Below are 72,089 nucleotides of genomic sequence, written 5' to 3' on the forward strand. Positions count from 1 at the left end.
ATATTGATAGCTACATATGGAAGTTGTTTATTCTTTCACTGCTATTCACTCAACTGAGTGAATGTAGCACGATTTACTTACATCTCCCACTGCTGATAGTCATTTGGGTTGTCTCAAGTTTTTGGCAATTATCAGTAAAGCTGTTAGGAACATTCTTATTCATGTCTTCTGGTAAGCATAAGCACTTGTTTCTGTTCCATGTTACGGTAAGAGTGAAATTGCTGGATTGTAATGTGTGTGTATGTGTACTTGTGTGTGTGTGTATATGTGTATATACACACACACACACACATATGTTCAGCTTTAATAATTATTGCCAAACATATTCCAAAGTGTTTGTGCCAGTTTATGTTCCTATCGCAAACCGTGGGGTGGTAGTGTTCAGCCGTGTCTGACTCTTTGCCACCCGATGGACTGTGGCCCTCCAGGCTCCTCTGTCCATGGGATTCTCCAGACAGGAATGCTGGAGTGGGTTGCCATTTCTTCTCCAGGGGATCTTCCCGACACAGGGATCAAACCCACGTCTCCTGCATCTCCTGCGTTGGCAGCTGGATTCTTTACCACTGAGTCACCTGGGAAGCATCAACAACTATGAGGAGTTCAAATCTGTATCCTTATCAATATTTACTAATTTCAACTTGACAATTTTAGCCATTCTAGTGGGTGCGTAAAATATTGTGGTCTTAATTTGCTTTTCCCTCATTGCTAATAGTGTTAATCTCCTTTTTGTTATTTAGATATACTCTTCTGTGAAGTGTCTGTCCAAGTCTTTTTCTCTATTGATTTGTACAAGTTCTTTATATATTTTGGATACGATTTTTTTGTTAGATATATGTATAGGAAATATATTTTCCCAGTATGTGGCTTGCCTTTAGACTCTTAACAGTGCCATTTAATGAAAAAAGATATTTTTTAATATTTATTTTTAATTGAAATATAATTGCTTTACAGAATTTTGTTGTTTCCTATCAAACATCAACATGAATCGGCCATAGGTAAAAATTGCATAATAAAATGCAATTTATCAATCTTTTTATGATGAGTTATTTTCATGACTTCTATTTTTCCCAGGAATGTGGTTGATTTAGGGAGCAGTAGGCTTGGTGGGACCCTGTGGAACATTGCTAAATCCACATATACCCATGTACCAATGTTGTTGAAAATTTCAAGCATAGGTTTTGTGGATCTATTGGATGTGCACAGGGGGGCATGACAATATTCTTTGATTTTCTACTAAAAGCTTTATTGTTTTACCTTCCATATTTAGGTCTCTGGTCCATTTTGAGCTGATTTTTATTTACGGCATGAGGTAAGAGTTAAGGTTTATTTTTTGCCATACAGTTACCTCAGCATCATTTATTATTAATATTAAAAAGACCACACTCCCTAACTGAATTATAGTAGTATCTTTGCAGAAATCAAGTGACTGTAAATGTGTGGATTTGTTTCTAGACTCTTTATTCTGTTCCACTGGACTTATTCTTCATCCTTGGACCCATGGGGCGCTGTCTTAACTAATGAAATGTTATATGAAGTCTTGCAATTTGGTAGTGTTAAGTGCCGCAGTTTGTTGCCTTTCTTCAAGATTGTCTCGGCTAATGTAGGTCTTTTGCCATGTTATAAATTTCCATAATAATATCAGAAATAACTTGTAAACTTCTGTAAAAAATGCTTTAATTTTGATCTGGATTCACTGAGTCTACAGATTAAGCTGGAAAGAACAGGCTTCTTAACTATTTTGAATCTTCCACTTCATGATAATCGTGTGTATATTTATTCCATTTAAGTCTTTTATCTCAACAATGTTTGTCTTCACTATAGAAATTTGGCTTATATTTCATACATGAATTTCTTGATATTTGATGTTTTGATGCTATTATAAATATTTTATTGTTGCCAATTGTTTGTTGCTAGTATAAAGAAATACATTAGATCTCTACTGACCTTGTACTCTGTGACCTTGCTAAACTCACTTGTAAATTCTAGTAGTTTGTAAAATACTTTGCATTATCTACATACAAAACTTGATATCTATAAGATAATTTGCTTCTTTATTTCTAATCTCTATGTTTTTAGTCTCTTTTTCTTGCCTTTTATTGGATGGATTAGAACACTTTAGTGTTCTAGTCAACACTGTTGAATACAAGCATGATGATGAATATGTATGTCTTGTTCCTGACCTCAGTAGGAAAATGTTTAATATTTCACTATTAAGTACAATATTAGCTATAGGTGTTTATTTAAAAAGATACTCTTTGTTTGCTAAGAGCTTTATCATATTGCTATAAATTTTTATCACCGTATTGAATTTTAGCAAATGCTGTATCTATTAAGATGATCATATGAGCTACCACCCATGTTCTGTTCATTATACCCTTAATTTTTTTGTTTTGAGACAACTGCAGATTCACATGCAATTGTAGAAAATAATACAAACAGATCACACAGGCTTTTTCTCCATTTTCCCTCAAAATAAGCATTTTTTTCAAAATTTAGTACAATGTCACAACCAAGGGACTGACATTGATCTCATGTTTCCACTCTGATTTCTGAATATTGAATCAACCTTCCTTCCTTTATTCATAAAATATTATGTATTATTATATATTGCTAGATTCAATAAACTAATATTTTGTGAATGATTTTGCATCTATATTCATGAGAGATATTGGCCTTTAATTTTCTATTCCTGAAATGATATTGCCAGCTTTCGATATTAGGATTATAGTGACCCCATAGAGTACTTTGGAAGTGTTTCTTTTTTCTTCATTCTCTGAAAGATTTTATGTATGTTTGGTATTATGTCTTTCTGAAATGTTTGGAAAAATTCACCAGTAAAGCAAGCCAGCTGGCTTTGAAAAAATTTAAAATATAGATTTGATTTGTTAAAACAGATCAAGGCCTACTCAGAATTTTTACTTCGTCCTGTTTTTCAAGAATGTTTCCATTTAATGTAAATTGTCAAATTTATTGGGAAAGTTTTTTTTCCCCCTTAAATTCTTCTTGACTTTTTAATAATGACTGTAATCCTGTAGTGATGTCTCTTTTTTTTTCATTTATTTTCTCTCTTTTTTGGTTAGTCTTACTGGTGGTTATCAATTTTAAGTAACCCTTTTGGCTTTGTTGATTTTCTCTTTTATACATCTACTTTCTATATAATTAATTTCTGCCCTTTATTTTCTTTCTTCTTTCTTTAGGTTTATTGTTGCTGCTTTTTTTTTTCTTTAAGATTTTTGAAATAAAGGAATAGAGGATTGAACTTTCAACATTTCTTATTTTTAATATATAAACTTAAGCTCCGGGTGTTGGTGATAGACAGGGAAGCCTGGCAAGCTGCAGTCCATGGGGTCGCAAAGAGCCGGACATGACTGAGCGACTGAACTGAACTGAACTAAGGTTATAAATTTCCCTTTAAACAACACTTACCTGGTTTTACAAGTTTTGATGTCATATTTTTCATTATAATGAAAGTATTTTTCCTTGTGATTTCTTCTTTCACCTATAGCTTTTTCAGAAGTATCTTGCTTACTTGAAAATTGTAGTTTTTTGTTATTGTTGTTGTGTTAGTTATTTTCTACTGTGGTCAGAGAACTGTTCACACATTTCACCTTTTTGAATATTTGTTGTCACTTACTTTATGGCTCAGGATACAGTCTATTTTTGTAAATATTTTCTGTACATTTGGAAAATATGTGTATTCTACAGTTGTTCAACTTTTTAAATCCTTCCGATTTGGGTGTTTTTTACTTTGTTTTGTTTTTGTCTATTAGTTACTGAGAGAGGTGTGGTAAGATCTTCAAGTCTGACTTGGAATTCGTTTCTGCCTTTTTTGGTTTTTTATTTTGGTAAAATATACATAGCATAAGGTTTACCATATTGCTTTTTAGTTTGGTAAATTTGGCTTTATATATTTTGAGATTATTTTATTATTTACAATTGTTATGTCATCCTGATGAATTAATCTTCTTATTATCATGACATATTTTGCTTCATTTTCTCTTTTTAACACTTCTTACCTTAAAGTCTACTTTAATAGTTTAGTCATACCACCTTCCTTTTGGTTAATGTTTGGTCAGTCTATCTGTGGCCTTATATGTAAAAGGTATTTCTTGTAAAAAGCTTTACAAGTAGAACTAGATTTAAAGTGAAATGCCAGTGTCAAATTCAGGTACAGTCAGAGTGTCCTTGCCTTGTGGTACCAATAACAGGGAAGTGATGATGGCCTTGGAAGGGGACTCAGGAGTTTAGATTTTATATCGCTGATGGGAGATGGACCTCCCTATTTTTTTAAACCCTTTTTTCTCTTTATGTTTATTTTTGGCTGCACTGGTCTTGGTCGCTGACTTTTCCCCCGTGGTGAGCGGGGGCTGCGCTCTCGGTGCGGTGTGCTGGCTTCTGGTTGCAGAGCACCGCTCGGGCGCACGGGCTTCAGCAGCTGTGGTCCAGGGCTCGAGAGCGCAAGCTCAGTAGCTGTGGCCCCCGGGCCCAACAGCTCCGCAGCCTGTGGGATCTTCCCCGGCCAAGGATAGAACTTCTGTCCCCTGCATTGCAAGGCGGAGTCTTAACCACTGGACCACCAGGGAAGCCCTGGACCTCCCTACTGATGGAATATTTCTACAAAACAAATTACCACGCTCAAATGGGTTTCTCAAATGTTTGATATTCATTATAAATCATCTCAGGGTAAAGAAGAGTGGACTTGAGGGTGCTATCATCCAGCACCCTCAGAGAGAAAGATGTATAGTCAGTGCTATGCAAACCTCTGAATTTTCCTCAGAAGATTTCTAAATGAACTATTTCATATGGGTATCCTAGATCAACCAGTAAATGTCTAAGTGGTAAGCACCCTAGGGGGCCATCTTGGTCCACTGTTATACTCCTGAACACTTGAAATATGTAGTGTTCTTTCATTTTTGTCACTCAGGCCATGCAAGTAAATGAATAGCTGAATACTCAGAATTTTGATTTTAACTGTAATTATGACCTTTATAAATATTCACTGCTTTAAAAATGGACCAAAGTGTAAATAAAATGGGCAACTGATATACCTCAGTTCCCAAAAGAAAAGTACAGGAAGTTGTTTTCACTTTTCAGTTTTAGAAAAAAGACTTCATCATTTTATACGTGATGTGGCTTTCTGGACTCCTGACATCCTCATAGAATTTGACTGGAGTTTCCTTCTCTTGGAAGTGGATGGGCATTTTCTTGCTCTCCACAGTCATAAGCTTCACTTCCAGGGGGCCCAGGTTTACATAATCCTGTGGTGAACAGACACAGAGGAGACAGGAGAGGTTATTTAGCAAGTTACCAGCCTTTGGAGGTCGGGTTTTATTTATTATAGTTGGCCTTTATCTGGCAGATTACATTGTGTCCTAATTGTCTGAATGCTGCCTAACATGTGAAAAATGAGAGCTACTGTAAATAAAAAACTCAGTAAACATATATACCCACTGGGTCATGGTAGGCAAGATCCCCCAAAGAGCAGGCAGCAAGGCTAGCAGGTTTGTGTCTTGGGGACTTGGGCAGTGGGTCGGGGTGGTGGAGGGGGTGGGGGGAGTTGGGAGGCAGCAATGGAGTAGGGAGATATATCCTCTGCAAGCTCTTTAATCGGTAAAATGAAGTATTGGCTGCCTTTATATAGCCCTCTGCTGGCCAGGATATAACCACAGCAGAGTTTTCTGTATTATTCACGATCAAAGGGAAAGATCTGCTACATCTTTGACAATGAATATCTTAATACTGAGCAAATCCACATGAGTTTTACACATTTCACAGGATCTACTGTAGGTATAAAACTTACCATATTCTGCCAAACTAAATATAGTTTAACATATCAACAAACAGAATGGGAAGTCTAATTTATATGAAATCCCACAGCTTGGTGGGGGGGTGGTGGGGGTGGGCAAGAATACCGGAGTGGGTTGCCATTCCATTCTCCAGGAGATCTTCCTGACCCAGGGATCGAACCCAGGTCTCCCGCACTGTAGGCAGATGCTTTACTGCCTGAGCCACCAGGGAAGTCAGTTTATATGAAATCCCACAGCTAACCCCAAACTGGGCTGGAACAGCTCCAGCCCTGTTCAATGCGCGCCTTCCTTTTGAAAGCTTCTCCAAGTGATGTCTCCTCCTTTTGAACTCCTCCAACACTTCAGCAAACCTTTCCCGAGTGCCCACTGTGTGCCAGGTGCAAGGCTGGTCATGGAGACAGAGGTCTGCACTCCTCCTGACAGCTGCCAGTGACTGTCTTACCTGCTTTCTACCGGCAACACAAGATTTAGAGCGGGGCCTGCCACACAGGCATCTTGAGACTATACTCCTTCCTGTTCTCCCCTTTACATTCTCAAGCATCTCACAAGTCCCTGGCATGTTGTGAGGTTATCAACAGACATTTATAAGAACTTAGGAGAATCAAAGAATGGAAAAGGAAGGCAATGTTTTAGTTCTCAAAAATGCATATAACTGTATTTAACTTTTAAAATACACAATTCTAGAGCTGCAATAAATGCATGAGAGAAGAAAAGCAGATTAATGGAAATCTACCATATATTTCAGAACGATCTAGAGCAGGATTCTGAAGTGAAACCCTGTATTAGTCTGCTTGAGCTGCCACAGCAAAATACCATAGGCTGACCGGCTGAAACAGCAGGACTTTATTTCTCACTGTCCTGGAGGCTGGAAGGCCAAGGTCAGGGGGCCGGCATGACTGGGGTCTGGTGAGAGCCCCGTCCTGACTTGCAGACGGCTGCCTTTGTGTCTCACAAAGCAAAACCTCCTCTTATAAGGATCACAGTCCTATCAAATTAGGGCCTTTATGACCTCATATAACCTTAATTACCTCCTAAAGCCCCCATCTCTAGATACAGTCACAATAGGAGTTAGGGATTTCAACATATGAATCAGAGTCGGGGGCAGGAACATAGCTGAGTCCATAGCAATACAATACCATTTCCACCACATCAAAAACTTCCATGGAAAGTAAGAAGGTCTTAGAAGAGAACATAAGCAAAACATTCCCTGACATAAATTGTACCAGTATTTTCTTAGGTCAGTCTCCCAAGGCAATAGAAATAAAGATGAAAATAAACAAATGGGACTTCAACTTACAAGCTTCTGCACAGCAAAGGAAGCCATAAACAAAACAAAAAGCCTGCAGAATGGGAGAAAATATTTGCAAATGATGTGACTGACAGGGACTTAATTTCCAAAATATACAAACAGCTCATACAACATGACAACAAAAAAATGAAACAACCCAATCAAAAAGTGGGTAGAAGACCTAAAGAGACATTTCTCCAAAGAAGAAATACAGATGGTCAATAGACACATGAGAAGATACTCAACAATGCTGATTATTAGGGAAATACAAATCAAAACTACAACAAGGTACCACCTCACACCAGTCAGAATGGCCATCATTAAAAAGTCTACAAATAGCAAATGCTGGAGAAGGTGTGGAGAAAAGGGAACCCTCCTACACTGTTGGTAGGAATGTAAGTTGGTGCAGCCACTGTGGAAAACAGTATGGAGGTTCCCCAGAAAACTAAAAATAGAATTATCATATGATCCAGCAAATCCCACTCCGGAGCATATATCCAGACAAAACTATAATTCAGAAAGATACATGCACCCCTATGTTCATAGCAGCAATATTCACAGTAGCAGAAGACATGGAAACAGCCTAAATGTCCATCAACAGAGAAATAGATATAGAAGATATGGTACATGTATACAATGGAATACTACTCAGTCATGAAAAAGAACAAAATAATACCATTTGCAGCAACATGGATGCAACTAGAGATTATCATATTAACACTAAGTGAAGTAAGCCAGAAAGAGAAAGGCAAGTACCATATGATATCATTTATACATGGAATCTAAAATATGACCCAAATGAACCTACCTATGAAACAGAAACAAAACAAAATTAACAAAGGGACACAGAGAATAGACCGGTGGCTGCCAAGGGGGTGACGGGTGGCAGAGAGGGCAGGAAGGGGAATTTGGGGTTAGCACATGCAAACTGGCATGTATATATAGAATGAATAAGGAACAAGGTCCTACTGTATAGCAAAGGGAACTATATTAATATCCTGTGATAAACCATAATGGAAAAGAACATATCTATGTCTGCCACATTATTGCATAGCAGCAGTGAACACAATGTTGGAATTCAACTTTGCTTAAATAAAAAATGAATTTAGAAAAATAAATTCAATGGATAAAGGCAAAAATAAAAAGGTCTTTCACTCAACCAAATGGTGTGGAATTTGGGGATTTTGTAGACAGTTGTCCCCTGGTGTGAGGTCACTGTAGCACACCAGGTGTCCTGATACCGAGATATCCACGTGGGCGTTTGAGTGCTGTAGAGTCTGGAACCTTAGTCTTTAAATGGTCACTTGGTGGTAGCAGGACTGAGTTGTACTTAGTTAAAATGGTCTTTATTGACTTATTCGGTTTCATCTGCTTTCTTAACCACTCTTTCTCCTATCAAACTTTAAGTTCGAGGACAACTTTTAAGGTTATTAGTAGTACCAAGAAGGAAAACAGCAAGAGGTGGCTATGAAAGTGACTGGAAGGTACCAAGAAGGTTTTAAAATTAAAAGGCTTGATAATCCAGGTTTTGCCTAATGGTGTTACATGGCCATTTGTACTTTCCAAAGATGGTCACACTGATATATATCCTATCCCATGCTTTTCTTAAAATATGATGCTGACCTTCTTCTTTCAAGATGCAAGAGCTATGTTATTTCCCTTTGGGTGGAAATTTGTAGCTACACCAACAGATAGAAAATGATGGACGAGCTGGCGTAAGATTTCTACCTCACAGGAAACATTTGGTCTCTGGGACTGATGGCTTGGGGGAAGCCAGATACCGTAACAAAAGGACAATAAAGGAGACCCGTGTCTGTTAGGAGACCCAGAGAGGAACTGAGGCCCAAGCTTCGCCAGCATCGCCTGGCCAGCCAGGTCAGCAAGCCACCTCAGGAGTGGATCTTCCTGCCCAAATTGAGCCTTCAGCCAGCATGTGGCGCACCTGCCATGGAACCCAAGTGAAGACGGCCCATGGAAGACCTGTCCAAACTCCTAACCGACAGAAGCCTTGAAAGAGAGTAAATGATTACTGTTGTAACCCACTGAGTCTTGAGGTAGTTTGTTACGTAGCCCTAGATGTACTGCCTTACGTGGTGCGCTAGTAATGGAGTTCCATCCGTACATACATGTAGCAAGCTGGGCAAAGGTATGCGTGAAAATAGTATCTAGCGACAGGCGTGATGGCAGCCGCTCTTACTAATATGTGCAAATAGAACTTTTCAGCATCCGTATTTTCGGTTAATTTTCTCCACTAATTAATAAGACAACATTTTCTCTAGCAGTCAAGATAAGATGTCTTCTCATGAATCTTACCTTGAAGTCCTGCTCATCCTCATACAGTAAGTATTTCATATCAGAGGCCCCAAACTCTATTCTTGAACTCTCTTCTTCATCTATCTCCGGAAGCTGGCCCAATCTGCTGTCCTTGTAACTAAGACGAAAACCACTGCTCCCAAATGAGATGCTCGACATGTCTCTGCTTTTTATGTCTGTAGGTTGCGATTCTGACTTTTCTGGGATGACTGCAAAGAAATTAATTGGGTACAACTTTTGGACAGATAAAAATAAAAATATAGCATATACTTTGTGACATTTTGAATTTGAAAGCCCTTTGAGAATCTCTGGGAGGAGATGAATTTGAGAATTAGAAATGTAGAATCGAGGTATCAGAGTGAGAGTGAGTCCCATTGTTAGCAACCATGTCTAAGGTGCATTTCCCTGTGCCAGCTAATAAGTTAACATAATCGTATGGGGGTCTGTGAGTATGCTGGCGTTTTGGTTGGTTGGCTGAACTGAAGTGCAAACTATGCTGGTATAGACATCATCCTGTCCCTCTTCACCAGCTTCTAGGTCATTCACTGTGACACACGGTGACTTCGACTTGAAAACAGGTCTAGGAAAAGGAGATGGGTTGGGTCAGCTCTGCAAGGGCAAGAGGAAGGTGGAGGGGCTGACAGGTATCTACCCCCTGAATCGCGCTCGGCTATGAGGTGCCTGTCCATAATAAGAAGCTCAATAAGTGTTTGCCAAATTGAAAACAAAAATCACCATTACAGTAAAATAATACCTTTATGTGTTTCTGACAATTCCAAAGGCACTTCAGGTGGTACTTCCTGCCCAACAGCTTGGGTAAGATATAGTCGCCTAAAAACAAATAAGAAAAGTAGTCTGTCAGCCAACAAATGTTGTAGCCTCTGCTCAATAGTGTCTATCTCTCTGCTGGGAGCTGGAGATGCACAGATGAAAAAGAGGCGTCGGGCCCAGTGGGGTGGCAGACAAGATTACAGCGTTTTATGATGATGGTTTGTCCCAGGATGGGTAATTAGCAGTGTCAGGAGTGCTGTGGTCTTCCCATGTGGTACAGAAGTGAAGAATCTGCCTACAGATGCAGGAGATGCAAGAGATGTGGGCTCGATCCCTGGGTCGGGAAGATCCCCTGAGGGAAGAAATGGCTGCTGACTCCAGTACTCTTGCCTGGGAATTCCCATGGACAGAGGAACCTGGTGGGCTACAGTCCATGGGGTCAAAAAGACAAGACTGAGTGACTGAGCGCGCACGTGCGTGTACACACACACACACACACACACACACGCAAGTGAGGGAAGAAGCACCAGATTTAGTCTTAGGAGGTAAGGAAAGGTTTCCAGGAGGAGATGACACCTGAGTTGAGTCCTGAAACACCAAGGAAGAGCTTGGGGTAGGGGGTGCGTCCCATGATAAAGGGAATAACAGACAAAGTCCGAGAAGTGAGAGTGATCACAGCACCGATCACATCACTGTTGCAGGAATCCCGATGAGCAATGACGGTGGCCAGCACGGGATGGATTTGAAAAAAAAAGAAAGAAAGAAGAAGTCAGGACAGTGAGCAGTCGGAATCCAAGATGATGCCACGGTTGTTGCTTTCACTGAGCGGCGTCTTCCAGCTACGAGCCCAGTGAGTTGTGCATGAGCTATTGCAGCTCTCTGTGCTGCAGAGGCCCATGGAGTTTTCTGTCAGAAGACACGATACCTTGAAAGCTGTGTGTGGCATTTCCATGAAGTTTGCCTGAAGATAGCATGAACCAAGTGACCCTTGCAGATACGCTAACAACCGTCCGTGCTCAGCCAGCCGGCATCCAGAGTGAATCCCCTGGATTACAGGCTGTTGGTTTCTTAAAGCACACGAACAAAGTGTTATCCGAGATGCTTACAGTGCCAACAAATCATGTCACTGCATACAGTAGTTATATCTTAAAACCGTCTTAAGATTGGTGAAGGTGTGTCTCAGTGAAGTTCTGGTCTGCAGGTGGTCAAGTCTGAGGCCACAGAGTTCTCTTCTTTTCTGGTTTTGGACTCTTGAATGACTAAGAGCTTACTGAACACTGTGACCTTCACAAGTCTCTTAATCATGGGTTTATTGTCACTTTTGGACCACCAACAGGGCAGCAGCGCTTGGTATTTGATGATGCAGAAAATATGTTAAAGAATGCCATCATATGAAACTAGTGTTAGATAGATTTGAGTACTGGTTCCCCAAGACTCAGCTCTGTGGCACTGAAGTCCCTGGGCAGTCCCCTCTAGCTTACTCATCTCATCTAACGTTTCAAACAAATCCTGCAATGCTTTATTGGAGTCATGAAAGAAAGCGTTGAGGGAGGTCTGGATGGGAAATAGAGGATTAATAACTCTGTTAGCTAGAATACCCGATTCTTCATCCAAATAGGAAAGAAGAGAACTTTTTACATGTTCACTGGGTAGAGTTCATGTCTATTTCTCAACTAGAATAGACAGGACTAAATTCTCAACAAAGAGGTGGAATGGACAGTTGTCATAAATTGCATACTATGTGTTATTTTGACTTGAAAACAGGTACAGTAAAAGTTCCTGAGGACACTCAACATTTTCCTTCTGGATAAGCAGTGTAACAGATAACTGAGGGTTTGCACATATCTCTGTTTCTTTATGTGGGTCTTTCTAAAATGTCCTAAACACTTGTCTCGAAGGAATTTACAGTCTAGGAGGGAAGCAGATGTTAAGTAAGTAATCACTAGTGTGATAAATGCTAGTTACAAAGGAAAAGTTCAGGGTGTCTTGGAGGCACCTGGCACCTTTTAAACACAGTCTGTGTTGTTTCTTTCCCGTCAGATTTTGATTTCATCTCTCCCAACCCTGAAGCAAGACTAAGCACTCATATCTCCCACTAAAGAAAACCTGCCCACAAAGGCGTGGATGAACAATGTGGGTTTTACTGAAGATTTCTGTGAGGGAAGCTAGAGGACAGGGCTAAATGACATCACAACAAAGCACACACCTTCATGGAAGTCCTCTTTAAAACTTTCTCACCTCCCTTCCTGTCCTTGCCAAACTCTCTGTATCCCGGGAAGGAATTCCCCTTTATTATAATGAACATTTCACTTGCACATCAGCACGGAATTGGGAACAACAGACCAAGCTGACCGAAGCAGGAAGTGAGGTCAGCAGTTCACAGGGTAGCTCTTTCTGGAGGCTTGGGTGGTTTGGAAGAGAGAAAAAGGAGCACAGCGGGCAACAGGTGGAGCGGTGGTTAGAAGGCCTGGCTGGCAGAGATGCGTGATTACAGAGATGCGGGCAGCAGGTGCTCCGTGACAGAGGCTGACTGGGCGTGGAACTGGAGAGGTGTCATAGGGAGGGAGGCTGGCAAAAGACAGCATTGCCTCTGGGGGGACAGTGAGGCCCCCCGCACCCTAAGGGCTCTTAAGGGCATCAGTTCAAGAGACGGAAGTGCAGGAGTCCTGTAGGAAGCCAATTCATTCAGCCCGATCGCCCACTTCACCTACACTGGTACCTACTGCCCTGGGGCAGCACAGAGATTGTGGAAGGGAGCAGGAGACTCCATCTCTGTCCTGCCCACCCAGGGTTCAGACTATGAAGTCATCCTACTGTCTTCCAACTTCTCCAGTCTTGTATCTTGACACCCATCATTTAGCTCAGCAAAAAAAAAAAAAAAAACAAACCACAACTTACCCATATCCACCCTTCCTGGAACACATTAGGAAGTTTGCCATCAATAAATACTTCACTGGGTCTCAAATAGTACTTTTTCCACGCCACACAAACAACAGAACTACTTGGGTGTAAATGTTTTCCTGGGCCTTCCACTGTGTTGAACTTCTCTGCCCAGACCCAGATAGTTTTCTCCCATCTTGCACATGTACATCCTACATTCGAGTGGTTTAATTCCTCTATCTTTCTAAGCATGTTTTTGTTCAAATTATGAATGCCACTTTGTTTTAATTCCATATTGTATGTGTGTTCAGTCACTCGGTTGTGTCCGACTCCTTGCAGCCCCATGGGCTGTAGACTGCCAGGCTCCTCTGCCCATGGAATTTTTCAGGCAAGAATACTGGAGTGCATCGCCATTTCCTCCTCTAGGGGATCTTCCCAATTCAGGGATTAAACCTGCATCTCTTGAGTCTCCTGCATTGGCAGGTGGATTCTTGACCACAAACGCTACCTGGGAAGCCTAATTCCGTATTCCAGGGCTCTTGATTTTCCATCAAGATTGGTATATTAAGACTTATTTTGTCAGATAAGAAAAACAGGTAATCTAAAAGGCAAAGCCATACACACATTTGATTTCACTTCAGTTCAGTTCAGTCGTTCAGTCGTGTCCGACTCTTTGCGACCCCATGAACCGCAGCACGTCAGGCCTCCCTGTCCATCACCAACTCCCGGAGTCCACCCAGACCCATGTCCATCGAGTCGGTGATGCCATTCAACTATCTCATCCTCTGTCGTCCCCTTCTCCTCCTGCCCTCAATCTTTCCCAGCATCAGGGTCTTTTCAAATGAGTCTGCTCTTCGCATCAGGTGGCCAAAGTATTGGAGTTTCACTTATGCACGAATAAATGTGACTTGGAATGCCAGGCTATTTTCTACGCCTAGAAAGTAGCTTGGCTCTTCCATTAACTGTCAGAGGAAAGCATGCTATAGTCTACAGGTAACCAGAAGTCCCAAACACCTCCAGGAAGCACCCACAAGGTTGATCACGCCCTCCTCCTGTACTCTGGCTTTGCACCCGTACTTCTTCTGCTGTATTATCATGCATTTATTTTATGCCCAATTCCCCTGCTGGCCCAGAGGTTTCTGAAGGACAGCAGTTGTGATATTAAGTGTTTGCTATTATGAACACAGTGCAATGTTAGAAAAAGCAAGTCAAAGTTTGCCTTGTAGCAATGGTCAATTGTGATAAACTTATAGTTTCCCCATGGCCATTTTGTGAGTATCTTTCTTTTCAACTATTAAAGAATTGTAATCTTTAAAAAAAATAACTTTTTACAGATACAGATGTTTAAAAAAATATTTCTAGCTACGTAATGACTCTCACCTGGGTATCTTGAGATCCACAAGTCTGCAGTTGAATAGCTGATCAATAAGCACCAAATTTTCTTCTTCCAGCTCATGAATACCTTTTTCCAGTTCTTCCACTTCCTTCCTGCTATTTGCAATCTGTTCTCAGGAAAAGGAGAATGGGTGTTAGTTTTCCACAAGAAATTTAACTTTAAAAAGTGCATTTGATGGGGAGGAAGATCTATCCTGTATTATTTTTTTACTGTGTTTGTTCTAAAAAGGAAGGGATGGGACTTCCTTCCAAGTCATTTTAGGCAGAACTTGGTTTCCTGATTAGGCAGTTACTACTGAATGGCAACAAATTCCTTTCCTACTCTTCAGGAACATCACTGGATTTATGTGTGCTGGAGGCAGAGATAAATAAGAAAATAAGACTAATTTATCAGTCTGGTATCAGTACTTAAATGAGGCTCTATCAAAGGTTAATGACAAGCAACACAATGACAATTAATAGCACTGGGGAAAAAAATCTATATTATGGCATTAAAAAAAAAAAAAGAAGTACAAGCCTAGGAGTCCTTTCTATCAACCTCTATATGACAACTATATTCTCTCTGAGTGTGCTGGAGTCATTCTGAGAAATATCAGATAGATGAGATGTTATTCATTCATTCATGAAATTGTACTGTATACCTACATTGCATCAAAAACTATAGTGCACTCTGGGAACAATGGATCAACAAGATACAATAACCCTCAGGGGTCTCTTAGCTTAATGCGAAGGAGAGTGATAGCAGCAGAGGACAGAATGATAAAATATGATACTGGAAGCCACTGGGTGAGCTGGGAGGGGGGCAAGTTCTACCCTATGTCTGCCAGGTGGGGGGTGAGGGGGAATTAATGGAAGGGATGACCTCCATTCTGCATCCTGAAGGCCAGGAAGGGATTCTCTAGCCAGACGAGGGAGGATATATTCTAGGCAGAAGGAACCACACATATTAGGCACCACTATGTTGCTATGGATAGAAACAAAATGGGTGTGGGAACAAGTAGGAGAGGAACTGGACAAATATGGGAGCCAAATAATGCAAAGTAGTCTGATTTTTATCTTGCAGGTTAGACAGTAGGTCCATTCATAGACATAGCAGGGTTAATTAACTTTAACTGCAGAAACATGGCCAACTCAAACATGAACACAACTTGCTGGTTCTGTTGATAAGAGTTCCCATCAATCTTTAAGAAATGTATTTTGATAATTTTTTGCCTAAAGAAGACTTGATCATGGGGAGAATATATAGAAGAATGTTACTAGATAGAACCCCCAACTTACCTCTCTGCCCCCCAAAACAGCATGAGCTATGCAGGTGCTAGATTGAGTGGTGCTAATGGGTAGAAGTCAGGGTAATAGCAGAATTAAGAGTATAAAATAGAAAGTGATCAGCTGGTGAGAATGATAGAAAGATAGCTGGGAAAGGTACTGTGTCTCTTGAGGGAACATGATGAAATAAGAAAGGCACAGGGGAGGGGTATGCATCATTTCTTGTTAGGAGTTGCCAAGAGTGTAACTGATGACTACTTAGAGATGACTAACACGTTTTTGACTTGCAGTTGAAGTTACTGTATTCTGGAAGCATTCAGTGTATTACCACATGCATATCTCTTCCATATAAGCCATTTATTAAATGCTTAAATTCTTACTAAGGGTAAATTCTTGCTTGAGGTAGATGGATACAAAATTCAAAAAAGCATGGTTCCTTCCCTCAAAATAGGAAAGAAATCTACAAATCTAGTGAACAAATACATAAACAATTATAAAACAATACCAGTGTCATAGAAAAGGCTTAAAGATGAAAAGGTAACCAATTTCATGAGACAAGTTAAGTCCATAACTCTACATTACCAAGTTAGCAGTTGGTGTTTTAGGCTCTCATATTTTATGAGATTATCAGCTTGATACAAGCCTGAATGCCTTAAGGAAACATAATTTTCAAATGTCAAAAGATGAGAAAGAAATTATAGTTAGAGGTTGTAAAAGAAGGAATGAATCGAATGTTTGGAAATGTTTGACCTCAGGGCTTGGCATAACTGGGAAGCAGCATGCATAGTTCTTGGTCTTCTGGCAAGAAGGGAATGAGGGCCCTTTGGGGGAGTTGAGTCCAATCTTTCAAGCTACAGATAACCTGTGACATCCCTTATGCCTTTAGAGTACTAAGTAAGGTTCTCAATTGTTGTCTCCCTCTCAATCTTCTGAAATGTTAAGGAAATGAAAGCAAATTCCCTTTTTACAGCCATGTCAATACCTTTAGATTCTGTGGTAAGGGTCTTAACTAGTGGCTCAGATGGTAAAGAATCCACCTGCAAAGCAGGAGACCCAGGTTTCATCCCTGGGTTGGAAAGATTCCCTGGAGAAGGAAATGGCAACCCACTCCAGTGTTCTTGTCTGGAGAATCCCACGGATGGAGGAGCCTTGTGGGCTACAGTCCATGGGGTGGCAAACAACTGAACGACTAACACTATCACACTTTTTCTGGGGTAAGAAAGTATAAAGAAGGAAGTGGAAGACCTCTTTTCCTCCCAGCCCCTGCTTCTCCCCAGATACCCAAGAAATGTACTTAAGAAATTGGAAAGGAGTAATTCAGGCACCTAGGATTCTAATTAAGTGTATGCTCTTAAAATTTTCCCCTGCAAGAACAAAGTTAGCTTTATGCCTCCTCACATTTGAAACTCTGATTGCTAACCTCTTTGAATCTCTGTCTAGTTTTTCCAGCTTTCCATTTGTTAAGTTAGTTCAAGTTATTTGGATTTTTGAATTTTCTTCATTTTTCTAATAAGCATGCTAAATAAACTCAGATAATAAAAGTCATTTAATGAGACCTAATATCCCTCCCAGAGATCTAAGTTTTTGGTTATTGTTGAAGAATAGTTAAATGGACAAATATTTGGGGGAGTTCCAGTATTAAATATCCCTTGTTACTCATTCTTAGCCTTCTTCAAAGAAATTAATTAGCATACATTGTTCTATTTCCAGGCAATTTTCAATTCCTGTGATAGTACTTATAACCAGAAATGGTTTTAATTAATTTTGTGAGTAAATTTAATAACAGTATAATGAATATTTATTGAAATAAAGAAAAATTAAATATATTGAATTTCTTTAAAATGATTTTTTCTTTATTAATGAGCTCTTTTTGCTCATGATTAAATTAAACTTGACATTTTTCTGTCTTTTATTTCCACTGAGTTATGAAAATTAAAAAATAAAACAAAACAAAATGTAATTTGTGGCTTTAGTAGGAAGGACCAAGGCACCAAACAGTCTTTCTTATCAGTCAGATGTAAATTTTTGTAGTCATTTTCTCTGAACCTAATGTCTATGATATCTTAACAGAATTTAAGATCTGAATTGTTAAATTATTATTACTGGGATCATACTGTCATATTTAATAAAAGTATAAGAACTAAGTTCCTCTATAATATTCTTTAACTATTGAGCTCACCTTGAGTTTGTTTAAATTAATATTTATTTTTTAAAATTGAGGATTCATCTTGATTAATTTTGGAAATAGTATGAAGTCCTACTCACCATGACTTTATAAAGGCAACTTCAAGATAATTATCAATATCACAGAAAGCATATTCATTTTTAAATTTTTTGTTTGTTAGACTCACCAACTCTATTCAGTCAAATGAGAGCAAGGAAAATAGAAATTAAGCTGATGGTGAAAATTTTACCTTGGGTGTCTGAGCAGATGGTGAAAAAGGAAATGCAGGAAAAGACGATCTAAGAAGAAATTTAATAAATTTCAGGTATGTTGAGTTTGAAGTACCTATGTGACATCCATGTGGAAATATTCAGTTATTGAATTATATGAACTATTTGTATATTTTGGAAGTTAAGTCCTTGTTGTTTGTATCATTTGCAGATATTTTTCTCCCAGTCCATAGGCTGTTCTTTCATTTTGTTCGCGGTTTTCTTTACTGTGTGAAAGCTTTTAGGTTTGATTAGATCTCATTTGTTCATTTTTGCTTTAATTTGTATTGTCTTGGGAGACTGCCCTAAGAAAATATCGCTATGATTTATATCAGAGAATGTTTCGCCTGTGTTCTCTCCTAGGGGCTTCATGGCATTATGTCTTACATATAGCTATTCTGAGTTTACTGTTGTGTGTGGTGTGAGGGAGTGTTCTGACTTTGATTCACATGCAGCTGTCCAGCTTTCACAACACCGCTGGAAGAGACTATCTTTTCCTCAATGTATATCTTGCCTTTGTTGAAGATTAATTGACCATAGGTATGCAGGTTTATTTCTGGGCTCTCTACTCTGTTGCATCAATTCATATGTCTGATTTTGCCCCAGCCAGGCTGTTTTGATTACCGTAGCTTTGTAGAATTCTCTGAAGTCTGGGAGGGTTATGCCTCCTGCTTCACTCTTTTTCCTCAGGATTGTTTTGGTAAGTCTGAGTCTTTTACATAAATTTTAGGATTATTTGTTCCAGTTTTGTGAAAAATGTCATGGGTAAGTTGATAGGGATGGCATTAAGCTTGTAGGTTGCTTTGGGTACTATGGCCGTTTTAACAATATTAATTCTTCTAATCCAAGAGCATATAGGACATCTTTCCATTTCTTTGAATCATCTTCAATTTCCTTTACCAATGTTTTATAGTTCTCAGCATGTCTTTCACCTCCTTTAAGAAGTTTATTCCTACGTGCTTTTTTAAAAATGTGATTTTAAAAGAGATTGATTGTTTGCATTCCCTTTCTGATATTTCATTGTTAATGTAAAGAAATATACCTAATTTCTGTATGTTGATTCTTGTGTCCTGCTACCTTGTTCACTTAGTTTATCAGCTCTAGTAGTTTTTGTGTGTAGTCTTTAGGGTTTTCTATATACAGTGTCATGTCATCTGCATATAATGACAGTTTTACCTCTTCCATTCCCATTTGAATACCTGAAGAGACAATTTAAAACCAAAGAGAATGAAGTTAGAATGATCCTTCAGCCTTGCTTCCATCACTCAGGAGCAAATAGGGTTCAGAGGAAGGCCGGGTCAGTTTTAGAATGTCAAGAAGTTTTAGACACTTGAGTGTATTGTATGAAAATTGTGACACTAAAGATGACTTGTGGTTATTACTGAAATAATTTATGGTGTTCATTGAGTAACAGCTTGTAATAAGATTAGGACTCCACTTGAATTTCATTTTACCTCGGTCAGTCACATATCCATGCTTTCCCCATGACTTCAGCTCATAAATAAAAGTCATTTCCGGTTCAGAAAGATGAGAAAGAAGAAATTGTTTTCATTTTTTAAAATTCCACTTACCTCTTTATTGAGCCAGTCATTTTCCCAGATCTCTCGATAGCTGCCCTTGTCAATGAACCTTAGAGCATTCTAAAAAAAAAAAAAAAATTTTTTCCTGTATTAAAAAGAGCTGCCACAAAGCATTTCACTTTTTTTTTTTTTTAAAGCGATGATACACAATCAATTTATCTGAACAGTTAAAATTATGGTTTCTAGGAACTTTGGAAATATGCCTAAAAACTTTGGGTCCCATTGTTCTTTCTTTATTATCCTATCGTGCTGTTTTTCCTGATTTAGACTGCCTAACACAGATGAAAGTGAAAGAGGAGAATGAAAAGTTGGCTTAAAGCCTAACATTCAGAAAACTAAGATCATGGCATCTGGTCCCATCACTTCATGGGAAATAGATGGGGAGACAGTGGAAACAGTGTCAGACTTTATTTTGGGGGGCTCCAAAATCACTGCAGATGGTGACTGCAGCCATGAAATTAAAAGACGCTTACTCCTTGGAAGGAAAATTATGACCAACCTAGATAGCATATTAAAAAGCAGAGACATTACTTTGCCAACAAAGGTCCATCTGGTCAAGGCTATGGTTTTTCCAGTGGTCATGTATGGATGGGAGAGTTGGACTATAAAGAAAGCTGAGCACCAAAGAATGGATGCTTTTGAACTGTGGTGTTGGAGAAGACTCCTGAGAGTCCCTTGGAGATCCAACCAGTCCATCCTGAAGGAGATCAGTCCTGGGTGTTCATTGGAAGGACTGATGCTGAAGCTGGAACTCCAATACTTTGGCCACCTCATACGAAGAGTTGACTCATTGGAAAAGACCCTGATGCTGGGAGGGATTGGGGGCAGGAGGAGAAGGGGATGATAGAGGGTGAGATGGCTGGATGGCATCACTGACTCATGGACATGGGTAAGCTCCGTGAGTTGGCGATGGACAGGGAGGCCTGGTGTGCTGCGATTCACGGGGTCGCAAAGAGTCGGACACGACTAAGCGACTGAACTGCGCTGAACTGAACTGAGCACAGATGATTGAAAGAACTGGACGGTGGTTGTCCAATCAATTTGGCCGCTAGTGTGACTGAATCTGACTGCCTTGGTGAAGTCAGTCATGAAGTGACCTGCTTCACCGTTTAAATGTGCGAATTAACTTTATGCACTGATTTCGGCTGTGCCGGGTCTTCGCCGCTGCTGGGGCTTTCCTCTGGATGTGGTGTGTGGGCTTCTGTCTGTGGGGGCTTCTCTCGCCGTGGAGCACAGGCTCCAGAACGCGCCGACTTCGGTAGCAGCAGCGCCGGGCTCTGGCGCACAGGCTCCGCAGCTGAATAGCTGCGGCGCCCGGGCATAGTTGCTCCACCGCACGTGGGATCTTCTCAGATCAGGGATGGAACCCACGTCTCCTGCATTGGCGGGCGGATTCTTCGCCAACAGGGAAGCCCTGTTCCGCCATTAAGATGGCTAAACTACAGTGATCAAACTTTCTTCAAGTTTATGGTCACAGGCATAATTTAACATGTAGCAAGAGCAAGGATAGATGATGTAACTACCTTTTAAATCTGAAACATTTCTGCAGGTCAGTAACAACAATGTACCTATTTATAAACCTAATAGCAAATAGTTGCAGGTTAGCAGGCTATAGCTAGGTCTTCTCCTGGAGAAAAGCATTTTAAATTAAAAAAACAGGGAAAGCCTTACTTTATCAGTAGGATCATAAGATGTAATTTCATTTTCAGTTACTAGAATATTTACAATTTCACCCAAAGGAATTTTATAGTGGACAGCAGGTCACGTTTATATGTAAGGTACTTTTATATGGATGAAAGTGAAAGTGTTAGTTGCCCAGTCATGTCCGACCCTTATGTAAGGTAGCCCGCCAGGCTCCTCTGTCCATGGAATTCTCCAGGCAAGAATACTGGAGTGGGTTGCCATTCCCTTCTCCAGGGGATCTTCCTGACCCAGGGATCGAACCCCGGTCTCTCCCAAATTGCAGGCAGATTCTTTACTGTCTGAGCCACCAGGATACCACACAGCAAAGTAACTGAAGGACACAACCAAAAGAAGAGAAATTGAGAAAAATATTCTGGCTCATAAACATGGATTGAAAGAATTTAAAACTATATGAAAGGTAGATTTTAGTAAGTGCTTTGAGTAGGAAGACTTGCAATAAATTCCTTTTTTTAAAAATCATGTTAATTAAATAAGAGTGAACCTCTATTTCCCAGGAACCATGTAAAAAGTTCAGCTCCAAATGGTAAGACTAAAGTTTATTTAGACATAGAATTTTCTTTGAACAAAAGTAGGAAGTAGCTCATAAATGAATTTAGTTAGCTAATGACTTATTTCACTAACAATGGAGTAGTGTTCTCAGCTTTGACTACACATTAGAATCTCCTGGATATTTTGAGAAATTCAAAAGCCCAGGCAAAATCTCAGGTCAATTACAAGCACATCTTGGTGGGTGGGGCCCAGGACCCATGTGGGTTAAACAAACTTTCCAGGTGACTCTAACAAGCAACTGTGTGTTTGTTGTTCAGTTGTGTCTGACTCTTTGCGACCCCATGGGCTGTAGCCTGCCAGGATTCTCTATCCATGGAATTCTCCAGCCAAGAGCACTGGAGTGGGTTGCCATTTCCTTCTCCAAATAAGCAGCTAAGGTTGCACAAAAGTAGATTTTAGAAGTTAACTACATGATGAAATATGGGCTTCCCTGGTAGCTCAATGGTAAAGAATCCACCCACAATTCAGGAGATGGAGTTTCCATCCCTGAGTTGGGACGGTGCCCTGGAGAAGGAAATGGCAACCCACTCCAGTATTCTTGCCTGTGAAATCCCATGGACAGAGGGGCCTGGTGGGCTACAGTCCATGGGGATGCAAAGAGTTGGACACGACTTAGCGACTACTCCATCACCACCATCCACATGATAAGATGACCAGAAAAAAATGAGAAACATCAATTCACTTATGTGGGTGTTTGGCATTATGTGGGGAAAAGAAAACATACAGTGTAATAATTAAGAGTACTGATCTGAAAAAGACTTCTTAAATGTCAATTCCGCCACATGCTCTAGGCAAGGCACAATATTTCTCTGTGTCTCTGTCTTCTTATTAGCAAGTCTCCCCCTTATAGGATTGTTGAGAGATTTTAATGTAAAATACTAGGAACAGTATTGGGGGCAGTCTTCATTATATACTGAAGGTACATACTAAAAGCATACTTGATTGACATATGCATTTTTAACCATCTTAACTAAGCTCAGATCACTTATTGATTTCACCGTTTAATCATATTCATTCCCAAAGGGGCTCAATTGCATGGGCAAGCAAAACCATTGATCAGTTCTCCTCCATATCCTCTGTATTTGTATAAATCAATCAAAATTGTGCAATGGCATAGGAATACTGAAAGAATAATAGAACCAAAAGGGAAGCAACAAACAATAGCAACAGAAATTCAATGAAGAACTCTAGAAAAGGCCAGATGCTTATCACTCCAAAGAAAGGATGTCCCAGATAGAGAGACAATCCCAGCGGGGATCTCACAGATTTAGGACACAGGCTGGAGCAAGATAATAGTGCAAGTGAAAGCCACTCAGTCGTGTCCGACTCTTTGCGACCCCATGGACTATACAATCCATGGAATTCTCCAGGCTAGAATACTGGGGTGGGTAGCCTTTCCCTTCTCCAGGGGATCTTCCCAACCCAGGGATCAAACCCAGGTCTCCTGCATTGCAGGCAGATTCTTTACCAGCTGAGCCACAAGGGAAGCCCCAGAGCAAGATGAAGGACAACAGTGGAAAGGAAAGACAGGCAGATATTTCGGACAAAACAAAGATTAGAAAAGATGAATTGGAAATTATATCTCAAACATTTTTTTATATCCTCAATTTTTAAAGCTCCAGCAACATAAAGTGTACTCTCTTAGGTTTGCGTATGTAAGAAAGTACTTTATAGACAAATTATGTTTCATCCTATAGTTCATCCAAAATTTCACAATTTGTATAGTCATTATTATTATACTTTAAAATAACTGAATATTAATTTCCAGAGCTCTTGCTCTTATAAGGCACCATGCTACTTAAATCATCTCAGTCCTCATAGTATTCATTAAAGGTAAATATTAGTATTATTGTCCCCTTTTTATAGACTGGGAAACCAAAGCCCAGAAAAGTCAAGTATAAATTCAATTTATACACTGGGCTTCCCTGATAGTTCAGTTGGTAAATTTAATTTTAATTAATAACATAATAGTATACATCAACTATATTTCACTTAAAATTTTGAAGTTCTCTGTGAGAAGAAGAAAAATCTACTATTAAAAAAAAAAGAAAAGAAAATTGACATATACCTCTGTGGCCCATTCCTTCTTTTGGTCCTGCTGCAACAAAGTTTCTCTGATTATTTTCTTTCTATCATCTTCCAGGGTGATTTTATACTGTTCTTTAAAAAGAAAATTAGAAAGCTTGAGATCTTAGGTAAAACTATCAAGTTGTAAACTTTATCTTCCATGATCCCCACCTCACCTTTCTTCGTATTTTTTTCCCCTGAATTTTCAAAGTACAGTCTTACTGAAGAATCTAGTACCTCTAATGAGCCAAAATGCTCCAACAGTTTACTAATGCCTTAATGGGAATTCGTTGGAGATGGTATCTCTCATGAATATTTGTATTTTTAAAGGATTTCCAACGCTTTAGTGCCTCTGAAGCCATCTACCCTTCATATCACACTACTTCTGATTCCACAAATTAAATATGAAGAGATTTGATTATACACGCAAGTAGCATCCTGTACATCTAATGCCATCTAACTGAATTTCCAATGTTCTTGGCACACGTTTCCTGGGACAGGAAAGACAGAAGGAGGAGAGGAGAGCGAGGCGGAGAGGGGCTGGGGAAGTCAGCAGACCGGATCTGAGCTGGGCTCAGAGCAAGAGGGGAGAACAGAGATGCAAGGGCAGGATCCTCTGCAGGTCTTCTCACATAATGAACGTCAGAACTGAGAGAGCAAAGAGTCAAAAACCTGGGGCCTTGAAGGATGCTCAGAGGTCATATAATGAACACTGCTGTTTAAGGAAAGCAAGATAAAGTGACATGAGGGCTGCTTTAGGGAGTGGAGAGAAATGAATCTGGATAAATGAGTCTCGTTTGTTCATTCTTTTATTCAGCAAATCATCATCGAGTTCTTTTGATGTGCATGACACTATTTAAGGCACTGGGAATATTACCAAATGAGAGACAGAACTCCTGCCCTTATGACACATACATCCTGGTGGGGAAGCCAGTGAATAATATTTTAGGTGGTGAGGCATGTGATGAAGAAAAACAAAAATTCTCACACTTCCCTGGTGATGCAGTAGATAAGAATCTGCCTGCCATTGCAGGGTACACAGGTTTGATCCCTGGTCCGGGAAGATCCCACATGCCATAGAGCAACTAAGCCCGTGGGCCACACCCCTGAGCCTGTGCCCTAGATCATGGGGACCACAGATACCGACGCCCAAGTACCTGGAGTCCGTGCTCCACACCTGGAGAAGCCCGACCACTGCAACAGAGAGGAGCCCCAGCTTACTGCAACTAGAAAATGCAAAGCAATGAAGACCCAGCACAGTCAAAAGTAAAAAGGGGAAAACAATTGAAAAACTAACATTTTCCATTTTAGATAGAGTGATCAGAGAAAGCTTTTTTGAGGAGGTAATACCTGAGTGAAGACTGAATACAGTGACATAGTTAGCTGTCTGCAACAGGAGGGCAGTGTACCCTCTAAGTCAGAATCGTCAGAGTTGTGCTCTATGATGACATCAGTGTTACATGTCCCCATTAGATGAGTTTTATTTATAACAGTTGGAAGATAATTATTTGGAAGTCAGAGAGTATTGTCTCCTACAAATGATGTTGACAGTTATGGTTGTAGCCTTTCCCTCCTCCAGGGGATCTTCCCAACCCAGGGATCGAACCCAGGTCTCCTGAATTGCAGGCAGATTCCTTACCAGCTGAGCCACAAGGGAAGCCCTAGGTTTCTAGACTGGTCCACAGCGATTCATTTAACTTATTCTGTAATGAAACAATACTATTGTATTGAGACTGTTGTGGGACATAACAGCCATTTAGGACATTATTTCAAAGGGAAAATTTTCCCCACAGACCAAGTCAGCCAAAGCTGACTCTAAGAACTCTTGGGGGTCTTAGGCTACAGGGAAGAAGATGTGCAGGTCTGGTCTTTGAATACTTTGGAGGCAAACTAAGGCTCTGGAAACAGGCACAGGGAGCTAGGCTAGAGCCATTCAGCCCTCATTGTGTTTCATACTGGCATAACCGCTTCCCCTATTCAAGGAAAACTCTGAGAGCAGAGAGTCAAGACTTCTCTTCCATATCCTTCTTTATTGCAATCCCGGGTGACTGCAGCCATGAAATTAAAAGACGCTTGCTCCTTGGAAGAAAAGCTATGACCAACCTAGACAGCATTAAAAAGCAGAGACATTACTTTGCCAACAAAGGTCCATATAGTCAAAACAAAGGTTTTTCCAGGAGTCATGTATGGATATGAAAGTTGGACCATAAAGAAAGCTGAACGCCAAAGAATTCGTGCTTTTGAACTGTGATGTTGGAAAAGACTCTTGAGAGTCCCTTGGACTGCAAGAAGATCCAACCAATCCATCCTAAAGGAAATCATTCCTGAATATTGATTGGAAGGACTGTTGCTGAAGCTGAAACTCCAATACTTTGGCCACCTGATGTGAAAAACTGACTCATTGGAAAAGATCCTGATGCTGGGAAAGATTGAAGGCGGGAGAAGGGGACAGCAGAGGATGAGATGGTTGGATGGCATCACTGATTAATGGACATGAGTTTGGGTAAACTCCGGGAGTTGGTGATGGACAGGGAGGCCTGGCGTGCTGCAGTCCATGGGGTCGCAAAGAGTCGGACGTGACTGAGTGACTGAACTGAACTGATTGACCCTACAATTGTGAATACTCCCAGGGAAACTGGGAGTATGTAAAAGTCTCCTCCCCAGAAAAGTCTGGGACATTGCAAATGGGAGATTACGACTTTGTGCTTTTAGACTCCTGGCTGCTCAGATGCCTGGTCCAACGTTTGCCTTGCATTGCTCTCCTTTCCTTGTCGTGTCTGGCTCTGCTTCAGCTCCACCCCACAAGCTTTGGGGGTCGGTTGTTCACTCTTCACCCACTTCCCGTGTCACACTGCTACACCGGGCTCATCCTCTCCTGGGCCGCTGGCTTCCTGTGACCCCTCTCTGGACAAGGCTGAGCAGGGGCAGGTGGTAACACTGGCCACGCATCAGTTCCTTCAGGCAGAGTGGGTGTTAGGTGAGTCACGGAGTGGGGAGGGCTACTGGAAGCTTATCGGCTTGGGTCTGACACGCACCTGGGTTCACCTCCCATTTCCACTACTTAATAAGTCTGAGTTTAAAGCCGTGAACTCTTCCAGGCCTCTGTTCCCTCATAAACTGAGCACAGTGGCATCTAACTCAAAGGGACTTGTGAGATGAGACAAGTTCGGAAAGCAGGTCCTGGGGCCATGAGTTCTCGTGGAGGTCACTGAGGTGATCAGAGGGAGAAACTGGCATTCAAAGAGGCGGGCTTGAATTCACGCCTTTTAACTCACTTAGTGCCCAGAGAGGCTTTTAAGGATCCCTGTCCCATGCATCTGGTCAAGGACCAAAGGAAAAACTCTCTGTGACTCTAATATCTGCTGTTTTCTAATAACTCCATACTTTCTCTATTCCTGGGACTCATCTAAGGGTTTAATAAAATCTAAAAATTTTTAAAATAAAACACTTTAAAATTTTTTTTAAAAAATTTAAAATTTTAAATTAAAACAATTTAAAGAGAAGTTTTAAAAAAATCTAAAATTTCCTTTTACTGAGAACAAAAGCCTTGTCCTGGATATGTCAGGGGGTGTGTCCTCTGCTCCCAGTGTCCTGACATCTCCTTCAAACTGAAGTCCGGGGAGGCGGGTCCAGGTGCCCCCTCCCCAGGCCCCCAGGGCTCAGGGCAGCTGCTGGGTCAGGGAGGCTGGACAGCCGACCAGAGCACGGTTTGTGCTGGTGCCAGCCGATGGCCCAAGAGGCGCCACGGGCGGAGGTCTTTGATCATGCTTGACTAGGTAGGTGGTCACGATGACGCTCTTCAGTTAGTCTGTGGGAAGCAAGGATGGAGTGGGGGCAGGCAGAGAGCAGAGGTGCCCTGAGGGGACAGTCACAGACCGCGGGCGACAATGCAGGGAGGAGCATCGTCCCTGGAGCCAGCACTGATCTGACGGCCGTCTGTTTCCATCCTTGGTCCTCCTGTCCTTCACGGTAAGTCCTGTGTCCAACAGACATGACCATGGGGCACCGACAACCTTGCTTTTCTCTTCCATTTCTTTGTGTGTTTGTTTTTGCTTTGGCCGCACTAGGTCTTCGTTGCAGCATGCGGGCTTTCTCTAGGTGTGGCTCATGGTACAGCATGTGGGATCTTAGTTCCCCGACTAGGGATCGAACCTGTGTCCTCCACTCTGGAAGGCGAATTCTTAACCACGGGACCACCCAGGGACGTCTCTTCTCTCTTCCCTTTAAAATGCATACTGTGAGGCTATTAGCCCTCTCTCACTAACATGCATGGCAATCCTGTGATTTTTTCTGGTTCCTTCGTGATAACTGAAGATCTCCCAGTCTGAAATTAAGATATCTAGTCTTTATAACAATTGGAATTTCAAGCTTCATTCAAAGTTATGGCTGTTCCTTTCCTAGCTTAAACCTACTACTGTTTCCTCTGGCTTGAGCTGGCACGCCTCCTTCCCCCTCAGGGCTGAAGGGGAGCCTTGGAAGGACAAGAAAACACTCACTTGACTGATCCTGTCTCAAGCTAAGGCCTCACTTTCTGGGGCCAGCTGGCATTCAAGATTGAGGCTCCTCTCTCGGGGGTGTTTTGTGTAGGTTCTTTGGAGGACCACCTTCCCCACTGCTAGTTACGTTTCACCGGCACACCCTTGATGCAGGGCAGGGGATGTGCTGTCATTGGAGGTTGGCTGATGACTGTCCCTTTGACCTCTGGTTCTGTCTCCTCCTCCCTCTCACATGTACAGGCGCCTATTTCTCTTTGGAGTGGGTTGACCACTCTTGTCAACCCGCAGGTAAAATTTAACAGGCCTGTGTACCAGCACTCTCTCAGACAACAGGTCCACAGGAAACGCTCCACTCTCTGCCACAACCTGCTCTGGGAGTGCTCGCTGCTGCAGACTGAACGTCTGCGACCCCGCCCCCTTCTCCACATTGTTAGTACACTGAACCCCAGTGTCCTGGCATTTGGCAGGTCATTAGGTCGGGAGGCTAGAGCCCTCATGAGTGGGATTAGTGCCCTTATAACAGAGACCCCAGAGAGCTCTCTTGCCCCTTCCACTCTGTCAGGTTACAGCAGAGAGACAGTGTCTCTGAACCAAGAAGCAAGCTCTCCCTAGGCACCCAATCTGTCAGTCCCTTGACCTTGAACTTTGCAGTCTCCAGAGCTGCGAAAAACAAATTTGTGTTATATACAGGCCACCTAGTCTATGGTACTTCTTTATAGGGGCTGAAATAGACTGAGACACAGGCCCAGCCCAGGGCGGCAGCTACGTACCTCTCCTGTGCGCTGCTGTTAGAACAGTTACCTAGTCAGTCACTTAACCTGTAGATTTTACAGGGGTGAGTCATAAACTAGATCCCAGTGTCCCCCAAACTGTGGGGGATACATGTTGAACAGTCTGAAGAATTTCCTTAAAGACCTTCCATCTGGATTTGAGGTAAAGGAGGAATTACACTTTACCTGCCCTTTGGGGGATAGTGTACAACTTGCTGCACCCACGAGCTCTTTCCAAAAAATGACCCCTAATTTTTAACAGTTTTTTCATGGTCTCCTCAGTGTCTTTTATAAACTGGAATTTGGTGCTAGAAGGTATGAAACCTGTTTTCTGCCTCATCATACTGGCAGTCTGCATAGCAGATTCTCACTGTATTTTGGAATGTGGTATCCATTATATAGGGGGCCTCCCAGGTGATTCAGGGATTAAAAAAATCCACCTGCCAGTCAGAAGACATGGGTTCGACTCCTGGGTCAGGAAGATCCCTTGGAGAAGGAAATGGCAACTCACTCCAGTATTCTTGCCTGGAAAAACCCCACGGACAGAGGAGCCTGGCAGATAGTCCACGGGGTCGCAAAAGGATTGGACACTACTTAGTGACCAAACAACCACCACCACCCATCGTATAGACACCCAGGTTTAAACAGATTCTACAAGTTTCATTTTAATATCCCATTTCACTTGCAATAAAAACCCTTTCTTCTAAAGTACTTATTCCTTGCAATTAAAGCTGTCCAGCTAACACAAACTCCATGGTCATGGGTGTGGGAGGAGAATTTCAGAGAAGTCGTGGAAGAAGGGGGAAGGTGGGAAAAAAAGGGGATGGTAGGAGTAAGACTTCAGACAAATTGATTTAGGCATTCTGTTCATATTCATTGTGTCCAACGAGTGGCCCCCGAAGTGGTTTAATTGTCCTCAGGCAGAATTGCTGCTGCATGCTTGAAAGTGAAAGTGAAGTTGCTCAGTCATGCCCAGCTCTTTGCAACCCAATGGACTGTAGCCTGCCACACTCCTCTGTCCATGGGGTTTTCCAGGCAAGAGTACTAGAGAAATGCCTAAATAAGATAAGCCTATGACAGCCATTCTCTCATGAAACCTAAAGTTGGCTATACACCAAGGTTCAACCAGTAGCATAAAAATTTTATTACCACCACCCCCAAGTTAGATACAGCAGCATGAAAATTTTCAGCTCAAAGAAGTCATCCAAATTTCTAATCAGGATAATGGGTTAAGTTTATATGAGGAATGCTAGGAAATTATTAAATGAATGCTAGAAAACTATTAAAAATTTTTAAAATACACTGGAACGGTAGCATTTTCTTTTGGCCATGCTGCATGGCTTATGGGATCTTAGTTCCCCAACTGGGGATTGAACCTGGGCCCACAGCAGTGAAAACACCAAGTCTTAACCACTGGACTGGCAGGGACTTCCCTCTATGGCCTTGTTGCACAAACACATAGATCCGTGGAACAGAATAGGAAATATAGAAAGAGAGCCAAACACACATGGGAAATGAAAGTGTGATAAAGGCATCATTGTGGATCACAGGGTAAAAATGGCTCATTTAATAGATGATGTTGAGACAACTGGAAAGTCATCTGGCAAAAAAGAAAGTTGGTTTCCTGCCTCGCACAAAAAAATCAGAGATTTAAATATAAAGATGAAGATATAATAAATTCTAGAAGAAAGTTAGAGAATGTATTTGTAATCTCAAATCATAAAATCAAAGACTGATAAATTGGGCACTATGAAGCTACAAATTTTCCTCATACAAATACCACACAGACAGAAGACTAATAATGAAGGGGGAAAATACTTGCACCTTAAATCACAGTTAAACAGCTAATTTCCTCGGAAAGTAAAGAGCTCCACAACACAATAGAAAAATGAACAAAGGATGAGAACAGAAAGGAAATCCATATGGTTCTTGAGTTTATGAAAAGATATTCACTGTCGCTTATAGGAAGAGAAATGGAAATTAAAGCTACAGTGAGTTACCACTTAGGAGTAGGGGAGTAGTTAAAAAAATTACAGTACAACAAACAAAGGAGACATTGGGAGGATGAGGCAGTATCAACAGGTACCGATCTGTAAAGACGTCCATACTCTTACTTGAATGAATAAGTGAAAACCTGCATCTGTAGCATGCTGTTTTGTAACATACATGTATATTCTGAGACATGCACAGGATCTTTCCGAAAGGTTACAGAAGGAACTAGCCATGGTGTTTCTATCTAGAAAGGGGATCTCAGCAGCTGGGGGAGCAGACAAGGGTAGGAGGGTGTCACTCTTACTCTCTTCTTTTGGGGGAGAAGAACCTTTTGAACTATTTTAACTCCAGTTGCAGACTGATTTAGGGCCAAATTTACACCACCGATGTGGTGCAGAGGCCCTGAATTGAGAAACACGCATGAAAATTGGTCCAGAAGCGGGGTGACCGGGCAGAGCCTCAGAGGGGATACTGGGGTACCCCACATACACCCTCCTCCCACAGAACATGGCTCCAGGACCAGCTGGGCTCAGAACTGCCATCCACCTACGCCGCTCTTTGGGGCCAGATTTCTCCCGTTTGTCCTACTCTTGGCTTCCGGGTCTCTGCAACTCTGGAGTTCTTTGAAGGCACTCTGCTCGGCCTCAGGGACAGACAGGTGACCTCCGGTGAGATCTGTCCTCCCTGATGCCTTCCTGTCCCACCCTCTTCTGGTCTCTGGAGTTCTTTGAAGGCACTCTGCTCGGCCTCAGTGACAGACAGGTGACCTCCGGTGAGATCTGTCCTCCCTGATGCCTTCCTGTCCCACCCTCTTCTGGTCGCTGGAGTTCTTTGAAGGCACTCTGCTCGGCCTCAGGGACAGACAGGTGACCTCCGGTGAGATCTGTCCTCCCTGATGCCTTCCTGTCCCACCCTCTTCCCTTCCTGTGCCATGTTTGTTCTCCGGTTTCCTTCCGACGACAGCTTAGCATTTACTTGGCCATTCTTCTAGAACGATTCTGGTTGTCTAGCTTGGGTAGGTTGCCCTAGCTGGGCCTCAGCTGATTTCTCCTCTAATACGAGCCCTTCCCAGGACCCTCCTTCCGCGGTGGAGTTGACCCAGAGCCAGGTATGAGAGCATGCAGACCGCACCCACTGAATGCAGCTTCTTTCTCAAAGTCGGCGGCAAAAGGCTTCTGCCCACACACCCTTCCCTTCACTTCCCTCCTCAGTTTCACAGACAGTCCTGGGAAGTTTCTTTACTTCCTCCACTGTATCCTTACTCATAGTGCTCAAGCTGACAGCAGAGCATGACGGATGATTCCAGAGTACCTCTTTCTTCCTTTCACCAAATGTCTGCCCCCTCAACAGTTTTTTTATTCAATCTGAACCAGTTTTCTTGCAACTGACCTGACATTTTTTCGGCATTCTCCTTGACTCTGTTGATGTCGTTCTGTAAGGAGGTAAGGAGGTTCGCATGTTGTTCACTCCCTACATTCTTGTATTCCTCCCAATATTCTTTCTCACTGAGTTTCTCAAGAAATAGCTTCTCAGAATTGCTTATTTGGATGCGCGTATCTGTTGAAAGAACATAAAGATTTTGGGTCATTTCTATTGTCCTTGCAACCATCATATGTTGCAGTCTGATTTTGTGAAATTAAAGTTTGACATGAAAATATCAACTCAAAAAAAAAAAAAGAAAATATCAACTCATAAATATAATTTTATATCTACAATTTAGGGAAATCTAAACTATTCAAACTATTATTTATCTATCCCTCATGATTCAAAAGCTAAGTAAAAATAAACTTTACAATTTTAAAGTAGATGGTGTGGTTTGGGGCTGTGACCAAGAATGAAAACATGCAATCAACCTATGCGCCTGGGGACCCACAAGTTTAAATTATGCCTGTGATAGCCTGATAAGCATCCTGTTTTGTACAATGTATTATTTCACATATACTTTTTATTGTAAATTGTCATTTTTCTGGTCATTATGTCTCTGGGCAAAGTAATTCCAACTTACATCCTTCCGCTGTCCTTGGTGACCTTTTTTTGTTAAGTACGTTGTTTGATTCCATCATTTACAGATCAACTCTTTGAGCTTTCCTTGTGTGAAATGACAGCATATGATAGTCATAATCACCTCTCTTCCCAGTCGCCACATAGTTAAGACTTCAGAGTGAAAGCTAAGTTCCTCAGTTAAATGTGTAGAAATATGGAGCTGTCTCAGTTTGCCCCAGTGTACTTACTATACACGATATTCTACACAGTCTTTAGGCTGAGTATCAAGCTGCTGAATATTCTGGAAAAGGAAGCATCACCAGAACCAGGTACAATGAACTTAATGCTGTTTGGCTCACTGCCCCGCCCCATCTGGTTTAAGAGCTCCTGAGGGCAAGACCACTTCTTATTCATCTCTGTCAACCCAGCACTTGGCAGAGAATCTGGCCATTAGTTGATGCTCAGTAAATGTTTATGAAATGAGTGAAGCATTCTTTCAGGCCAGAGAGATGCTCTTCAGCCCAAACATCCAGAAGGACTCCAGACATGTCTTTGTCAAAGGTGTGATAATAATACATTTTTAATACATACTTAACATATTAATATTCAAAATATATTATACATTTTTAAATTCCCTTAACAAGCGGTTCTTGTTATTAAACAATTAAGAACACTACACCCAGCTGTCCTCTGGGAGCAGGCTGCCCCTGACTCAGCCCTGCACCACGTTCAGGCTTTGCGAGGAGGGTTGGTTGATGTCACTGAAGCTTTTGAAAGACAGGTGGGTGTAGCAGCTGCTGTTCTGCTTTCCCAGCACCCCTCTCTCCCTTCCCGTCTCGTAACACACGTCTCCTATCCCTCGTCACGTAAATACACTGACCACAGATGCCCCTCTTCCCGGCCGGAGAGATGGGTCCAGGGTTGAGCGTGCACCCCAAGCTAGGCCCTGGCTCAGAGTCCTTCCCTAGAAATGCTCTCACTGAAACTGGTAGAAAACATATCTTTTTTTGTCTTCACTCTACTTTGAGGTTATAAGGATGTACGTTCAGAGGTGTCTATGGTCAGAGTTCTAGACTCACAGGGAGAATGTTCTTGGAAAAGGGAGCCAGCTTTCCAGGGGAGGGCAGAGAGGGAAGAGGGATGAGAGGGGCAGTGCGGGGAGGGAGAGGGTGGGCTAGAAAGAGGGGGTGATGGAGAGGGAGAGGGGAGCAGGAGAGGGAGACGCATAAGCGGAAGCTGAGCTCTGACAGCCTGTGAGGCTCTGGGTTCAGCTCAGTCGCACCCTGCCTTTTCTGTCTGGTTACTTGAAGAGATTAACCTCTTCTTTATGCTTGGACTAGTCTGGGGTGGATTTTTATCCTCGCAACTGAAGGCGTCCCAGGTAAACGTAGGAAGATAGGAGTTTTGTCAGCACTTCTCAAACCTGACTGTGAGCAGAAACCCCCTGTGACCTTGTCCAAATGCGGACTCTCTCAGCAGGTCCAGACGGCTCGGAGGCTCTGCACCGTCCCGGCTGCTCCGTGAACTGAACAGAGTTGCGGGTGACCATCTGGTACCACCCATGACGGCCTCAGAGAGCCCTTGTAGACACGTCCCCTCCCTCTCCCTCTCATCGGCCTCCGCGGGCTTCCTTCTCCCGTGGACCACCGCACACGCCCAGCCCTCCTGTCCTAGTCGCCCAGCGTGTCCCCGGCCTTGGGGGACACGCGCACCCCTGCCCCAGCCCAGACCGCACACAGGCACCCCTCCACTAACCGGACCACTCCCTGCAGAGGCAGCGTAGTGAGCATGTCTGAGCATCGGCTGGGGTCTCACACGCATCTCAAGGGAGTTCGTAAAGCATCCCTTGCACACAGAAGCAGGATTCTCCCGGAGACGTGCCAGCCAGGAAACGTACCCACCACCCCGTGCCTGTTGTCACTACAGGGGCTCAGCCGGAGGAGGCTTATGGAACAGTGGCAGAGAGCCCCTAAAATGAAGCTTGCTGATTGACCCGTGGCCTTGGTAACTGCTTCACTCAGAACGACAACCATCTACGAATGGAGGGCCTGCTCCGTGCCAAGTGCTGGAGTAAGTCGGCTCTCTGGAGAGCTTGGGGAAGTCCAAGGAAATCTAGTCCCTTGTTTTTGCCTCTCAGGTTCTCCTACTGCTTTCTGGTAGCACTCCAGTTTCTCCCCTGTTTTCCAGGGTCCTGGCAGGGATGGTATTTATAGAGGTTCTGGCAAAAAAAAAAAAAAAAAAAAAAATCTAGAAATCTGAGCAGCAAGTTCAAGATGAAGAAATAGGAATTTTTCTTCAATGCATGTGTCAACACTGAGGGTCCGGCTCTCAGGACCCTGGTACTTCCCGAGCCCGTGGCAAGACTCTGTCCTGCGTCTTTCACCTTCTGTACCAGCATCATTTCTATCCACGTCCTGTAAACGTCCCCTTTTCCAAATCCAGCCTCTCTTTCCCCATATAAATAGGGGGCTTAGCTTCCTTAGAGATACTGGAGCTGGGGAGGAAGCTTTATACTCTCCTTACCATTCCCAAGCCTGAGCTGAGGCTGAAGCCAGTGAAGACACCAAACGAGACAGTTTCCCCGCAGCAGAGCAGATCACCACTGCCTGCAGTCCGGGGTGGTGCCTCACAGGATGCGGGCTGGTGTTCAAGGCCAGAGGGCTTCCTGTTGTGTTTCTGACCACTGCCCTTACTCCTCCTCACTTGGCTTCACTATCTCCACCCACTTTGCTATTTCCTTCTCTCGCCCACTTACCTACATGGCCCTGTGGTTGTGGCGGTAATGATGTCCTTTGAAGTATGTCCATGGCATTTTGAACATATTAGGAGACAAAAAAATACATTCAAGAAATAACTTGATATGGCTTTATGATAATTTTCTAATTTCCTAAATCACCTTTCAAGTTTTGTCCCTGGTCTCTTTCAAACTTCCATGTTTCCTTCATTGCGTTTTCAACTTCCTCTCTTGTTACAGCTTCGGATCCCTCTGACTTCTCTTCACTCAGTTCCTTTAGTAGTTTCCGTATGTGCCAAATTTGTTCATCCTTTAAACGTTTATTCTGTCGTGAATATCAAACAGTTGTTAATTACCTCTGCTGAAGTATCTCCATTGTTTTCCCTCAAAACAGAATCACATGCTGAGGCTCGCAAAATAAGAAATAGTTAATGAAATAATTTATTCAATAATATATCCAAAGAGCATATGGAAGATGGAAGACTCAAAAGCAAATCCATCAATGTGATAATCACTGAAGAGACAGTTTCATTTTAAAACCTGTGTTAATCATCTGTCAGTCTATTGCCCTGTCATTGGATCGATGAACATTGAAATTAGACTTCAGAGGTCACTTTCTTCAACTCCCACAAATATGTTTCTTTTCTAGGAAACATCATTCATTTATTCAATATTTATGGAGTCATCTACCATATGCCAGGAGTCATCCAGACACTAGGCATATATCCGTGAACAAAACAGACAAAAGTACTGCTCTTGTGGGATTTACACTATTTTTTGCTTTTCTCACGAGTGACCCTAATTCTCTTCTTCTGGGGTGATGATTACTCACCATTCCAGTACTCCACATTTGAAACATGAACTCTGTTCTTCTTGTGAATATCCTGTCCATGTTTCCATGTTTCTTATTTAATCAACTTAGACTTTATTTTTGCCCTTGCTAGTTTATTATGTATATGTAGAGATATTTTATTGCGTGTGAACTTAATACATATTTCTTGTACTTTCCTTAGCCTTCCTTTAAGTTTTTTTTTTTCTCCCTTTAAGTTTTAATACTCACTTCCCTGGGGTCTCTCCTTCAATTTCTTAGACCTAATAAAATGTATATACTTAAAATATTTCAATACTTCTTTCAAAAATTACTTATTTTCCTATAATTTAATATCCTCTTTACTATAGTTTTTTCAACATTATATTTTATTTCTGATATTCATGGTTTTATTCTCTTTACCTTCATAGGCAATGGCAACCCACTCCAGTACTCTTGCCTGGAAAATCCCATGGACGGGGGAGCCTGGTGGGCTGCCGTCTGTGGGGTTGCACAGAGTCGGACACGACTGAAGTGACTCAGCAGCAGCAGCAACCTTCATAGAGATACTCTACTGTAAGAATATTTTCTTTCTCAAAATTGATTCTCTAAGCCAATACTTCTCAAACTTCAACATGTATACCCAGAACTTGGGGACCTTGTTAAAAATGAAGATTCTGATTAAGTTTGGTATGATGCCTGTAATTCTGCATTTCTTATACGTTCCAGGTGATGCCAAACCTGCTGGCCCACAACCCACATTTTGGGTAGCCAAGTTCTTTCTGATAATCTAAATATCTGTGATTTATTGATAGTGCTGCAGCCTACTAAAACTCAGGTCTTTAATATTGAATCCAACAGACTTTAAAGTTGATGGCTGAAAAATCTGATTTCTTAAAATTGTTTAGCAAAATAGACACTAGTTTAAAAAGTCCTCAGAGAGGATTTTAATGTAAACTTAATGCTCTTTAGGTCATTCCACAGGCTGTATGACATGACTGTCATATCAGTGCTTTAGAATTTTAATTTAAAACTTTGATAAACTGAACAAAAGCAACAGACAATTAACTTTATGATGCTCAGTATTGATAAATACAGCCCAAAACAAAAAGACAGACTGGACAGGCTTTGAGTGATTAAAAAAAAAAATAGAAATAAAGATTAAAAAGATATGATATTCAAAATCCCGCAGTTTAACTTCTCTGATCTTTTGTTTGCAATATTCTAAAGTATATAAATTCTGTCTCTGAAGAATTTTTAGTACCTAAGAATTCATGATATGATATATGTCTGAAAACTGAATTTCTTTCCTTCTAATTTTGTAAAATCTTGTAGAGAATGACATAAACTGGAGTGGTGGAGTAAGACTTCTGAAAATCCACTTCTCCATAAAGGCAATGAGAAAAAATTGGCAAAGATTGGCAAAATCAACTTTTCAGAACTCTGGAAATTAAAGGCTTTGCAGTAACTTCCAGGGAGTGTTTATTCAAGAAAAATGGTTGAATCTTAGTAAGGACAGTGAGTTTCGTGGCATTTCAAACTTACCCTAAAAACCAACAGCCCCACAATTATGGTAAAACCCAGCAATCTAGCAGCCTGTGGCTGAGGGTTAGGAAGAAAAGTAAGAGAGGCAGAACTCTTGCAAAGCCCGGTTCCTAAATAAGGGTCATTATTTGACTTATCTGGTAATTCCCTAGAAAACCCCACTGGCAACCTTTGTCTTTAATTGACCCGACTCAGAGCTTACCCAGTGCATTAACAGCCTTCTCCCAGACTGGTTTGTCAAAAACAATCAACAGTTGTTGAACATTGCAGCTCCGTGTGTGTGTGTGTGTGTGTGTGTGTGTGTGTGTGCGCGCGCGTGCGCACTCATTGTGTCCGACTCTTCGAAGCCCTATGGACTGTAGCCAGCCAGGCTCCTCTGTCCATGGAATTTTCCAGACACGAATACTGGAGTAGGTTTCCATTTCCTCCTCCAGGGGCTCTTCCTGACCCAGGGACTGAACCCACATCTCTTGCGTCTCCTGCATTGCCAGGCGGATTCTTTACCACTGTGCCATCTGGGAAGCCCACAGCTCCCTGAGGTGTTAATAAAAGTTGAGGTAAACAACAAGCTGACCAAAAAAAAAAACTTCAGAAGAAAACTGGAGATGAGACGTCCATAGGGAGTTTTGAAAGCTCTTATGTATTCCTAAGAATCTAAAAGGCCACATGTATGTATAGGGCATAGATACATAAATTTAATAACATCTATATTAAACTTCCCAAATCCTGTATGAATTTCAAATAGAAAAGGAATGTGTCTGACACTGTTACAAAATTCACTATATCTGAAAAACTATTTTGAGTGATATACTGAAATAAAATTTAAATATATCCACCAATATGCTTTAAAAAAGACATTTATCTTATGAGGTAAATTTATTATTTGAGGTAAGACTAATTATCATATTATAAAATAGAAGAAAGGAGATTATAAAATAGAAGAAAGCTACAAAGGAAGGATTATTTTTGTTTTGTTATAAGGCCATCTCATGGCCTTTTAAAAACTTTTTTAGACTCACAAGAACAAGAATAGAAGTTGCCAGAATAGGACATGCAATTCCCACCTACTGTCCGCCCAGCTTTCCCAAATGACAACACCTTATCTAATGATAGCACAGTATCAAAACCAGGAAATCAACATTGGTGCCATGTTATTAGTTGAACTAGAGATTTTATTTCTATTTCACCAGTTTTTACATTTTCTTCTTTTTAGTGTATGGTTGTGATACTGTCATTTACAAGAAATATATGTAGGTATATCTTTGGTCACTCAGGTGACTAAAATGTATTTCTTTGTTGTTCAGTCACTAAGTTGTGTCCAACCCTTTGCGACCCCATGGACTGCAGCACGCCAGGCTCCCCTGTCTTTCACTATCTTCTGAAGTTTACTCAAACTCGTTTCATTGAGTCAGTGATGCCATCCAACCATCTCATCCCCTGTTGTCCCGTTTCTCCTCCTGCCTTCAATCTTTCCCAGCATCGGTGTCTTTCCCAATGAGTCAGCTCTGCGCATCAGGTGGCCAAAGTATTGGAGCTTCAGCATCAGTCCTTCCAATGAATATTCAGGGTTGATTTCCTTTAGGATTGACTGGTTTGATCTCCTTGCAGTCCAAGGGACTCTCAAGAGTCTTCTCCAACACCACAATTTGAAAGCATCAATTCCTTGGCACTCAGCCTTCTTTATGGTCCAGCTCTCACATCTGTACATGACTACTGGAAAAACCATAGCTTTGACTAGACAGACCTTTGTCACAAAGTGATGTCTCTGCTTTTTAATACACTGTCCAGGTTTGTCATAGCTTCCCTTCCAAAGAGCATAAGTATATATGATATGTTTATGATATAAATATATAGATAGATATATAAATATATATCTGTATTTCTTAGATATATTCTTTTTTTTTTTAAATTATTTTCACCCATAGTTCCTGGCCCACAGTGCCCAAAACCCATGGAATTTTCTGCCATCACAATTGGGTTTATGTTAATGAAAGTGACTTGAATCTGGGAGAGAGAGAGGGAGGGCCTGATTGCCAGGAGAACCGATCAAGTTATTAGAGGATTGCAGTCCCTCGCGTTGATTTCCAGGGACAGGAGAGGGACTTGGGGTGGAATCAACCGCTACTGGCCAGTGATTTAGTCAATCACGATTATGCAATGAAGCCTCCATTAAAACCTGAAAAAGGAGCGTCCTGTGCTGCTCTGCCAGGCCCCAAGCTCCACAAGGGCAGAAGCTCCTTTGTTTGGTGCTTTGCTCTCTAGGGGCTCCCCTGGTGGTCAGCTGGTAAAGAATCTGCCTGCAATGTCGGAGACCTGCGTTTGATCCCTGGGTTGGAAAGATCCCCTGGAGGAGGGAACAGCTGCCCATTCCAGTATTCTGGCCTGGAGAATTCCATGGGCTATTTTCATGGGGTCACAAAGAGTCGGACACGACTGAGCGACTTTCACTTTCGCTTTGCTCTCTGTATCTCTTCATCTGACTGTCGATTCATAGCCTTTAATACTCTTTTTAAGATCCAGTGAGTAAATGGGTTTTCCTGGTTCTGTGAGCCATTCTAGCAAGTTAATTGAACCTAAGGAGGATGGGGTTGTGAGAGCCTCTGATTTATAGCCAGTCAACCAGAAGTGCAAGTAACAGCCTGGACAGGTAACTGGCGTCTGAAGTGGAGGGTGGTCTTGTGGGACTGAGCCCTTTACCTGTGGAATCTGATTCTATCTCCAGGTAGGTAAGTGTCAGAATTGAGGTGAACTCTCACACACCCAGCCAGAGTCTGAGAATCGCTTGTTGGTGAGGGGACGCCTCCACACATACAAGTTGGAAGTGGGTCAGAAACCCTTTCAATAGGATTATAAATTCTGTCACATATGCATATGAGATATCACCACAAAGATGTCATTTGAAGCCATGATGTTAAATAAGATGATCCACAGAGAGCTAAGAGTAAAAGAGTAGGTTTAAGATCAGAACCTTGATAAATACTCTAATTAAAGGGTGGGGATAAATACTCTAATTTAAGGGTAGTTTCTTTTCCTATTCAAGGGGAAAAAAACAATGAAAAAAATGATCAGAGAAGTAGAAGGAAATTTAAGAAAGAGTGACGTCCTGGAGCCCAAAGGAAAAAGAGTTTCAAGTTGCCAGGAGTAACTGCTGGAGGAGTGAGGTGTAAAGTAAGGCCTCAAAGAGTACATTGGACCTGGCTAATTGGTCATTACAACTTTTGCTAGAATGGTTGTAGGGGAACAGTAGGAGTGGAAGAATGTACTGGGAAGTAAGGGCGTGGGCACAGTGAGCTGTGAGCTGTCTAGTGCTGTAGAGGAGCAATGAATGCAATCAGAGAAAGAGAGAAAGATAGCGGCAATCATCTAAACAAAGCTAAACGCATAGGAAGAAACAAGGAAAGAAGAGGGCATAACTTTTCCGATTTGGACATTTCCGATGTGGACATAAGTGGGGAGAAAAATATATCTTGCTAACGAGTCATGTTAAACTTAGCAATTTAAATATCTGTGACCTCAAAATTTTTTCCTCCCACTAGTATTTGTGGGTCAACCCAACAAATATTTATTGAACACCTACTCATGCTGGGCCCTTTGGAGAAACAAAGATAAGATTTGATTGCTGCTACCTAAAGGGCTTTCAATTAAATAACGGAGAAATATTTTTACGTAACATCCCAGCTAAGATGGGGGGAATGAAGAGGAGCTAGCCAAGAGAAGAGCATTCTGGGAAGAGGAAACAGCCTCTTTGTTGTAAAGGTACCATAGTGAGAAAAAGATTGGGCTTCATAATATTTAAAAGAAGCAGGGGTAAGCAAAGGATGGGATAGCTGCAGATGAATTGGAGAGGTGAGTAGAGGTCAAATTTTGAAGGCCCCCGAAGGCTTTAGGAAGATCTATGGATTTTATTTTCTGTGCAGCAGGAAGCCACTGTGGGATTGTAAGCACTGAAAGGTTTACCATATTTCAAGGGTCATTCTGGTTGCACTATGGAAAATGCACTGGTCAGAGGAAGGAGGGTAAGAGATGACGCCAGCTTAAACTGTGGCAACAGCAGCGTACATGGAAAGAAATAGATAAATACAGTCGAGCTAGTCTGTCTTCCTATGCTCCTCGCTGCTGGGTCCACTAATGACTCCAAGAGCCGACTTAGACCTATCACGGTCTTGAGCTAATCCTCCTGGAAACAAGAACATTGTCTCTGGCTCCAGTTGATGGGTTATGGGAAAGTGGGTCCTCAGTCCTGATCTATCGTCCTTTCCACAACCAATCGGAAGTCCCAGAGCCAGCCGCGGTTCCAGCGCTGACCACGCGGGGGCGTGCCTCGGCCTCCTGGTGGCAGCTCCCTCTCCTGCGCCCGGGGACCTCTCTAAGTGGGACCTGCCTCCAGGTGCCGCAGCCAGACTTCCGCTTCCACTTTCATCCATCGGCCTCAGTTTCTTAGTTCCTGCTGCAAGTACCAGTCTTTCAGAATCACGACAATGTCAGGGTTGTCTTGCCCAGCATGTATTTGCTGAACAAATGGACAAATTTGCCCCATTGAGGAAGACAGGAATCCTTGTTTCCCAAGGGGGAAACTGAGGCTTACACCAGTTTGGGCCAAAATGACATTAGCAGTAAGTTGTACAGTCAGGATGCAAAAATTCAGGTCTCTGACTCAAATTCTATTAAAATTGGTAGACACAGTCTTCTGTAGACGAAAGTCAAATAAAATAGGGGTGGAAGTTTCGGGGTCCATATAAAGTGAATGTTTTAATAGGGGACACCCTCAGTATTTACTCATTCATGAGACCCCTTAAGGGCTAAGTTGTATGCACTATCATTTCCCAACTTTACTTCTGTTGGTCCCGATAGTCACATACAGCACCCCTTTGATCTTCGTTTTATTCTGATTTTATAAAGACAGACAGCATCTTAAACACTAAGCTAGTCATTTTAACAACTGAAGTTGTACTTTTCCAATAATATTTATATATGCACACATTGAAAATCTAAAAGAAAACAGATAAAGAAATTTAAAATACAGAGCCCATGTTTTATAGTTTGGTTAAATAAGAAATTAAAAGATAAATGGGGTTGCAGAGCTTTACATTTTTAAACATAAGATTCAGTGTCCTCATGATCTAAATAACACAATTTAAGGTGACTTCCTTTGACATTATAATTAATAAATAAAAACAGCAGTACCCTCTTGCCTCCCATGTACAAAAATACATTTAAATATATTGTAAATTGATCAGCTCTAAGCACTAAAAAAGATAATTTCCTAGAATTTATTTTATTATAACTCAAAAAATTTTAAAGCATTTGCATAAATGTTTAATGATTAGGTATCGGCTTTATATTTCATACTCACTCTTTCATGATACTTCTGATTCTTTTCTCTAGATTTCTTTATTCGAGCCATAAATCGTTCTACTGCATTTTCCTTTATTTGACGGCTAGTAACAGAAATAATGTGTTACAATTATTTCTTTTAGGAAAAATTAATGAAACAAAATTTTAAAATTATACTATTTGAATTGAAATAAAGTATTAAATATACTATAAAACCCATTTAGGGATAAGAATCTTTACTGATGCCGTGTTTCTGAGTATATTTTACTCACTAAAGTATGTATTAGAGAGAGAACTTCAAGTTTTAAAAAATATCAATTCCAAAAAAAAAAAAAATATCAATTCCCATTTTTATTTCATAGTCATAACTTTTATACTTTCTCATTATCTATAAATAATTCAGCATAAAAAGAACCTAGGAAAGGGCATACAGAAAACATGCTTCCTGGAAATCCAAAAACATTCAGACAAAAATGACAAGACAAAGACTTTACAAGGGCAAGCACAGCTTCTTGAAACAGTAGGGTAAACCAGGCTGACCCCTTGGTTCAAGTTCATTAGTATACCATCTCGTCTATAAATAGTGAAAAGTTTCTTTCTTGACACAAGTACATTTCTTTAACACCAAACAAGTATTTGTTGAATGTCTGTTAGGTATAAAATATAGAAAGCATGGGAAGACTCTGGTACAGGCAATTTGTCTTTTTTTTTTTTGGTACAGGCAATTTGATAACTATTTGAAGAGTTAAGGGTATCTCTATTACCTCACAAATCTTTGCACTTTAAATCTGAGACCAAAATAAAGGAACAGAACTAGCTCCATATAAACCCCTTGCCTCTATTAAATATATATTTATAGAGAGAGCACCTCTGGTGTAGTGAACAGAGGAGTATTTGCAGAATGAGAAACTATGCTTTTTAATCTTGTCTCTTCCACTTCTTACCCACATGACCTCAACAAGTCAATTCTCTGAACTCAGTTCCCAAGCTGTCAAGAGAGAGAGAACAACACCCACCCAGCTCTATGTATTTTATAAAGATGAAAATAAGATCATACATGCATGTTTCTAGCATAAAGTAAGTGCTCAGTAAATTTCAGGTGAATTTCAATCTTATGTCCTCAGTCCTTCCCCTGGAGTATCATTTGTATTTATGATATTGTAAACTTAGTAGAGATAAAAACAAAGCTCTTTCTTTCCAAATGAAGAGAAAAAACATTTTAAAAATGAGCAAATCCTTTAGACTTTGCCTTGTGTTGCTTCTGCAGGGAGCAGTTCCCAGAGGTCTGAATGGCATCAGCAAGCCTGGGGGTGGGGTGGATTCTAAGTTGCCCTAAAGGTTTGGCTGCTTCAACGGCCCCCTTGTGGAGCATTTGGTAGTTGCAGGTTTAACTCCACCTAGCCTCTCCTGGGAATTCACTTTGGCCTCCTCAGGCCTCAGAGATGGTTTATCAGGAAGCAGGACTTCCCTGGTGGCTCAGACGGTAAAGAATCCGCCTGCAATGCACAAAACCTGGGTTTGATCCCTGGGTCGGGAAGATCCCAGCTACCCACTCCAGTATGCTGGCCTGGAGGATTCCACGGACAGAGGAGCCTGGTGTGGGCTACCCCCTGAGCGACTAACATTTTCACTTTCAGATGAAGCTGAACCTCAGAGCTCCCTACCATTAGCCACTGTGGGAATTCAAGCCTCCCTGTTCTCTGAACACTTTTTCCTGTTCACATCTCCCTTATCTACTCAGTGCCCTAGTAGCCCACATGTCACACTAAATGCTGAAGCAAGTGGGAAAATAAACCAACGCGGTTTATACTGAGCACTTAATATACACTGAAGTGCTTTGAAAGGGGTATCACACTGTTTTAAAGCACAGTGATATGAAATTAACACTAATGCAATGCGTCTGTTACCTCGTCCCTTCCCTCCTTATTAAAATGTTAGTTGATAGAAGGAATTTTCCCATATTGAGGTATGAGGAAGTCATCCTGGCTTATTCCTGATTTGGCTTGAACTTTATGCTGACTAGAACAACCTGTGGCCTGTCAAACATCTATTGTTCATTTGCTTTAACCGTGACAGAAAAGAATGCATTTAAAGATCAAAATGGAGTAACTGTGGTTCAGACATTCAAAATGGAGCTGCGTGGCCATTGTGGATGTGGTTTCAAACACATTTCTGTATTGCTGAGAACTTTGTTTTGAACTGTATCAAACTTAAAGATGCCACCAGCCATTCTCAAAATAATGTTTTTGCCAGGGGCTGCCAGGTGCAATTTTATGGCCTCAAAGTCTCCCTGGTAACTGTGTGACCATTTTGGATCCCAACCAATCCTTGCTTAACGTGCACCCTTACTTCTCACCAATTCCAATCCTAATTCTTGACAAACAACATGTAACTGTGGTTTTGGCCTGTATGTTGCTACTGTTGTTAAGTCACTAATTCATGTCTGACTCGGGCCCATGGACTGTAGCTCACCGGACTCCTCTGTCCCTAGGATTTTCCAGGCAAGAATCCTGGAGTGGGTTGCCATTTCCTTCTCCAGTAGATCTTCCCAACCCAGGGATCGAATCTACGTCTCCTGCATTGGCAGGTGGATTCTCTACCACTGAGGTACCAAGGAAGCCCTTTTGCCTACATAAGCCTCCCTATTTTGCAGTCAGTGGAACACAATTCAACTGCTTCTGGAATCTGTGTCTCCTGGGCTACAGTCCTCAGTTTGGCTTGAATAAAACTCTTTCCTATTATTATTATAGGTTGTTTACTGAGTATTAACATAGTAATGTGTCAACTTCCTTCCTCCATGCAATTTTGTTAAAAATTCTGAGAAGGAACACAAATTTGGGTTCCAAAAAAGAATCTATACTCTTATTATACCTTTAAAACCCACAACTGATTCTGTACCTATTGCTATACCTATGTCCAAACTCGTTGTAGAAAACTGGGTTGGGGGGAGGGAATAAATATAAAGGAAAAAATAAAAACCACCATCACCTAGAGATTTAACATTATGCAATAAGATATTTTGGTAAACGGAAGAGAGAGGAAGACCACATTCACATAACTTTAATATAGTATATTGTTAGAACAGTTCTCTTTTATTATGATTTCTTGTTAATCTCTTACTGTGCCTAATTTAGAAATTAAACTCTATCATAGGTATATATGTGAAGAAAAGACATAGTATATGAAGGATTCAGTGCTATCTATGATTTCAGGCATCCCTTGGGAGTCTTGGAACAAATTCCCTGAGGAAAAAGGGTGACTTAGACATGATCACTCCGCAGATTCAACACTGGCAGTCTCGGTTCTTCACCAACAACCACAGAGGTCTACGGCCTTATTTTCTTGAGAGGGATTAAGAAAAGTTCAGTTGTTCAGAAGTCCTGGATGACCTACTCTGTGCCCTGAGCACAGAGGCTGAGGTTGTATAAGAGAAACGTAAGATGCTGCTGGGGACCCTTGGACAATCCTTCCTCAGATGGTGAGGGGGGCGTCTTGACTATTCATCATGGGACAAAAGTCCCGTCACCTAGGACCTCAGGGAGCAGCTGAAATGTCGCCAGAAGGGCGCAGGAAGGCCCGGGCTGTTCCAGTCCATGAGGCTGTTTAATTTCAACAAAGAAAGAGAATGGAAAGCATGGGAATGCTCAACTTACATCTTGTAGTCGATCATGAGAATTTTAAAATGTTCGCCTCTTTGGAAACCTCTGTTGAAGAGGAGAAAGACTGGCCTCTGGCTGACCCAGAGGAGAGGGAGATGTAGCTGGCTGCCATTCCTGTGGGCCGTGGGGAAAAGGGGAGAGACCAGAGTGCGGTCATGGAGCCGGACTTTCTGCCCACCTTGCAGAAGCCACGATGTGCCAAGTCTTCAGTTATGCTGAGAAACGAGCGCAGGGAGAATCCGGGGGTCGCTTAATGTTACCTCCAGTGAAATAAAAGGGAACTTGGTGAAAAGTCGCTTCCCGTGGGTGCTTTTGGTGTTCTGACCCTCTCACTCACTGTCTTCTGAAAAGAACATACAGACTGGGAGTCTCGCAAGAAGGACATTGGATTTTCCCTGAATGTCGTTGAGAACGATTCTCTTAGAGACCTGGTCCCCAGCATTGCTCCCCAGTTTCAACCGTGGCCCCCTCCAATAGACGGCCTCCTACTCCCAAGACCCACGTGTCCCCGGGGGTCTGCGTATCTGACCTCGCCCTTGCCCTCTCTCGCTCCCTCTGCCTTCTCTCCCGTCCTGGACTGCGACACGCCCTTCCTCACCCGGCCTCTTTCCCATCAGCCTTGCCGGCCATCACTCTGGCTCTGTAGCATCTGCTCCTCCTCTTTCCGAGGCCAGCTCACACATGGCCCCCTCAGACGAGCTCTTCCTGATCCCTGCGACGGAAACGACCGCGCATGCGCGTGCTGAGTCTGTCCGGTTCTTCAGTTACGCTGTCACGGAGCCCCCTACACTGTTCTTCTGTAGGATCTAACTTAGAGGTATGCAGTTTTTCAAAAAAGACCGGGCTGTGTGTTCAATGTCCATCTCCCATGCTTCATTTAGGAATGGACCGTGTGGGCCTGTTCACTCTTGTCCTCTAGTGATCAGGACTTGCCTGTATGTATTGGGCAAACATTTAAATACTTGCTCAACAGGCATGAAGTGCCTTCTTATTTGGAAAAAAAAAACAAAAAACCTAACATGTATTCATTCACTTCCTAAGTGTTACACATTAAAACACCTACCCGGGACCCAAAGTTGAAGTTCAAAAGCTATCAAGGGGCTTACTCTCCATGAGTGAGATAAAACATAAACATACGACAGGTATCACCTCTAGTCTTGTCTCCACCTTCTGGGATAGAAATATTAAGATATTCTTATTAAAGTGAAAGTGAAAGTTGCTCAGTCATGTCCGACTCTTTGCAACCCCATGGACTATACAGTCCATGGAATTCTCCAGGCAAGGACACTGGAGTGGGGAGCCTTTCCCTTCTCCAGGGGATCTTCCCAACCCAGGGATCAAACCCAGGTCTCCTGCATTGCAGGCGGATTCTTTACCAGCTGAGCCACCAGGGAAGCCCATTCTTATTAAAAATAATTATAAATCATTTGGGTTTGATTTGTAGGCATTTGAGGACAATGCAAATTGGAATGTCTAGAAATGAAAAGTTAAATGAAGAAGAGAAGTGTGTGTACATTTGCTCTTTTGTGAAGGTACACTAACTGAGCTGTGCTCTCTTTGAAGAGATAAGCCAGCAAGTTGCTGTGTATTTGGGGGAGAGTGACCAATAATTCAATGGAGCGGGCGAGGGAGCCAAAACCCATTCACGAATGCTGTTTCATAGCTTGGCCTGTGTTACTGCCAACGTGCCAAAACCTAAAGAAAATAGGCATGTCGCATGAGAGTGAAATTATGCCTCCAATCCAGCTTCCTCGACAGCTTTGGCGCGCTTCATTTTCCGCTGGAGTCACATGAGTGTTAGCAGTGCTTGCCACTGATGTGTGAGAACTTTTGGATTTCAAAATCTAAACTTACTGATAGTCTATAAGTGCCTCACTGATAGGCAATTTGATTTCCTTTGGCGGCCCATCTTGAGTATCCTTTTTATTTGTTTTCGCCGTGGTTTCCATTGTGTTGCTTAGCTAGTAAGAAGAATACCTGTTTGAAAAAAGAGACACAGGAAAAATAAATTCTTTGTTCCTTTACTTGTGTTTATTAGATAAAGCACTACTGGGACTTAACTTAAAACTGGTTCTTCCATCCAGATTGCCCCCGTGTCCCCAGAGCTGACATCATCCATGATGCTGGGTCATCAGGAATCAGTTGGATTCTTGTGTCTGCTGAGTTCCATGCTTACAGCAGGTCCAGACCAGGACCCCAAACTTTCTGAGACTCACTCTCTTACATGATCCATCAACAACTGTTGCCCCTATCGAGCTTCTTTTACAGCAAGGACTTAACTTTTTCAATCATTTCCTGTCTCCACAGTGTTTGGCAGAGTGCCCTGCCTATAACAGCAGCTCAATAAATGTCTTTTAGTTATTAAAAATTAAGACAAAACAAAAGCACAACCTTCAATGAAGACCAGGAAACTAGGCTCTAAAAGAGTTAGAACTGGGACCCAAAGAAATTAGGTTTGACCAGGGTTGCTATAAAGAGCAAATATAAGGACTTTAATAAAAGTGTTTTTTAAATGGTTAAGAGGTTTACAAATGCAAAATAATGAGAATGATAAAAATAATGTATTATCATTACCACTGACTGTTTATTAGCTATTAATTGCTTTTGTATCTTATAATAAGAAACATCAAAAATAATATTTTTTAAAAGGGAAAATCAGACCCACTGTTTTTAGTTTTTATGGTAAAGAGGAACACTTTGAAGATTTGGTATGAGTACTAATTTGTACTAACTAATGAGTACTTTTAAGATCATAGTTTTTCTTGACAGATTTTTATCTTTGGATTTTTATTAATGTATATTGTCACTCTGCTTATTAACTTATATGCAGAGTAAATCATGTGAAATATTGGGCTGGATGACTCACAAGCTGGAATCAAAATTCTGGGAGAAATAACAGCAACCTCAGACATGAATATGATACCCCTTTAATGGCAGAAAGTGAAGAGGAATTAAAGAGCCTCTTGATGAAGGTGAAAGAGGAGAGTGGGAAAGCTGGCTTAAAACATTCAAAAAACTAAGATCAAGGCTTCTGGTCCCAGCACTTCATGGCAAATAGATGGGAAAACAATGGAAACAGTGACAGATTTTATTTTCTTGAGCTCCAAAATCACTGCGGATGGTGACTGCGGCCATGAAATTAAAAGATGCTTGCTCCTTGGAAGAAAAGTTATGACAGACCTAGACAGTGTATTAAAAGGCAGAGATATCACTTTACCGACAAAGGTCCAGCTAGTCAAGGCTATGGTTTTTCCAGTAGTCATGTATGGATGTGAGAGTTGGACTATGAAGAAGGCTGAGTGCCAAAGAATTGATGCTTTTGAACTGTGGTGTTGGAGAAGACTCTTGAGAGTCCCTTGGACTGTAAGGAGATCCAACCAGTCCATCCTAAAGGAGATCAGTCCTGGGTGTTCATTGGAAGGACTGATGCTGAAGCTAAAGCTCCAGTACTTTGGCCACCCGATGCAAAGAGCTGACTCATTTGAAAAGACCCTGATGGTGGGAAAGATTGAGGGTGGGAGGAGAAGGGGACGACAGAGGATGAGATGGGTGGATGGCATCACCGATTCAATGGACATGAATCTGAGCAAACATAAGGAGATGATGAAGGACAGGGAAGCCTGGCGTGCTGCAGTCCATGGGGTTGCAGAGTTGGACACGACTTGGCAGCTGAACAACAACAATAGATCTCAAGAAGGTAAGTACCTAACTTGCATTCAATGTATTACTAGGTGGGTGTGGTAGGAAAAACATAACTTTTGTAGTTATTTGTTAAAATGGCTGGAAACTCCATGTGCATGGGGATGATGTAATTCTTGTACATTACTGTATTTCCCCTCCTAGCACAGTAGATGCAGTCCTTGTCAAATGAACAATTAGATGGGTGAATCAGGTAGACATATTTTAATCCTAGATCTACCACCTAATATCTAGGTGACCTTGAGTAGGCTACTTAATCTTTTTGAGCTTCAGTTCCATCATCTGTAAAGTGAGAACAAAATCCTTAAACACTGGTAAGGATGAAATGGGTTAATATTTAAAGCACCTGTCATAGTGTCTGCCATATAGAAAGAATTTAGTAAGTATTTTTGCCCCTTTAATTATGGCTCCAGAAGCATAATCTGGTAAATTTCAGGTAAGTAAAGCAGAATGTCTGCCTGCTGCCAAGTATGAGGTTAGGTGGAAAGACGAATCCATGTGGTTTTTGACCATCAGCTTTCATCACTGATTTGGATCACCGAGTAGGCAATCTACACAAATCATTCAGATCCACAACGGAAAAACTCACTGAAATAAAAACATACTTTTCCCCTGCAGACTTGCTGTTTGCATAACCAGACCTCTAGCGAGGTTTAGTCTTGGTGCCTAAGACTTTTCTAGCCAAGTGTGTTCATCTCTGTATCCTAATAGATTCTAGTATTTGTGAATGCAAATATACTACAATACTTTTTAACTGAAAACCACAAAGGTGACATATCAAAAAGATTCAATTCATTAAGACAGGTTAATATGTTGTGTTATCTTCTCAGATGTGCAAGTATTGAGAATGATTCCATAAGCCTCATACTGTCACAGTTCACAGAAACTTATCACTAGGGAAAAAAATTGCTATCTTTTGTTTCAGGAAAACTGAATTTTTATATTACTTTCTATTTTAAAATTAGGATTTTTAACTTAACAGTTACACAAAACCATAGCATGCTGTCAAGGGTTTCATTTTACAAGAACTTAGTGTTTAACAAAAACTTTTACTATAAAATATTTTATTTAAAAGCTGAAACAAATAACATTAATCTCTAATTTTCTTTCTGAGTCATATGGAAGAGATCAAGTGTTATGGTTCCCACCTGTGGTACCCATCTGGTGCTGGAGGAAAAATGACCTCATTTTGCTCAATTACTTCAGTTACCTGGCCCTTATGTTTCCAACTCTCTGACCAGTGAACAATTAGTTACCTAACTGCAGCTCAAGGCAAAAGATTTTAATAAAATATGAGTGAAAATGTGGATCCATTAAGCATAAATGGTTTGTGCATAAACTATATTAAGATTCATTGTTTCACATACTTCAAGGAAAATTAATAAGCCATTTGGGTCACCAGCTTAACAGTTGCCTTTCTGCAGTGAGCTAATGACATTCTGTCAAAATGTACTTTTGCATTAGATAATGTCCTACAAACAATGGGGATTTTAATAAACATTGACAAGGATTTACAGTTCCTGACCACCTAGAGGATTCCTATCTCAAGAAAAGGTGAGAATTCTAGAAAAAACAGCTACAAAATAACTATCCTCCAAGAAGATTTCACTTAAAATAATTCCTGACAAATGAACACTTGTGCGGATTTGTCAGTAACTTCAAATGTCTATTTAGTGCCTGTTCATGTGTAGCAATTTTTCTGCCCTGTAGTTATAAAGTATAAAAGAGGTGAGACCTCTGCTTAGACTGATAGGAAGAAAGAAGCATATTCCAATAAAACTTAAAAAAAAAAAGAGAGAGAGAGAGAAAGAGCAACTCTAAAAGGCTTTAGAAAACCATACAAGTAATAAATGCTAGAGAGATACTTCCCCAGGGCATGATCTTCTGTGCCTGTTTTTCCTCTCCCAACTCTGTTTGGGCATCAATAACATACAGTATGGATGGCGCTAGTGGAAAGAACCCGCCTGCCAGTTCAGGAGATCTAAGAGACACCAGTTCAATCAGTGGGTCAGGAAGAGGAAATGAGAACCCACTGCAGTATTCTTGCCTGGAAATTTCCATGGAAACAGGAGCCTTGTGGGCCACAGTCTGTGGGGTCACAGAGTAGGACACGAATAAGTGCATGCATGTGCACATCCCCCCCCACACACACACAGGCAGTGAGGGCAGGTGAGGAGGCTGGGTTTGAAGGACTTGGGTATCCAGCATTTTCAGAGACTATTCCATAATCATTTTCTATTAGAAAATGTTTCGAAAAGTATTCCCCAAATGCTTGTCAGTGAAAAGTAAGAAGTCTATTTAGTAAAAAGCAATATATAATAAGCCATCTTCTTCAAATATCCTCACATCCCATAATGCTTTGACTCTGCAAAGTATGTTAGCCACTCAGTCGTGTCCAACTCTTTGCGACCCCATGGACTATAGCCCACCAGGCTCCTCTGTCCCTGGGATTTCCCAGGCAGGAATACTGGAGTGGGTAGCCATTCTCTTCTCCAGGGCATCTTCCTGACCCAGGGATCAAACCCAGGTCTCCTGCATTGCAGGTGGATTCTTTACCTTCTGCACTATCCCCCAAACAAGGAGTCTGCCCTTTCCCGCACAGTCTCAGGGTCCTGGCTCAATACCTAGAAAGTTCCTCATGACTTTGTGATAAAAGTTCTGAATAAGATTCCATCAGGGGTTGAGAGCACAATTTAGTTCAAAAGATCTCTCTATGAGTATTTGAAGTCTTGAAGTCTAGACATGGCTTTTGCCATTAACAAGCTATAAAATTATGTCAGTCTAACAACAGCTGTAATCATGCAGTACTTCCAAAAGCCTTTGTTAAGGAACAGTCTGACATCTAACCATTAAGGCACTCATCTTCAACAAAATATAACTCCTCAAATACTGAATAGTAACTACTTCAGCAACTCATTTTGGGAATTCAGAAACAGATATTAGCATACAGGTCACCATCTTCCGTGGGCACAAACTGGATGTTCAGCAATTATCTGATTCAAATGCCCGACTGGCAAATAATGCACACTTGCTTTCCTGATGGTCCTATTTATTGGCTCATAATATTGTATATACCCTGAATTTGGAAAGTAAAATGACTTTTAAATTCAAAATCTCAGTTAGGCTAGGGTACATTTTTAATGCAATCTAAAATGTTTTAGAAATGCTCTCTAGCATATTTTTTTAAACCTGAATGCATTTAAAGGCTCTTAGTAGTGATAATAGCACCTAAATTTAGTCTCACAAAATTTCAGACCATTTCTTTTGTATAGATTATGTACATATAGCCCCAAACAACTTCAAAATGTAAGATACAGCCAATTTGGAAAAGAAACATAACCATTAAGAGAATATTGTAAGAATAATGGACATATATACATGCAGGACTTCCCACACTCTGATGGAGAAGGAGAATGAAAAAACCTCTCTCCTTCAACAGTGAATAAAGCATACCAACCGAGGCTGGGTCTTGGGGGTGGTGGAAAGAAAATAATGAGCAATTATTACACATGTTGATAAATACCTAATCTTATTCTTTTCCTTCTCTGCCTTCACAGGAAGCTTTCTCTCTTTTTTTCTTTCATCAGATGTAACACGTTCTCTCAGTTCCCAACCGCTTTCTCAACTCTCTCCACCCTGCGGAGAATTATGGGTTAAGAAGAGGAATGAGGAGACAAACAAGCTGCGATACAAATCTAACAGATTAATAAAAGAAAGAAGGCAAGCGTCCTGTTTAGAAGGATGCAGCCACCAGCCAGGGCAAGAAGCCGAGGGTAAAGGGCCATCAACGCCACCCCGCAGCCGGAGGGCTCCGTGCTGGTACTAAGGACGCAAGGATTTGCGGTGTCTGTCGTCTAAAGCCTTTCACCAGACTGCGGATTCAGCGAGAAGAGCACTAAGGTGATTGGAGTCTAGACCATGAAGGAGTTTTATAACCTCGGACAGGTCTCTAAACTTCTCTGACCCTCGCTTTCTCTTCCATCTTTCCTACCTGTCAGGATTATTAATGACAGTCAAATGCTTTGGGAAAACTGTCAAGCGATAAAGCCCCATACGAACGGAGGGCATGATCAGTCTACGGAGCACCCGTTGTGTGCTAGAGACTGAGGGCATCACGAAGGTTGCAAACCTGAGTCAAAGTCAGATCCTGCTCTCCAGAGCTGAGATCTCAGAAAGGCAAATGAGCAACGTATCCAGGGGTTCTACTGCGAGGCGGAAAGAGATGCGTTAGTATTCAGATCGGATCCAAAAAGTTCTTCCTCCGTGTCTCCTAGGTGAAAAGGTTAGGAGGTCAGCGGCTCCTAACCGCCCAGCACTTCACCCCGATGTTGGACCCCAGAAAGTCGGAACCCCAGGCCCGTTTAGTGGCGGAGCCAGCCTCAGGGCCAGTGGGCCCCGAGCGGAGATGCTCATAAAGTCTTAAGAGTCAGACTGGAAGGAAGCGAGGCCGAGCAAGGAGGCTAGGCAGTGTCCTGACCTCCCCTCGACGGTTTCTGCACGCGGATACACAGCAGGGAACCGAAAGGCAGCGCGCACGGCCGGCGGGCGGACCCGGCCGGTTCACTCCAGCGCCGCCGACGCGCCCTCCGTTTCCAAGGCGACCGGCGGGCGCGGGCCTCCCCCTCCCACCACCACCAGCCGCGAGCGGCGGGTCGGGCGCGCCCCCTGGCGGCAGCAGCGTGGAACAGTCAGGGCGAGGGTGTGTGCTCCCGCCGTCTACCCACCCGGTTCTCACCGTCTCAACTCGAGGAGCTGCACAGAGACTCCCTCAGTTCAGTTCAGTCGCTCAGTCGTGTCCGACTCTTTGCAACCCCATGGACTGCAGCACGCCAGGCCTCCCTGTCCATCACCAACTCTCGGAGTTTACTCAAACTCATGTTCATTGAGTCGGTGATGCCATCCAACCATCTCATCCTCTGTCGTCCCCTTCTCCTCCCGCCTTCAATCTTTCCCACCATCAGGGTCTTTTCAAATGAATCAGTTCTTCGCATCAGATGGCCAAAGTATTGGAGTTTCAGCTTCAGCATCAGTCCTTCCAATGAACACCCAGGACTGATCTCCTTTAGGATGGACTGGTTGGATCTCCTTGCAGTCCAAGGGACTCTCAAGAGTCTTCTCCAACACCATAGTTCAAAAGCATCAACTCTTCGGCACTCAGCTTTCTTTATAGTCCAACTCTCACATCCATACATGACTACTGGAAAAATCATAGCTTTGACTAGACGGACCTTTGTTGGCAAAGTAATGTCTCTGCTTTTTAATATGCTGTCTAGGTTGGTCATAACTTTTCTTCCAAGACTCACTCACCCACTTTTAACTCCCTCCCGTGGCGAACTGGGAAGCGGCGAATGGTGTAGACGCTTGAGATCTAGGCTCTGTGTTGTGACCTTAAGCTACTCACTGTTTCTTCCATTGTAAAGTTAGACATCAGGTTTGGACAGTGGTTTTCGGACAGCTTGTAGGATGGGAAAGGGATGTGCGTTCTGCCCCCTCTCCACCCGCACCCTGCCACTTCCACCACCGAGGCTTCTCTCCTGCCTGCTTTCATTTTGTGTAAGTGTCCTCTTGGGTTTAACTCCAAGGAGAACTGCAGACCCCTGGACTAAATGCTTTTAAGGTAGCTCACAGCTCTAAAAGCCCTTGATCCTGCTTATGTTCCTTCTTGTTTTACGTTTTTGTTTTTTTGGTTTTTGCTCCAAAATCTCAAGAAAACCCGTATAGATTTCGTCTTTCCCTCTCTTTCCACTTTTGGCAGCTCTGGTGTTGGAGAAGACTCTTGAGAGTCCCTTGGACTGCAAGGAGATCCAACCAGTCCATCCTAAAGATCAGTCCTGAATATTCATTGGAAGGACTATGCTGACACTGAAACTCCAATACTTTGGCCACCTGATGTGAAGAAATGACTAATTGGAAAAGACCCTGATGCTGATGACTGAGTGACTGAACTGAACTCCTTATTTCAAGGGGGAAAAATATACACCTGCAACCTCTGAATTTCCCCATTTCCTCACCTGGGTTCATTCTCATTTCCTGCCTCAAGACAATTTCTTATATTCTGAGAGCACTTAGTTACATTTGAGTCAGTTAGGCATCCTTTTTGTCTTGTAAGTCTAACATTTGGCATCCTTGAATTTGATTTATAAAAATACGTTTTCATATATTTCATGATTAATGCTGTTACATGAATACATGTTAAGAACTTATGGAAGAGAACTGAAGCAGTGAATAAAAATATTAATTACCTTTGGTTAAGGTAATTTTTCTAAGTAAAAAGTCACCTGAAACCTAGCCAGTTTGAGGTCATTTATGTCTTCTAACTTGTTCAAACTGCCCTTTATTCTATTCATGTTTTATATTTGTTCAGTGTCAATTATTTGCTGTGATCTACACATCTGATAAAATGTTTTTAGTTCCTTGGTCTTCTCTAGAAGAGTAGCAACAGGTTCGGGAGTAAAATAATTGAATAGAACACAGATGCAGGAGGTAAAAAGCTACCACCACCCATTTTTAAAGCATGGGGATTTTTTGTTGTTAAATGGAGAAACAATTTTGTGATTTTTCAGTACTTTGAATTCATTCCCAAATCATTTTCTATAAATCCTAGGCCAATTTCTTTTTGCTAGAGTCTGGGCCCATGGTCAAAAATGTCCTTTTACCCTATCATTTATCTCCTGTGCAGTTTTTCTTATGGTGTTTGCCAGTTGGTGGTCAAACAGTTGAAGTCAGATAAAAACCATTTGCTTAGTTTCTTCATTTGGCCTTGATTTTTTGTTAGCCTTGCCATGTTGAATGATGTGGAATTAGAGGTAGGAGAGTGTCTGTGGTAGAAAGAGTCAACTCTGTTGTCTGATTTTAGCAGAAACACAAAGAATTTGTTTGGTATTTTTGTGGCTAAACATTTTATACTTTTAAGCCTATTTTCATTACCTCTGCAAATAGACCATAAGGCAGTCAACCAAATGTATTAAGTCTCACAATAATTTTTAGAAACTTGAGCTAGTGATTAACTCATTGATTTTGTAAAACAGTTCAGACTTCTGGTAAATCAGAGCTTTAACTAACAACAAAGTTACTTTTAGGTACTGGAAAAGCCCTGCCATAACTTCTTATCCAAAAACTTGGTTCCTGAAAATTGGAAGCAGTTAAATTGGTGTTTTGCAAAAAAGTCAAGAAGTAAAATGCTCTCTTGAGAGGGAAAGTTTACATCACCTTTAAGCAGGCATGGTGACAAACTCATTGAAAGGATAATGTTTTGACCCGTCATCCACTGGTATGATTATAAAATGGGGTTGTTTCCACTTTATTTATGCATGCTTAGTCGTTCAGTCATGTCTGATTCTTTGCTACCCTTTGGACTGTAGTCCACCAGGCTCCTCTGTCCATGGGATTTTTCAGACATGAATACTGGAGGGGGTTGCCGTTTCCTCCTCCAGGGGATAAAGGTTGCATTTTTTTCCCCCTTCAGGCTGGTGGTATGGCTCTTCAGCCGGTGTCTCTTCATCTCTTCAAACCAAGATTAAGTTAAATGAAGAGTACTCTGGCAAAAAAGAAATGACTTCTCTTCTCTTCCACTGATCTCCTCTGAGTAAGTTTGGAAATTAATTGTGTGATATCTGTTCTGTCTGGGGAAGAGGAGCCCAGGATGCTAAGTTGGAGACAGAGGGTCATGTCCCAGGAGCTTGAGCCAGGGGCTATGCATGGTGCTTGAAGGCTTCAGTGTGTGGTGTCACGAGAGCAATTCAGCTTTCAGGCAGTTTTAAAACATGACCACACAGGATAAACATTCAAGTAAATGTGTGCATGCGTGCTAAGTCACTTCATTCATGTCCGACTCTGCAACCCTGTAAACCATAGCTGGTCAGGCTCCTTTGTCCATGGGATTTTCTCCAGGCAAGAATACTGGAGTGGGTTGCCATGCCTTCCTCCACGGGACCTTCCCCACGCAGGGATCAAACCCTTGTTTCCTGTGTCTCCTGCAATAATAAGTGGGTTCTTTAACACTAGTGCTGCCTGGGAATCCCCATTCAAGTAAATTCAGTTCAGTTCAGTTCAGTCGCTCAGTCATGTCTGACTCTTTGTGACCCTGTGAACCGCAGCACGCCAGGCCTCCCTGTCCATCACCAACTCCCGGAGTTTACTCAAACTCATGTCCATCAAGTCGGTGATGCCATCCAGCCGTCTCATCCACTGTTGTCCCCTTCTCCTCCTGCCCCCAATCCCTCCCAGCATCAGGGTCTTTTCCAATGAGTCAACTCTTCGCATGAGGTGGCCAGAGTACTGGAGTTTCAGCTTCAGCATCAGTCCTTCCAATGAACACCCAGGACTGATCTCCTTTAGGATGGACTGGTTGGATCTCCTTGCAGTCTAAGGGACTCTCAAGAGTCTTCTCCAACACCACAGTTCAAAAGCATCAATTCTTCAGTGCTCAGCTTTCTTCACAGTCCAACTCTCTCATCCATACATAACCACTGGAAAAACCATAGCCTTGACCAGACAGACGGACCTTTGTTGGCAAAGTAATGTTTCTGCTTTTTAATATGCTTCTAGGTTGGTCATAACTTTCCTTCCAAGAAGTAAGTGTCTTTTAATTTCATGGCTGCAGTCACCATCTTCAGTGATTTTGGAGCCCAAAAAAATAAGTTCAAGTAAATAGAACATGACAAAAAAATCTGGAAATACATATAGCCAGTTGCTTCAGACAAAAATGCCAAGGTAATTAACAAAAGGATACTATTTTCAACAAAAGCTGAAGCTATAGAACTTTTAGAGTAAAACATAGAAGAAAATCTTTGTGACCTTAGGTAGACAAAGAGCTTGAATATAAAAAAAGAGAGAAAGAATAAAAATTTGGACTTAATCAAAATTAAATATCTCTGCTCTTTAGTTAGTTTCTTTAAAAAGAAAATGGAATTTTAATCACTCACTTGGTATGTTTTTAAGGTCAACAGGCAGGAATTCTTAAGAAACAGTTATATGAATTTCAAAGCAAAGAGTCATCATGCACAGTATTTTGTCTTCTGGTTCCTTGAAGTCAAGTCAAATTCAAGAATGTTCTATGCGACCGTGGAACATTTCATTGGCACTGTAAGAAAATCCCCTGTGTTTGTGTCCAGAAGTTTTCTTGGGGCCCTCATGCATTGAAAAAGAATAAATTTTATGGCAAAAGAGGAATATAAATTTGACAGAAGGGAACTAGGGAAGAAAAGAACTTTGAGCGCAGTCCTCAGGGATGGAGGGGAAGTGAGACCGGAGGGGTTTTCAGTGCTCAGTGCATTATTCTGGGAAGTCTCTCAAGGGTTCAGACGAGCTTCCCCTTTCACCTAGGTTGCTGCAGCCCAGTGTCAATCACACAAGCTCAGCTTTAGGTATCAGGCTCCTTTCTGCTCGAGGTTTCATTTGGAGATGGATCTGTGTGCCTGAAGACTGTGTGATCACTGCTGTCCAGACTGAGAAAGACGTTAGGAACCTTAGTTTAGGGACCACATACTTACTCGATTTTGCAAAATTGTTCTGTTTCCAAATATGAGCAACTTTATGTCTAGCAGTAAAATTCCTAGGTGTTTAGTCTTTAACTAGTTTTAAGAAGATGAAAAGGTAAACCACAATCTGGAAAAATATTTTCAATTTGTATACTTGACTAAAGGCTGGTATCTATCATTTATAAACAACTTCTAAAGCTCAGTAATGAGAAAATAGAATAGTCAGATATAAATGCCAAACGATTTGAACTGACAGTCTGCGAAAGAAGATAAATCATTGGCCAATTGGTATATGAAAACATGCTCAGCATCATTAGTCATAAGGGAAATACAAAATAAACCCCAATGAGATATCACTATGTTACCCATTAGAATGGCTAAACTTAAAAAGACCAACAATACTATGTGTTGACAAGGATGTGGAGCAGCTAGAACTTTCTTGTATTACTGGTGGAAAAGGAAGATGACACAACCATCTTGGAAAGCAATTTGGTCATCTCTTACAAAGTTAAACATATCTACTGTGTGACCCAGCTACCACACCCTTGTTTTCCCTCATAGCTCAGTCGGTAAAGAATCCACCGGCAGTGCAGGAATCTGCCTGCAATGCAGGAAACCCAGGCTCGATTTCTGGGTCCAGAAGATCTGCTGGAGAAGGAAATGGCAACCCACTGCAGTATTCTTGCAGGGAAAATTCCATGGACAGAGGAGCCTGGTGGGCTATAGTCCATGAGGTTGCAAGAGCTGGACATAACTTAGCAACTAAACCACCACCATACCCTTAGATATTTATCCAAAAGAAATGAAAATGAATGTCCAAGCAGCTTTATCGTAATCATCTAAATCTGGAAACAGCTCAGATGTCCCTTAACAAGTTTACATTCATACAATAGAAGCTACTTAGTAATAAAAAATAAAAGAAATTAAGAAAAAAGAAATTAACCATCAATACATCCAACAGCATGATGGTCACAAAAGCATTTAGCTAAGTGAAAAAGTCAAGCATGAAAAGTTATATACCATATCACAGGAAATTCTAGAAAATCCGAAAAGCGGATCACTGGTTACCGAATGCTGATGGGGGTGGGGGTGGGGGGGATGAAGGGATTGACTGTAACAGGAGAGGAGGGAACATTTCAGGAGGAAGGAAATGTTCTAGAACTCGATTGTGGTGGTGGTCACAAGGGTGCATGTATTTGTTAAAACTCATCAAATTATCTTTAAATGGGTGCATTCTATCGTATATAGATTATGTGTTTAAAGTTGATTTAAAAATGGCTACACGTTATTTGATAACTCCTCTCATCAAGAAATGGGATCCCTGTTTCCTCTCCTTGAATCTGGGTGGTCTTATGTCTGCTTCAACCAAGAAAATATGGCAGAAACGACTCTATGCTGCTTCCAAAGATGGGTCATAAAGATGCAGGCAGCTTCTTCTAGGTTCTTTCGGGATACTTGCAGTGGAGGAGGTCAGCTGCCTGTAGAAAGTCCACTCTGAGACGACCATACTAGATAGACCAAGTGTAGGCTCTGTGGTCAACCAGCTGAGTTCCGCCTTCCAGTTCAAAATGTGCCAGGCATGTGAGTGAAACCAACTTGGATCTTCCCAACCAGCCCATCCATCAGCTGAGTATTGCTGAGTTGATTTCAGTTGATGCCACAAGGGGATCATCAGTTACTAACCTACAGAGTCTGGGATGTGGTTGCTTAAAACCATCGAGTTTGATAGTTCATTAATGGTCCATTACTGCATAACATATTACCCCACATTTAATGATTCAGACAACAAAAATCACTTACTATCTCACAGTTTTTTATGGCTCAGGAATTTAGGAGCAAGTTGACTGGGTAGTTCTAACTTGGGGTATCTCATGAGGTCAGATGTTGGACAGATTCTGACTCTTGCCTGGAGGAGGTTTCGGTCTACGGGGAGGAAGGGGCAATAGAAGCAGAGTTGGGTAACCCCTGGAACATGAAAGCGGAGTGTTAAGGGAAAACCCAGCCCAGTCTTGAGACTCAGGAAAAAAATTCCCAGAGGAAGTGAGGTCTAAACCCAGACTTGACAGTGAGCAGGAATGAGTCGTTTTGGAGGCTGGGGCGTGAGAGGAGCTGGGACAGAGGCACGGGCGTGTCCCAGGGCCTAGAGGTGGAAATGAGCATGATGAGTCAGCTGCTTATGGAGCTGAGAGAAATGGTTAGGGTCTCAGAGAGAGGAACAGAGCGAGAGGGTAGGCTGGCTGAGCCAGCAGGGACACCCTTGTACGATCAGACGCCGGCACTCTGACTCCAGTGTGGAGGAGGGTGGCGGAAGTCACATGGAGACGGTTTCCGGGATGAACTCCACTGACCACGTCTTTTTCTGCCTCAGCGCCTCTCACCTAAGGTCTAGTTTCTCAGGCTCTGCCTTTTGCCAGAGGGCAGTGACTGGCAGAAAGAATGAGCTCATCTCCTGGGCTCAAGTTATCAGCTTGCCCAATCTCTGGAGCCTTCTCTGAGCCTCAGGTGGGATGCCCACCCCCGCACCAGAAAGTCGTCTATGAAACTCTGCCTCTAACAAACATATTAAAGGAATCAGAACATGTGGAGTGACACTACCTCCGTATGGAGAATGGGGCCATATGGATAATGGCTTCCATCTTTTAGAAGCTGTATTTGTATAATTGGTTTTCACTTGGTTTTCTCATTATTGTGGTAAGAACCATGAGATATACCCTCTTAAAATCTCAGGTGTATAACAACAATATTGTTAACAATAGGGACTCTGTTTAACAGCAGATCTCTAAGGTTTATGCAGCTGCATAACTGAAACTTCATTCCTGTTGAGCAGCAGCTCCCTATTTCCCCTTCCTATGAGTCTGAGTATTTCAGGTATTTCCTATAAGTGGAATCATAGAATATTTGTCCTTCTGTGACCGGCTTCTTTCACTTAGCATAATGTCCTCCTGGTTCATTCATGTTGTTGCAAGTGGTAGTATTTCCTCCTTCTATTAAAGGTACAAAATAGTCCATTGAATGAATATACCAGGTTTTGTTTATCCATTCATCTATCAATAGACATTGAAGTTGTTCCCATATTTTGGTTACTGTGAGTAATACTCCAGTGAAGTTACAATTGCGGATGTCTCTTTGAGATCCTAATTTCAGTTCTTTTGGATAAATACTCAGAGATGGGATTGCTGGATCATATGGTAGTTCTATTTTGAATTTTTTGAAGAACCTCTATACTGTTTTCCAAAATTTTAATTCACAATTCAATAGCTTTCCTATCAGAAACAATGATTTAGAACAGACTATGGGATAATATGCCATATTAAAATTATCACTGATAATATATATTCAAAACCTAAATAATATATATATATTTTAAAGCTCTTAAAACTTTTGACTTAGTATATTTCACTGGAAAGGAAATACTATGTGCCTAAAGAGAAAATCTATAACATTGAAGAATGTCAATGTCAGTTCTTTCCAAATAAATGTTTAAGTTTAATGCAGATCTACAAAAAGTATTTATTTGCAGAAGAGAATATAGTTGGGACATTTTCAGGATTATATATTAATATTAGCATATCCAAGGTAGTGTGCTCTATTTTTAAATAAAAAGAAACAATGAGGCTTTGGATTATTCCCTACATTTCATAGGGTGTTGAAGAAATACTAAATATTTTACCTTTTAGACAGTGCACTGACTAAGAAAACCTTGCCAAAGACCACATGATGTGATTTCTTTTAGATGCTATGTCCAGAAAAAGCAAATCTACAGAGACAGAAATTGAGACCTCAGTTTGAATTGTCCACAGCAGGGTCACCAGCAGGGGGACCACTTGGAGAGAGAACTGTCCAGATGACGGCCGAGTGGCCCAGCAGGGCACTGCAGAGTCTTTGGGCCCTGAAATTGAAAGATCCTTCTGGTGAATGCCCCTGACTTTGGGAATTGATCATTGTCGGGTGCAGTGAGGCTGAGAGGCGTAGGATGCAGAACCACGCTTTGTTGATGCTTATTTTCTTTAAGGCCTTGAAATTTGAAGTAAGACAGTCCAGAATTTTTCCGAAACTGCTTACCAGCTGTGTGACCTTGAATAAGTTACTTCACTTTTCTGCACCTTAATTCCTCATCTATAAGTGTAGATAATGTTTCATACTGTTCTGATGATTAAATAGACACCTGGTACAATTCCGGGCACATAGTAGGTTCTCCATCATGGTGGTGGTTTAGTCGCTAAGTCGTGTCCGACTCGTTGAGACCCCAGGGACTGTAGCCCGCCAGGCTCCTCTGACCATGGGATTTCCCAGGCAAGACTATCGGAATGGGTTGCAATTTCCTTCTCCAGAGGATCTTCCCAATCCAGGAATACTCCTTCATACTCCATCATACTCCTTCTAAAATATTACTTTAGAGAGAACTCCAGAAAGTAGGGGAAATGGAGATCTTCTGGGTCATATTTCCTACGTGGCTGGTCTGGTGGGACCCAAATAGGCATCTCTGATGTTATCACTGAGTCGTGTCCGACTCTCTGCCACCCCATGGTCTGTAGCATGCCAGGCTTCTCTGTCCTTCACTATCTCCTGGAGTTTGCTCAGATTCACATCCATTGAGCCCATGATGCCATCCAACCATCTCATCCTCTGCCACCTCCTTCTCATTTTGCCTTTAGTCTTTCCCATCATCAGGGTCTTTTCCAATGAGTCAGCTCTTCACATTGGGTGGTGTTAAATATTGAAACTTCAGCTTCGGCAACAGTCCTTCAGTGAATATTCAGGTTGATTTCCTACCCAGCTCCAAACCTGTATAGTCAACTGCCTACTCGACATCAGTTAGATGTCTCACATGTATATCATGCACCAAAGTCATCTCCTACCCCCTGTAGTCTGCCCCTGCTCCTTGAGGCTATATCCATATTCAGCAAATAGAACCAGAATCCACTTAGCTGTTAATTCTGCAGATGGGGAGTATTTTCAATTCCTTCCTTTCCCCCCAGCCCCTGATCTAATCAGTCTTTGAGTTCTGTCAGTCTACCCAGAGATTGGGTAGATTAAGCCCATTCATTAATTTTCATCCAAAAATATTTGTTGAGTGGCTCACTATGAACCAGGCACCAAGTCAGTCTCTGTCTTCACTGCCTCCTTTCTAATATGGGTCACAGTTTGGTTCAGTTCAGTCGCTCAGTCGTGTCCAACTCTTTGCGACCCCATGGACTGCAGCACGCCAGGCCTCCCTGTCTATCACCAACTCCCGGAGTTTACCCAAACTCATGTCCATTGAGTTATTGATGCCATCCAACCATCTCATCCTATGTTATCCCCTTCTCTGCCTGCCCTCAATCTTTCCCAGCATCCGGATCTTTTCCAATGAGTCAGTTCTTTTCATCAGGTGGCCAAAGTATTGGAGTTCCAGCTTCAGCATCAGTCCTTCCAATGAACACCCAGGACTGATCTCCTTCAGGATGGACTGGTTGGATCTCTTTGCAGTCCAAGGGACTCTCAAGAGTCTTCTCCAACACCACAGTTCAAAAGCATCAATTCTTTGGTGCTCAGCTTTCTTTATAGTCCAACTCTCACATCCATACATGACCACTGGAAAAACCATAACCTTGACTAGACAGACCTTTGTTGACAAAGTAATGTCTCTGCTTTTTAATATGCTGTCTAGGTTGGTCACAACTTTCCTTCCAAGGAGTAAGAGTCTTTTAATATGAGTCATACTTTAGTCCTAATTTGACTGAAGAAATAGATTCCCAACTAGTTGCCTGAATCAACTTTTTACCTCCTCTAATCCTTTCTCTACATCCTTCCAGAGATTCAGTCCTTTGCTTAAGACCTTAAGTGGCATCCTACAGAGCCCTTAGGAAAGAATTCCTGACACAGTTGGTAAGGCTTTCTAAAATGCCATCAGGTATAGGGCAGGTCTGCAGTTATGCGCTCCAGTCATTGGTTGGGTTCCCCTAGAAGGATACCTTGAGATTGAAATTTGACTGCAAACTGCTAATTTGGGAGGTAGTCTCAGGACACTCTGGTAGGAAGACAGGAAAATGAAGAGGGAAGGAAGAGAAACCAATTCAGCGTGCATTAATGAACAAGTTACTACTGGGAGATGGGTAACTAGGGCTCAGCCTCACTGGAGAACTCTGGAAGACGGTATATGCTATGGACTCTATTGTGTTCCCCCAAAATATGTATGTTGGAGCCCTAACCCCAACTGTGACTGTGTCTGGAGATGGGGGGGGGTGGTGGTGGTTTAGTCGCTAAGTCGTGTCTGACTCTTGCAACACCATGGACTGTAGCCTGCCAGGCTTCTCTGTCCACAGGATTCTCCAGGTAAGAATACTGGAGTGGGTTGCCATTTCCTTCTCCAAAATAGGGCGTGTAAGGAGGTAATTTAAAATCAAGACGGCCCTACAGTGAGATGGTAAAGGTGGGGCCTAGATTCAGTAGTAGGATGAATGTCTTTATGAAAAGAAGCACCATATTTGCAGAGACGTGGATGGGCCTAGAGATGTCATTCAGAGTGAAATAAGTCAGAGAAAAACAAATATCGTCTAGTAACGCATTTGTGTGGAATTTATAAAAATAGCATAGATGAACTTATTTGCAAAGCATAAATAGAGACACAGACATAGAGAACAAACGTATGGCTAGGTATCAAGGCGGGAAGGGAGAGCTGGGTGAACTGGGAGGTTGGGATTGACATTGACAAACGGCTGCCTAGTCGCTCAGTTGTGTCTGACTGTGCGACCCTGTGGACGGCAGCTCCTCTGTCCATGGGATTCTCCAGGCGAGAGTACTGGAGTGGGTTGCTGTGCCCTCCTCCAGGGCATCTTCTCGACCCAGGGATTGAACCCGGGTCTCCTGCATTGCAGTTGAGCTACCAGGGAAGCCGGTGACATATACACACCACTGTGTATAAAATAGATAACTAAAGAGAACCTAACTGAATAGTACAGAACTCTACTCAATGCTCTGTGGTGACCTAAATAGGAAGGAGACTCCAAGGAAGAGGTGATAAATGTGTATAAATATATAAATAAATCAATATAATAAATATATTTTATATTTAAATGCATATGAGGTGAAAGTTGCTCAGTCTTGTCTGACTCTTTGTGACCCCATGGATTATACTGTCCATGAAATTCTCCAGGCCAGAATACTGGAGCGGGTTGCCATTTCCTTCTCCAGGGGATCATCCCAACCCAGGGATCAAACCCAGGTCTCTCACATTGCAGGCAGATTCTTTACCAGCTGAGCCACAAGGGAAGCCCATATATATATATATGTATACACACACACACACACACACACACACACACACACACACACATACATGTGGCCAATTCACTTTACTGTGCAGAAGAAATTGACACAGCATTGTAAAGCAACTGCACTTAAAGAAAATAAGGAAGGCGCTGCAGACCTCCCTCTCTGTCTCCCTCTGGGGTCACACAAGAGGGCACGTGCACACACACAGATCTGGTGGCTGCCGCAAGCCAGGAAGAGAGGCTCCACCGGAAACCAGCCGTGCTGGCAGCCTAATCTCAGCCGCCCAGCCTCTCAGCACTGTGAGAAAAAATGCTGCTGTTTTTGGCATTTGGTTACTGGCAGCTCCAGCTAAGGCGGCAGAGAAGAGCCTCAGAGCCGTCGGAGGGCTCCCCGCGGGGAGCGGGGTGATTAGCTCTCAGTCCTCTTTTGCCATTGCTTCAGGGCGGCCCCCGAGGGCCCTGACTCCCCGCGGTTAAGCCCGCCCCGGGCGAGGGCTGAGCTCTTGTTCCCTGGGGTCAGAGAGGCTCCTGGGGGGAAGGAGCCTTCTGTCCGCCTGGCGGGTGCTGAGCGGACGCGGGCGGGCCAGCCGGGTCCCCGCGGCTCCCGGAAGGCGTCTCATCTCCTCTTCGTGGCTCTCCTCGCCCTGACCTGAGTCATCGACTCATCTGTTCGCTCTGTGAGGGCGTAACACGGCTCCGCTCTGCTTCCCCAGGGTACCACCGGGGCTCACCACCTGGGCTCACCACCTGGGCTTAGCACAGAGCCAGATATGTGACAGGTGCTCAAGAGATATTCAGTGAATGTCTGGATAAATGAAATATGATCCTTTCAGAAAGGAACCCAGTCACGTCATGCTTTGTATTTGACAAAAAAAATTAACACATGCAGCAACAAAAGCTCTAACTATTGTTACGTCTGAATCCCCACACGCACATAAATCACTGACATTTCTGAACAATGCCAACAAAAGGCCTAGTTAGACTTTCTAAGTAAAACTTCCCAGGTGGCTCAGTGGTAATGAATCTGCCAGCCAAACAGGAGATGCAGGTTTGACCCCTGAGTCGGGAAGATCCCCTAGAGTAAGGAAACGGCAACCCACTCCAGTACTCTGGCCTGGAAAATTCCATGGACAGAGGAGCCCGGTGGGCTATAGTCCGTGGGGCTGCACAAGAGTCAAACACGGCTGAGTGACTAAACAACAGCCACAGATAAAGTCTAAAGTGTGCATTTTTATGCCTTGCGATCAATATGGTCCCAATGCCTTTCGTCTAGTCCCCGGTCACTCTGCACGTTGCGCCGGGGCCAGGGAACCTGAAGCGCCCAGAGTCCACGCGGGCAGAGCCGGGCTCAGCCCTGGAAGCCCGCTCCCAGCCGCTCCTCGGCAGCAGGACCAGCAGAAGCCTACGAAGGCGGCCTCCCCGAGCGTGGACTTTCTCCTGCGGGCACTGTCGCGCCGTGAGGAGAGGCTTCCCAGCAAGCTGAAAGCACGACTGCAGAGACAGGAGTGGGACGGTGATGTTTAGCCGGAATGGCGTGGGAAGAGGCTGGAGGCTGGGGAACAGGGAGAGAGGAAAGAGACTGAGGTGGCGTGATTGGCAGACGCTGGGGCCTGTGAAGCTCCCCACTGCAGGTGACTGGGCTGGCTGGCCACCGGGAAATCGCTGTGGTGAATGAATCAAAGTCTGCCCCTTCCTGTTACATTCTCTTTGAAGTTGTTTCCTAAAGCACCGAGGGGGTGTTTGAAAGAAGAGTAATGAGTGTGCATGTGTTCAGTCGCTCAGTTGTGTCCAACTCTTCGCGACCCCGTGGACTGTAGCCCACCAGGCTCCTCTGTCCATGGAATTGTCCAGGCAAGAATCCTGGAGTGGGTTGCCATTTCCTTCTCCAGGGGCTCTTCCTGACCCAGGGATCGAACCTTCATCTCTTGCATCCCTTGTATTGGCAGGTGGGTTCTTGATCACTGGTGCCACCTGGAAATAGCAGTCACAAATGTTTCCCATAAACAATAAGAATGCAAGTTCCCACAATGGTGCAGGGTTAAAAAGGAGGCAAAGTGGCATTGATTTTGGTGTGCTCCCAGGATAATGCACGAATGTCCCAAGTGTAGCACACTTGGCTTTTTCTGAAACTAATAAATTTTGTGCTTTTAAGGGTAAAACTTGGCTTTAACTTAAAATATCCCTCTTCACATGTTCTGTATCTTGATTTAGTGGTGATTACATCGATATTCTTGTATCAAAACTCATCAAATTCTACACTTAAAATTGGTGAGTTTGTATGCTAAGTTATGCTCCAATAAAGCTGATTTTAAAAAATTCAATAAAGGTCAAATATATCCAGAGGTGAATCAGACAAATAATACATATGTATGATTCCATCTGGGATTCCCAGGTGGCACAGTGATAAAGAATCCACCTGTCAATGCAGAAGATGCAAGAGAGAAGGGTCAGGAAGATCCCCTGGAGGAGGACATGGCAACACACTCCAGTGTTCTTGCCTGGGAAATCGCATGGACAGAGGAGCCTGGTGGGCTACAGTCTAAGGGGGTCACAGGGCACGTGACTGAGCATGCGCATACACATACACACACGATTCTGACTGTATAAAACTCCAGAAAATGCAGACTGATCAGAGCACAAGAAAGCAGATCAGTGGTTGCTTTGTTGTAGGTAGAGTAGTGAGTCTGAGCAAGCTCCGGGGGTTGGTGATGGACAGGGAAGCCTGGCGTGCCGCAGTTCATGGGGTTGCAGAGTCGGACACGACTGAGTGACTGAACTGAACTGAGGGTTAGGAGACAGGAATTAGACAGGATCATGAGGAATCATAGCACTGATGGATATGTTCATAATCTTTATCATGGTGTGGGTTTCAAAGGTGTATACATATGTTAAAACATATTTCAGGGAAATGGCCAATCTGTACCCCTGATTATTAAATTGATGATGCTGGAAACCATGACCTTCACTGCTATAATCTCCAACATCTAACCTAGAGCCTGGCATATATTGTTGAATAAATTAACAATTTGGGAAATAGCATAGTGGGATAAATCTCATTCCCGGTTCTGTCATATTCTAGCTAGGTAAGTGTCTCCAGGTCACTGAATGTCTCTAATCTCAGTTTGCTTACTGGTGAGACAGAATTAGTAATACTGATCTCAAAGGATTGTTGTGAGGGTTACAAACGATGTATCTAATAAGTTACAAAACAGACCTTGGCAATGATAGATGTTAAGTGGTAGTTCTTAGTAATACTATTTGTGAGATACGTCTCTATTCTGGGGATTAGAATTTATTTATTGTTTTGCACCTATGTACTTTGGAGCATACTCACATAGCCATTTAAAATAAGGAGTAATATAAAGAGCTTTAGCTCATGATGGTCACTATATAAGTGTAATAATTAATGAATTATTCCAGAAATTGGATTTTAAAATGATATACACTTAAAGTTAGGTAGAATTGCCTTCAAAACCAAGCCAGCACAGTGGTTTCCTGGGTGCATGCATATGTCAAAATTTGTACTCTTTATTATGTCAGTTATGCCACAATGAGGCTGTTTTCTTTAAAAAATTAAGCCACCAACAATAAGTGGAATCAAATACCTGAAATATCTCTATTATTTAGGATAAAGTTTGATTAATTTAATTTTGTTTTTAACCAAAGGGATCTGTCTCCACTATTTGGCTTCAATTTGAGGACAATTTAATTGTTTCTGAGATAGTTCTTTTTTTTAAAATTGAGATTCAAACTGCGGTTTGACAAATGTTGATGTCATCACTGCTGAAACTCCACTCCTTAAAATGTAAATATTTGCTGAAGGTTAATCTTGCTTTAACAGCACAAAAGGAAACTTATCTCCATTTCAGAATTGATGGTTGCTTTTTATAGTCATGCATGAAAAATATTCATAATGCCAGGTTTTTTCAGCTGTCATCCTTCACAGATCTGGTACTACATGAACTTGGGCCTCTTTCTAAAGACTGACTGCCTAGTGTGCAGTTAATGAGTCATGAGTATCTGCATGTGATTTGACAGCCTGTATTTCTGCCACTGTTATGGCAGCAACAGTCGTTGTGTTATTTAACACCTATCGAGTGCCCTCAACTTGGGTTTGTTGTTTTGTTGTTCTTCAGTCGCCCAGTTGTGTCCGATTCTCTGCGACCCCGTGGACTGCAGCTCGCCAGGCCTCCCTGTCCCTCACCATCACCCAGAGTTTGCCCAAGCCCAGGTTCCTTGCATCGGTGATGCCATCCAATCTCATGCTCTGATGCCCCACTTCTC

The 72,089-nt window shown here is 42.2% G+C and overlaps 1 protein-coding gene across 2 annotated transcripts; it reads right to left on the reverse strand.

Annotated features, from left to right (window-relative positions):
- Nucleotides 1-4,919: 4,919 nt before the first annotated feature.
- CCDC83 (coiled-coil domain containing 83) lies at nt 4,920-55,749 on the reverse strand. Of its 2 annotated transcripts, XM_043452640.1 has the most exons (12): nt 55,203-55,749; nt 54,597-54,709; nt 49,229-49,351; nt 43,735-43,819; nt 36,191-36,353; nt 32,701-32,868; nt 24,055-24,146; nt 19,725-19,793; nt 14,440-14,561; nt 10,163-10,239; nt 9,409-9,617; nt 4,920-5,258 (listed from the first exon to the last, which is right to left on the reverse strand). In XM_043452640.1, exons 3-12 carry the CDS (start codon nt 49,321-49,323, stop codon nt 5,097-5,099), a joined length of 1,242 nt encoding a protein of 413 aa, XP_043308575.1. In that variant the 5' UTR covers nt 49,324-49,351; nt 54,597-54,709; nt 55,203-55,749; the 3' UTR covers nt 4,920-5,096. The 2 variants fall into 2 exon arrangements, with proteins under 2 accessions (XP_043308575.1, XP_043308576.1); XM_043452641.1 differs by lacking the exons at nt 49,229-49,351; nt 54,597-54,709; nt 55,203-55,749 and adding an exon at nt 47,973-48,118.
- Between the last annotated feature and the right edge of the window lie 16,340 nt (nt 55,750-72,089).

Source organism: Cervus canadensis, chromosome 29 (assembly GCF_019320065.1).
Source record: "Cervus canadensis isolate Bull #8, Minnesota chromosome 29, ASM1932006v1, whole genome shotgun sequence".
NCBI classification, from domain to species: Eukaryota; Metazoa; Chordata; class Mammalia; order Artiodactyla; family Cervidae; genus Cervus; species Cervus canadensis.

Excerpts from the sequence above, each read along its gene's own strand:
- CCDC83 (XM_043452640.1), bottom strand. The coding sequence starts at position 49,323 with ATGGAAACCACGGCGAAAACAAATAAAAAGGATACTCAAGATGGGCCG. Across the intron at positions 36,354-43,734 it reads ATCAGAAGTATCATGAAAGA|AATAAACGTTTAAAGGATGA; the intron begins GTGAGTATGAAA and ends TATTCACGACAG. Across the intron at positions 14,562-19,724 it reads ATGACTGGCTCAATAAAGAG|ATTGCAAATAGCAGGAAGGA; the intron begins GTAAGTGGAATT and ends TCCTGAGAACAG.